This window comes from Ptychodera flava, chromosome 4 (genome assembly GCF_041260155.1).
Source record: "Ptychodera flava strain L36383 chromosome 4, AS_Pfla_20210202, whole genome shotgun sequence".
NCBI classification, from domain to species: Eukaryota; Metazoa; Hemichordata; class Enteropneusta; family Ptychoderidae; genus Ptychodera; species Ptychodera flava.
In genome coordinates this window covers 37,433,756-37,498,969 of record NC_091931.1, presented here as the reverse complement: position 1 = coordinate 37,498,969, position 65,214 = coordinate 37,433,756, and the positions used below count along the sequence as shown (strand labels likewise).

Below are 65,214 nucleotides of genomic sequence, written 5' to 3'. Positions count from 1 at the left end.
CCGATATTTTTCCGAGTTTCGATTCTCATGTGAAATTTGGAAACCTCTTTATATACAGCGTGTAATTCCAAGCCCCCGGGGGGGGGGGGGTCGGTAGAGCGCGTTATCCCAATGAAAGAAAAATGTGACGGCATGCCAAGGCAAGTGGTAATTGTACTTCGAAATCGTGCCTGTATTGCTGGGCTGATCCGTGATGACGTCAGAATCCATAATTAACACGCAAAAAATAAATGTTTGTGTCCGAATAATTTTAACGAAAATTTTCGAAAATTGCTCTCACGGAAATTGTGAAAATGGAACTTTAATATCACAATGTTCCAAATGAAACTATATAAAACCATACGGCAAAGGATACGAAAACCAGCCGCAGTATAAATAAAGACGAGTGCACAAAGCTAAATTTGACAAGAATATCTGTCGGCAGCGGCAACACATATTGCGCGCGCATCGCATTGTATTTTTTGAAATACCATTATCGTACCTCACTTACCTGTTATCAAGAAAACACATTATGTTTACATACCAAACCATGCAGCTTTAGCTGTAACTTATGATATATATTTCAGTGTTTTGTTCTATTCGTGTAATACAGTTTCTTGTTCTTCTCCAAGAATAATGGTCGAATTGTCTAGTGCTGTGTGCAACTTGTCGACACAGCCTGTATGTGCTTCATGTCCAATATATTATTGTTGACAACTGTGTCTTAAGCAAACTTGAATTAATTGGTCAACAATAGTACTGCGTTTTGTACACGACACAGTTTGTCTGCGAGGCTAAATCTGTATATATCAAAACCACAGTCCTCTGGACTGTGTCAAAACGCTGACTCGGAAGAGGACGATGAAAATATATGTTTCACAGATCGCATAATACTTTACACTATACTATTGATCAAGAACACTCATGGACTAGATTAATGAGAACCAACATTTATTGTGCTCAGCGCCAAAAGCCTACTGCGTTTTTTTCTTTTGGGAGGGGAGTGAAGTTTCTGTCTGTCCGTGTTTATCTCCATCTATTGTCTGCCACAGTCTATCTCTCTTGTCTGTCTATATCTGTCTGTCTGTCTGTCTGTCTGTCTTTTGCCTGTCTGTCAGTCTATGTCTCTCTGTTTAATTAAGTTTTACATGTGCACGCACATAGCACACTTTTCGTGCTTTATTTACCCAATGGCATGGAGAGAGTTTAGCATGTAACCAATAACATGTACTCTAAAGGAGTAAACGTGACATTGAATTTCAGGCTTCACACGAAAACGTTCTTAACCTTGACCTCATTTATTTCAATGAAGGCGCTGATGCTGTTTATCAATTGAAGTTGGATTTGTGAATTTAATTCTATTAATATTGAAAGAATATTCTCATTTACTGTATTCATCAGTCATGCGATGTTTTTTCTGTAAGGTTATTATAAACAATAAATGGATGTACACAACTTTCGTGTAGTTACCTTGCTATCATTAAGTCATAGCAGTGAATTTGCATTCAGATCTTAAAAGTGAATCGTCATGTCCTCCTGTATTCATTGCAGAGCAGTTGAATAGTATGTCAGCTTCCGCCAACACTCTGACATAAGCAAAAGAACCAATATGCAACCGCTGCATCAAAGTTTGAGTTCTTCCCAAACTCAATTTTTGTAATTTCTTCTCATCTTTAAAAACCTGGTTTCACGAGAATAGGCCTTACAAGTTGTACTTTGGGGTTTTCAGATCGCCAAACTTATTCGGCTATATTCTCAACTAACTTCACAGTAAAAGAAACTTTTCCAGTTTTCAGTATTAAAGGCGAACCTTTGCAACACGGATGTAATTTTCTTGCAACTTTGGTTTGCAGATTTACAAATTTTGAATAGCCTCCCCGATGATTCACTGGTTCGCTCCAGCGTCCATAGCGGATGCCACTCGAAGGGAGGGTAGTCGGAACTGCGTGCGTGCGACTTTCTTGTTATCTTGCAAGATAACTAGATGCATAAGGTCAACATGAGCTAAAACATTTAAAGCCGCACTTTTCAATCCCTGGTTCTCGCATTAGTGGAGTTCTCCTCCCAGTCAAACACATGGCCAGTGCGATGTTTGATTTCTATAACATTAATTACACAAACTGATTTCAATCTTTTGTCACCTTTTGCTAATCCTGCAAACAGAGCTTATATAATCGTTTGATTGACGGTCGGTTCAAATTGCCAACGGTCATTTATTCCCCAGCACCACACTCAAATTTCCTTAAAATATGTCTGCCAGTCACGTTAGAATTTGAATATAACCACTGATTTCGGTCGGCAGCAGCTTCGTGCTGGCCGCTGGCAATCTGTCAGCGTTTTTGCGGTCGGAAAAACTAAAAGTGGCATTTTCTGGAGCGTGTGCCCTCATGTTACCTGCTTGGTGTCCACTTACACAATGAATGCCGCCATAGGTTGGCCCCCTTTTAAAGGGAGGCTCTGCCTTTAAAGTCTACGATGTGCATAATGAAAAACGTGTTCTAACTTCCATCAGGGTACTGTGTTTACATGGCCGTATGGGTCCCATACGACCTTTGAGCGAGGTTCCGACGACTACCTCCCTCTAAATCGCCGTGTTATCCAAAACAAACAAACAAACATACACACGAAGAAACAAACAAATGTTCAGACTAAATGAATAATTACAAAGCAAAAAAGGAAATATAAAGACCGGTCTAGTTTGAAACGAATATCCAGTATAAGGTGGCGCAAAGTATCGATCCATCTGTTGGATCTATGAATTTCGCCTGACAAGCATAGGAAAAGAGTTCTCGAAGGTGGGAAGCAGGATGTAATTTGCGGCAGAGGAGAAGTGTGTAGAAATTATACATGTTTCGATTCTAACTGAGATTAAACGAGCGTTGTCGGGGAAGTAACTGCAGAGTACACACGGCCTGAACAGGAGAAAAAACTATTTACGATATTTGTGTAACTGCACGTGACAATTGTAAACATCACTGATGTAAGAGTGGCAAAAGCGAAGCTGGGGTTTTCATTTGATTGAAAGGTATAGATTGCGCATTGGGGACCATATATTCAGACTCTACGTTTTTGGTCTACCATTTGAGGAAGCTCACTTTAAAGCTAATGGAGTAAATCTAGTTTTCACCAGCTTAGAAGTTTTGTGAACATCGAAAATTTTAATTTTCTCCATAGAGCCAACACAGCCATTTCGGCCATTTTAAATTTCAAATGTCCGGAAATATTGGAAAATTTCTTACTCTAGTACCCGATTCTGCACATTGACCCCTGACCTTTATTCTTGGTTTCGAATGATGATGCTAAAAGGCAAAAGTCTGAGCAAAAGTTAAAGTCCTTCACAATTTCGAGGCGCGAACTATGGATGCCAGGGAGGAGGACTTCATGTAGAAGCCAGCACCTCTACAATCGTTATTCTTTCTAAAACATAACTTTTGAAATTTTACCAGAAATTTTATCTTAACCTGTTTTACTGCAATACATACAAATTAAATCCTGTTTAAAACACTTGGAAGTGAGCGAAGATCACCGGGAGATGGTGACAATGAAATCGAGTTCAATTACAGTTCCATTCTGCTTTCTCGGTGTTCTGATTTCGTCAGTTTGCATGTCGTAATTGATTTCTATCGAACAAGCATAATACTATAAGATCTGATTATACTTCACCCCAACGCCTTGGAGATATGTTTATAAGCCTCCAAGCATTATAAGCTACAATTATTTTGTTTTTATGTAACACAATGCATATCCTACGTCAACATGGCCCTTTCCGGAGACGGAATGAATCGCAATTTACCTGGCTAGTATTGATCGTGGAATTACTTTTAGCCCGCTTTTTGAACCGGTGGTTTTGAGTTAATAACTTAGTTTGAAGTTTATGTTGTAATATGACTTCAGCATAAGTTTATTCCACATCTGTACGCATATCTAGCCATTTTACAAATTTATATAGCGCCTAATCCGAAGTTGAACAATGCTCAGGGGCGCTTTGATTGATAATTAATATGCTCTCTGAAAGAAATGTGTGAGTCGGATGAACGCGATGAGTGGGGTAACTCACTACTGCGCAGACTAAAAGGTAATGCGTTCGCTCGATAGGAAAACCTGAACAGGGCTGCGTCTTTTGAAAGAGTTTACATTAGGAGAGGATTTTATGTCCAAGGGTAGAGAGTTCCAAAGGACAGGAGTTGCTGAGGAGAATGAGTTGCGACCGTAGGAAGTCAGATTCCATCTGGGTGTGACTTTTAAAGTGCACTGACTTTATGCATACCTAATGTGCATCATGCATACAATTGACATTTCCCATTGTAGCTTCCTGTCAATAGCAACAATAGCAAAACCCTCACCACCACACTGATCCAGTAAAAGATTGCGGTGAAAATTATAAAAGGACGATAGTATCATAGATAATTTCTATTAAAAAGAATCTTACTTTATTTTTGAATAACTGATACATACGATTAAAATACCAAAATCACGGCAAGATGATTTTTTTCTTCTAAAAAAGCTACATACAAACAAAAAAACATTAACTTGTAACTAATCTACATTTGGTATCATGAATGGAATCCAGTCACTGACTCCATGAACATACATGACTGGCGGTCACGAATCAAAGAAAACTGATAACATATATATATATTTCATAAATATAATATTTCATATAGTTCTTTGTAGCACCAGGAGAAAATATACGGAATTATTGCATTTGGCTACGTCTTTGGTCTGTTTTAGGCCAATTCATTTGAATACAGAAAAAAAATACATGCATAAAGGAAAATATTAGTAGATGTCAAAAATTATCTTAGTTTCCACAATAAACCCTGTTATTAAGTATTGTAAGATTTTTCCTAACAGTTAATACTCTTCACCATCTCAAGAATGAATGTGAAAATGTATGTAACTTACATTTCTAAATTAATGTGAAAAAGATCTGCCAAGAAAAGGAATTTTCTTGAGTTTGTGAACATTCTTGGCATTGTATACATTTCGGTTGACTTTACCAAAACACTAACAAAAATTGAGATGAGGTTGAGGCAAATCCCCTCCTATAAAAAGCTGAATGTAGAAGGATGGTAAATTTGAGTTGAATAATCTCTAGTATGAAAAATAGATTCATGAACAAAATATCAAAATAACAGTCAACAACAAGAATTGAAATCTACAACACTGCAAGCAAAGGAGACATCAGTGAGAGAATCAACATTCTCTGTACAGACAGTATGCGTGATTTTTTTACTTGAGTTGACAAATTGTATGTTTTTGACAAGACTGTAACAATCTGATTAAAAATAATCACATTTTCTGAAAAAAAAGGCTAAAATGAGTTCTTCTGTAGTTTGCAACAATTTAACAATGTGAACAACATTATTTTTTTTATATTAAGGCCAGAGAAAGTAAATTCTTGGTTTTGAGGCCACTCAAATCTCAAAGGTAGGCAGGTAAGTGTTTAAACAACACACAAAAAAATAATACAAAATCAATATGCCATTATTTGAAAGTTGTCTTGTACAAGTTAAAACCTGCTCATTCCCATGACTATATGCTTCTAAAGATTACAATTTTAATTCATCATATGGTCCAACGGTTGAAATATTACTGCTGTTGGATATTATTTTATTATGGCTGTGTTTTTTAATGGAAATTCCTACAAGTTTGTTGTTCTAAAAAAAACCCTGTAAACCTCTGTGCAGTTGGACGCAAGACAAAGAATTTATCACTCTGGCCTCATATCTGACATGAGAAATAAATAGGAAGATTCAAATTAAACACAAAAATACAACATGTACAAATTGTACATCACCTCTCACATCCCCTTATTTGCTCTGCATCTTCTTTTGCCTGCTGTACACTGATGTGCAGAGAATGTCTGGCCAGGCATTGCTTACAGGGCAAACTACACATCTGTGGGTTGCACTCAGCTGAATTATGGAGCGTGAGCACACAGGGTAAGAAATAGCTAATGCCAGTGAATCAATAAGGGGCTGCAAATTAGCCAAACAATGTATCATGCTTTCCTCAATGTGGACAATCCAATATCCATTCACAAAAAAAAATTCAAGACATTGATTTCATTTTCCAGAAAGAATTTCACACAAAAATGTAGTGGCAATTCCAGTAGGAGTTGATGTAGGAAGAGCAATTCCAGAGGGCGCCCTCTGGGGTCCTCCAAAACATACTGTATACAAATGCTCCTAGGTGGTACACCATCCATTGAAGCTATCTTGATTGTCTAATGTACTTAATCGAACAAAAAATCGAATTTTTTGGTGGAAAAATACAAGCACCAATCAGAAAACCTATGAAAGAATCAAGCAAGGCTTCCATTTCATCAAATATGCACCTCGGTATAACTTCATTCAAATACAAATCAGTTACTGCAGCTAAGATATACAGAAAAGCTCACTATTTTTCAATGGTTATTATGGTTAAAAAAAATGAAATTACATTTTCAATATAAAAGTAAAGCTTTCCAGATGAAATGTACTAAAAAGAGTTTCTGCTAAACCATACACAAATTCATCAACACTGAAATCTGACTCAGCTGACTTGTATGTTTCATGTTCAATGTTGGGAAAATTAATAAATTGATCCATATTTTAAAAAACAAACAATTTATGAGTGAATGAAAAAAAAACAAGGAATCCAGCAGTGTTGGTAATTCACATCAAAATGAAAGAGTGATGCACAAACTCCTACAGTATAATTAAATGAACAATAACAAAGCGAATCTCCTCACTTCTTACATAAGCAATTTTTATTATTTCTAAAAAATTAATTTTCTGTTGTATTTTTAATTTGTTTCTCAAGTTCCCTAATAGATTCCTGTCACCATGACAAAACATCATAATTAAGAGACAATATTAAATATCAAAGCAATAAGTAAAAAACAATTGCCACTTCACGTTTCACACTAAACGTAGAAATTTTCTGTTCTCATGGAGTGTTACCACATTGAATTTCATCTGTATCCATTTCATGTACAACTATTCATTGGTTGGGCAAACACTGTTATGGTATAACTGGTGCAATAATACAGATTTCATAATGATCTTTGCATTCAAAATATGATAAAATTCATGTAACTCTGATAAATAATTGTAGACTGAACAATTGTAGCAGAGCCTTTCTCTTGTACAGGAAACACATTGATAGCAACAACAAAAATCACTGCCGCAATGACATGGAGTAAAAAATGTGTCGAAATAAACATGATTTGTCATCCATTATATCTAGGCTTACACAAAGGAATTCACTCATGAATACATCTTCACAGATGGCATGTGACAGGTTGACAATCTTTCCCATTTTGTACCCATCTTCTGAAAACACTATGCAAACACACTTGTCTGTGATTCTTGAACTCTTTTCCTACACTCATCATTTTACCTCAAAAATTTTACTCATGGGTAGTAAGGCAGTAAGGTGAACCCTTCAGTCAAAAGGTAGCACAACATTATCACATAAAATAAGGTTCTGAAACAAGCAGGTTCTCCAAGAACAATTCAAGACATCCCCTGTCTCTGGTTCTTGCTGTTGGTCCAAAAAGAAGATATGCAAATACATTGATATTACTTTTGCCAGTGATTAGTGATCACACATCTATATAAATAACACGATCACAAGGAATGCTTTTCAGAAGAATAAGAATCCCAGGCTGTTTTTTTCCCAGACAAAGCAAAATAATATGATCACATGAAATTAGTGACAGAGTCTGCCATTCAGCACAAAAATTGTACATAAATGCTTGCAGCATATTCATAGGATTCCATGCAAACTGATTTCAAAATATAAAATTAGAATGCTGCAATGCTTGTGGGAACAATGATCACCAGTGTCTGTAATGACAGGATATCTTATATCAAGGCGGCTTTCAGAAAACATAAAGCATTTCACAACTTGAAACGTTCAGAAACTGAATCATAACTTTGAAAGACACATGAAACTTGCAATGCAACTAAAAAGATTCAAGTGCATAGGCATATAACATGTAACTTTGTCCGCATCAGCACTTATTCACAGAGAAGTTCCAGCTCTCAAAATGATATCAAGTTTACAAGAGATTCAAACAATCACTTCAGTTGCTGTAAAGAATTCCACACCTTAGCCCATAAACATCCTTTTTATCAGCTGCTTGAGATTATGATGCTAGGCGTGCTACCAAAAAATTCTAATTACATATCTTTGTGTTTTTCATAGTCTGATTTCACTTAATATTTGAAAATGAGAAAGTATTTCACTCTGATATTGACAGATAACTAGCAAGTCTATCTCAAGCTACTTGAATTTCTATTAATTAACAGTTAGAGTCAAGACAGTTACGTATTGCCAACCAATAGATATTGTAATCAGTCAAACAGGCCAACATATGAAGTTTTGTCCCTGTTCGAAAACCACTACAGATACTACAAAACATTTTGGTTGATTCAGACATTTCTAATGTCTTTTTTGTTGTGGAACTCAGAGAGATGCGCTTTGCTAGTATACAACAAAGACAAGCAATCACATTCACAAAATTCTCTGTGATAATGCCATAAAAAGCTGGTCAAAAATTGTAGTTCTGTGACCAAATGTACCATCTCCGACACAGCATCAGCTGCTTTGCTCCTGCTTGCAGAAATTTGGACAAATTTCAGGGTCTTTCTGCACCTGTGTTTATTGCTACAGTTTGAGGTTGGATTTCCCGATCCATTGCTTTTAATTTCAAATGTGATATTAATGGTATCTAAGTACCAATGTCACCATTGCTGTAAGAATGATTTCCAAAACTCTCGTTAAAAAATTTTGGGCGACAGCTATAAATATTAATGACGGGACACAATCATCATTAGGAATAGTCACAAGACATTTTTTTATTGCTGAAGCCTATTGGTTGTTCACCTTACAGTTTCTGACCTTTCATCTGACAGCAGAGAGAATTACTAGTATTCAAATTTGATTAACCCTTTCACCACCATGGTTTAACCCGTCTTCATTGTTATTAATTGTCTTTGTGGACTTGGTTAAAGTAAATTGGGGTGAACAGGTTAAACTGATGATAATGTTATTTGATGACTTAAAATCACAGATTCATCAAGTAAATTTTTTTTGACTAGTAGTTTGTAGAAATGATCTTGACTTATCCTCATATTATTAACCCTTTTCCTGTCAGACAGTAATAACTGTATCATTTCCCATCAGCCAAGTCAGTAAAAAGCAGTATTGAGCCAAAACATCATGTATTTTCACCCACTTGGCATGGTATGTTACAGCATCTTTTGTCCAAAAAAATCAACTTTACGGTATTATGTTTTCAACAGCCTTCAAATATACAGTATTATGTTGAAATACATCATATGGAATACGTTGTGTTTCATTAATTTTAACCATCCTGACCTGGTGGTGAAACATGGACTTGGCAGGAAAAGGGTTTAAAGTGACATTTCAAAAAGATTTACATTGTGTACCCATAGGATATTTCTCATGTCCAACAGCTTTGCATAAGAAATTGTTTCTAACTATAGCAATAGAAGGAGGCAAAACTTATGCCTTGGTCTTTGACATTCAAAAATTGTGAAAATCTGCAACCACTGAAAATCTGTCTCTGCATCAATATGGTTTATATTTAGTCAGTACTGTTGGTTGTTAACGATACAAAATTTTAGATCAGAAGGCACGAAGGATAATTTCTTTTGGCTCTTGAAATTTTAGATATTTAAGTATTACATGAATGTGCTCTTGGTTAGTGCAGTTGATGCCAAATTGAAGAATTTATTACGACAATGCTCCTGTATCTTGTATTGGGATATGACTATCAAATTGACTTGCCGTATTTTTCTGATTTTGAAAACCGTGTTAATTGACATAACACACTATACTACGTTTGAATGAGTTTGCGGTTTCAAAAAGTCCACTGCACTAGAATTTACAACTCATCTGTGACTTGTTGGATGTGATACAGTTGTATCATCGACAGTAGAAGCAAGCTGGTTGCATGTACTATAACTAACACAATAACAGTATAGGCAATGTACTGTCATTCAAATATTGTCAATTTATCATCACTGACTCATCTTCAACATGGACGTTGATTCAGTCAAAGATAAATAGAACTAACAAAATATGCTACAGTTCATGAAACATTAGCACAGTCAAGATAAACATGAACTTTGCAATTTTTCTTGACCCCCTCGTTCACAAAAGAATCTTTCAACACCCTGTATCGCAGCAAAAAAATATTGCCAGTGTCAAAGGTCAGATAATCACAGCCCTGACTAGGACAATTGAAAACTTTTTTTTGCTTGCAATCCTAAAATGCCCATTATTCTGAAATCATCATTGCAGTCAAGATATTTAGCATGAAATGAACACCATACTTATATGCAAACTTCCTTCACATACTGAAGTGGTATATTTTATGTATTCTTGTTATATTTTCAAGATTTTTCAATTAGCACAATACTACTATAAGAAATGTATCTAATTAAACTTGGTCAAAAGTCAAGAGATGAATTAAGTATTAATCAAATCATGGAAGCCCTGTTTTATAAGTATTATATGTAAATACTTTTTAAAGAATCAAAAGAATATTGGTGCACATCATGTTGAATAAATCAAACACTTTCTACCTTTGAGCTCAGTATACTGGTGACAATCGAATGGGAACACGATCACTGCCCTTTGGCCGATGGCTGGAAGGTTCAGGCATTTTTGGCACCACTAACAATTATTGGTCATTGCATATTTACAGTGGCACTAGCTATATTCCAAAACAACACTTTATCTTCCCTGACCCTGCATACCTTGGTCAAAACTCAAAGTTCAAAGGGAGGTGTTTCTTTTAAAGTGTGGAACCGACTATCACGACCCTATGATATCATTAGAACACTTCATAGATGTACATCTACACTGTATGTGTCACAAAGTCTTGATGACAATGTTGACAATGTTACTCAAATTTTCTTTTAAAATTTTAAATTGCTTTCGTCATAGAGTACTAGAATCCATATGAAACTTATAAAGACTTTAATGTTAAGGCACTTTTTTATCAACCATATCTGGTTGATAACTGTTCTTTTTTCAAGGTGTATGCTTCGCCCGTGTAGAAGACAAATATCAAGTGGGTTCAAAGGATTTTTTACCCTTCCAACACCAGAAATTAGCAAAATCTATTGTTTTCCATGAAAAGGTCTGACCATTCTGCCAGGAAGTGGGGGGTGGGGGGGGGGGGGGTGTTGAGGCTAGACAAAGTGAACATAAACATATACAGTGGTATCTCGATGAAACTTGTTCAAAACTGAATTCCTCCCTACTCAACAAAGTAATTTTTCAAATGCCCCAACTAAATGGCGACTTTTTGGAAACTGGTTCTTTTATAGTCCAAGTCTTCAATCCTTGGCTCTTGGATTAGTTCCTGCTGGCATAGACTATTTACAGATTATTAGTCCTTTGTTTTCCGTTGAAAGTTTCACCAATTCAGTCAATTTGCTTTAAGAGAAAGCTGATAAACGACCTAATCTTTAAATGAGAACTCTGCTGGTTTCTGTGCTCTGTTCATTCCTGACAAATTGGACACCTAAATTTCATATGAAAGATTGGCTGAGATCAAAAAGGAGCAACTGTATTTTCAAGTACACTCTGGTGTAGCAATGTTTCGGCCACTCAAATTGCACAATGGCAAATTTCTTGAAGTGTTTTGGGCTGATCAATATGAAAGACAAACAGGAAAAATTGGACTTGCCAATGAAAAACTGGTACTCTCTTACTTTTTGGATAAATCACACACCTAAACATCTACTTATTTATGCACTGCTGAATTCAAAGGACTAATACTAAACCTATTTGACTGTCCTAGGATCATAGATATGTGTGTTTGCCCGGATCGAGCACCACCACCGACTTGTTAAATCAATCTTCTGCATCATTTGTGGAATGATGCAGCATATATGTGAATCTTAAATCTTGCTGTCTGCTGTGAGTGAGTTTTCTAGAAAATATCTGTCTTACAAGGCGATCAAAACTATCACGAGTACGTTGTTCCATGATAAAACATGGAAATTACAAACAGAGACTCAGAATTGACAATTTAAGTTGATCTGAGAGTTGTGGAATCTGCCAAGGGCAGGACTCTTCAGTCTTCCCTGAAAACCTTGGAAATCATGTTTTTCCCTGAAAAAATACGGATTCTCCCCTCCACCCACAAGGCCAGTCAAATGAAAAAACAAAACACTAAAATTTGACATTAAGTAGAAATCAAATAAAATTGCAATCCTGAAAATATCTCTCTCAAGGAAGTGCAAATACTCACAACTTGTGAATATTGGGAAAATTACACCAAAGCATACTCTGGGCCTTTGACACTTGAACGTTCTTCTAGAAATACTCTGGATGATTTTTTTCTTCACTTGATTTTTCTGATCTTGTTTCTCTTCAAAGGAATGAACAGCAGTGGTAGGAACAATACGATGCCAAATATGACTTGGCCAATGAGAAAGGCAAGGAGTCGATCATATCCCCATGTGTTTGGCATTTGCTTCATTCCGTAGAGAAGCAAAAACCCCACTACGACAGCTATTGATGCGTACAGGTATCCTGTTGCTGCCTATGGATGAAACAACAATATCAACAAAAATGCTGATTAAGGTGGAATGCACCTCGGGGACAGATATTCGGACAATTCTTTTGTGATCTACCACTGGTGGGGGCTTATTTTAAAGCTCTTGGAGTAAGAAAAATTTTCAGTCTTAGTTTCGTGAAAATCAGGACTTTATTTTGCCCCATAGAGATAACACAGGGATGGCGGCCATTTTGAATTTCAAATATCGGAAAATATTGGGTAATTTGCACAGTGACTCTCGATATTTATTCTTGATTTTGAAAGAGGATAGTTGAGACTGTGCTTGAGAAAGTTTGATCAAAAGTTTTAGTCTTTCATTTTTGAGGCACGTACTACCTTAATTTGCATCATACAGGTAGCTTTTACAAATCTTCTAACAGAACAGTGTTATTCATTCTACGGAGTATTGACAATATCTAATTGTGCCTACCAGCTGAGGATCGAAGTGTAAATGTACTCTATTACTTTGTACCATAAAAGAAAAGCCAATGACAACAAATATTGCAATAACTTTTAAAATGATCTCATAGACTGCCTTATATGATAAACATAGGGCCAAAGTCCCTGAAGCTACTATAGACATGGATACAAAATTAAGTATTTCCTTACTGTATGAAATTATCTCACTAAGGTCATCCTACGGACAAGTAAACTAAATATTAAAGTTGTCTGACCAGCGGTTTTGAAAGAACAAGCAACTCAACAGTTGACAGAGCTCTGTTGAGTTATGTAGAGAATAACCTTTTGTGACACATGTATTGATGAAGAAGGTGGATATCTTTGATTAACATTGTGAATTCTGTTTAATAAGTTGAGACTGAACATACTCAGAGAAAGCACACTGAAGAGACAAAGGTTTGAAACTTAAGAAGTTCAAGGTCATCAAAAGCATTATAAGGAATCATGTTACACTTTCATTGCACTGTTTACACAGATTGCATAATTGCTATAAATAGCACATGAGGAATCTTTATACAGCCCAGCTTTACCATAAAAACCCTATCACTTTGACCACTCTTTTAATTGACCACTCTATTTTTTCCTCAAAAAGTTATTTTATTTTATCCTTACCAAGTCAACCATAAATGGAAATTAGAACTTTCTCTATCTCTATCTCTATCTCTATCTCTATTGACTATTTTGAGCAATTTCTTTTAGATAACATACAGGGCACAATAAATGACGGTTCAGAATATGTCAAAGTTGGGATTCAGGAAAGTTGCCTTTACATGTTTTAATCCTCCAAGATGGTAAGCATTTCACTATGAACTGTCAAAAAAAGTTGAACTTTCTGATAATTCTACACTAAAATTATTTTGGCTTTGATGATTTCCTAATTAATTCAATTATTTAAAATCATATTAATTATTTTTTTCTGGGTGAATTGATAGGGTTTATACAGTACAAGAATTACATACAATGTAAGTCAAATTTTGACCAAAAATGACAAAAAAATTCCTTAAAAATACAGATTTGCATATTTCATCACAATTTGAACAAGTCTAAGTTGGGTTACCCCTAGGGACCTGTATACCAAATAACAAAGCTGTCTGACCAGCGGTTATGAAGAAGAAGATTTTTTACCAAAAACACCTTTTTTGGCATTAATTTGCCTATTTTCAACAATATCAAAAAATTAAAAAAAATAGTTTCTCAAAATCATATTTTTCATCTACACAACAAATATCAAATCAGTAAGTACTGCGGTTCTCAAGATATTTGAGTGGACGGACGCCTCACAAACGGACATACATACATACATACATACATACATACATACATACATACAGACTGACGACGGACGCCGGACGGATACCCATCCCAATAGCTTCTATAGACTATAGTCTATAGTAGCTAACAAAACTGAAAGAGGCTTCGTGAAAATAATACCAATTAATTAAATTGATCCTTTGCAAAGGTTGGGGGACATAGTTGTGACAGTGAGTACTTGATTTAGGGAGTGGAGTGCAGCTGTCACGTGTAGAACTGCATTGGTCTTCCCATAGCCGTCTTTTTTTACGTTCATGGTCTACCCAGAGAAATCATAGTATATGTACATATAGAACTACGACCAAGGAACGCTATTCATATTTACCAGCAGAAGGTCCTTCCATTAACAGCCCCTCTACTGTCAATGGTCCTTCATAGTACCCCTGGAGATCAGCTGATCTGTCTTGGGCAATATTTTGGATTTTTCAGAAGATGGAAAATATTTGCATACCTATTAAAGAATATGTATTTCTCAGACTTCAAGCTCACAGGACAGTACATGTAAGCCTACTTGAGAAGCATGAATAGCTCTGTGAATCACATCATACCTGCTCATCTCACAGACTTCTCATCTTCCAAAACATACCTGTTTAATCATTGTCCATTTTCTCTGTTTGTTGATGGCTACGTCGGTCGGCCATATTGACATTGCATAGAAAAGTGGCGGGAGTACAAAAATAGCCATAACTAGCAGCGTGTAGAATACTTCGCAGTAAAAGAAGTCTGTCAGTGGATATTTCTTGCCAGCGCGCCATTCTTCTAGTGTGCCTGAAGTGTAAAAGGAAACAATGTAAACTAAACTCATACATGTACTTCGGCTTGTCACGTATGAATGGGACACAACAAGGGTACCTTTGGCAAAAATTTTACGATTCCCTGTGTGTCAACAGCCTGAGTGGAGTGATTTGCAATCTTTAAATAAATGTCATTTTTCACATTTTTTCCCCTAAAAAGCAGAAATTTAAAGTTTTGTTATATTTTTGTGTATCATAACATTTGCAGTTATATTTACTTCCCTAATCCATGAGGTTCTATGGTCACCATGGATTTTGTTCTTGTGTACAAAAGAGGGAAGTTGGAAAGTTTCCTTTTCAACAAGCTAAACATTCAAAACTTAATTTTTTGTTTTGCATATCATCTGCATGAATTTCAAAGAAAAAAAAACACCGCAGCTACTGAACTACAAAGTTACTCCTGAATTGAAGTAGTAAGTATGGTGAGAATAAAAATATCACTGGTTTTGTACACTCCGGTGGTGCATCTTTGTACGAACTTCAATGTACGAGCATAAGGTATGTTCTTTATTATTGCGGATAGATGATGAAAGAATGAATGGTAGGTAACCCTGGTAATGTGGTATAAATGTTGAATATGTCACTATGACAACTGCTGAAAGACAAATTCAAGTCTTTGTGAATTAAATCAATGCCATTCAACATGTTAATACACACAGACCTACAATCAACAGCTCAGTGATATCATGAAAATGATATTTGATATGATTGGAAGGGTTGAAGATGGATCCAAGTGTATTACTGATGGTGTGTTGACACATTATAACTTCACAACATTCATACAGAATGTTGTGTTTTGCTGAGCTTTACAGAAGAACAGCGTACAGTGTGTACAAGGGGCTGATATGCGGTTAGGTGGGCTCTCCATGTCTCACATGACTGACTGCTTTATGAGGACTGGGTTTACTGAACAGCTTCATGTGATCAATTCGGCAAATGTTGAAACAAGAAAGGCAAATTAATCAATCTGATTTTTTGGTAACAGCTTGAAAATTGGCATATATATACTATAAAAGTGAGTCCTGGCGACTGTAATGATTTAATTTTAGTGAATCATGCTGCAATTTTTTTGGTAAGCTGCACGGCTGATGAAGCAAAAGCAAAAGGAGTTATCACAGGATTTACTAGAGGTACAGACTGAAATTTACTCAAGAAACAAACATTATCCCTTCAATTAACCCATTTGAGTGCTCTGATAATTTTTCCCATCAAAACTTTAGAGCAACATTTTACCAATTTTTATGAATTTTTATGAATTTTTTTGATAATTTTGAACCAAATGGACTTAACATTTCATTGGCTGTAGTTTTTTTATCAAAATTTTGGCATAAATCTGAAAAAAGTTGACTAGGGTTTACTTTTTAAAGGCACAAAAATGGACTTTGGCACTCAAAGAGTTAATATCAAAACTTATCAGTGTTGCTGTACATCTTTCCCCATAACACTTTCCTGAAAGAGATGAAATGAGCAAACCATATAATTGAATAAAATGCAATCGTCTAATGAGTTATGTATATTGACAATCAACAGATGTGTACACCATTAACTCTAAAAAACTATGTAAACAAACTCAGCTAGTAAAGTACACACAAAGATAAATCATCAAGATAATTGAGTTATTATATTATTTGCAGACATGGCTGGAGTATGGCTATTCACATGTCCAAGTTTGTGCATGTGCATAAACTTGGATACTGCTATTAGAATGCAGACATATTTTCCAAAAAGGAAATCCAACTTTGTGGACCAATATTTCTTTTTCCATTTTAATGGAAGAACAATGACATCACTACGAACAGCCCTAATTTTAGCATAAGTGCTCAAACTTCTGGCATTTAATTATTTCTGTATAATCATGAAAAAAGTGCTTTTCTTCGAAGCTTTTCAGAATAGTTTCTACTTACAGCAGACATGAACTTAAGAAATTGAATATCTAGGAGTTAAACGTGTTTTATATTTCACTAGATCCATATTAAAATTAGTAGACAAACGTATTTGTCATGGAAACAATACATGAGAAAATATAAAATCATGACAGGGAGTTAACCTTTCAAACTCATGCAGGCACTTTGTCAAGAAATTCTGTTCACTTACTGTCCTTTTGGACTGTGACATAGTGCAATGTGTGCATCCTACAGTAGCTCTGCGTGGCAAGGCTGTGTGTGTTACCAACTGTGTGGTGTTAGGAGGCGTAGCCGGTAACACTGTCACAGCCCTGCCACGCAGAGCTGCGTTGTAAGATGCATCCACACATCTTTGACAATGATCGACAGATGCCTTTGCTGAGTCTGCTGTGAAATGTCAAAAACTTGTTCACCTAGGTGGACAGAAAGATGGCATTCATTTTTCTTTTGCTGATTCCTATTTTTCACGTCTATTCTATTTTAAATCATAGACCCTAAAGGGTCTGTAGGGTTCTATGTCTATTAAAATGAAAGTATTTTAATTCGGTGGGTGGAGAAACGGCGTATGTGGAAAACCGGAATTTCTTGGTGCCATGCGGCTGAATGACATCAATTCATTAGTGCATCGATTGATGAAGGTAACATAAGTGGACAAAGAGCATTATCTTACCGGCATAAAGGAATCGGTCATATCCCAGCGTAAGTATTGCAAACATACAAGTGTATGACATTGTCCATACTGCATGAGCAGTGGCTTCTTTCCCATTATGGACCAGCTTGCATACGAGTATAAAACCTAACACTCCCTGTGAAACATTTGTACAGGCAAAGAGACAGGGCCATATCGGATGGAGGCTGCGATCAAAGAAAAACATAGTTTCCCAGCCTGTGTAACCCCAAAGCAGATACACCCCCGACGGGGCAAATACCAGGCTGAGATAAAGTACACAGTATATGAAATATTTGTTGACAAGTGCCGAATGTTCTCGCTTTAGCGCTTCTGACGCACAAGCTGCAAAGCAGGCTCCCATGGCGAAAGACCAAAATATGTCGACCTCAATCATTGTCGTTGACACGTTCCCTTCTCCCAAGCTAGACAGTAGACACACTCAGGTCGTGGTGTTATTCCAAATGGAAGCAGCGTGACCCTGCTATTCCCAGACGAAACGCTACGCTGGCAACCGGAAGTCACTGGTTGCGGAAACGCACTGATTACAAAACTTTCTAAGTGTTGTTTACAAGAATAAAGGTTGCGGCTGGTGCAGAGAAACTAAAGAAAACTGTGTCGTAAGTTGTCAGACGACAAATAGTAAGCAACAAACGACTTATCAGGCAAGTTAATTTTCACCGGCTTTTTCCCTGATTTGACCTTTGACACATAAAACCGGAAGTTGAACAAGGAACACGGGAAATGTACAATGGCGGCAACTGTAAGTATGAACTTCTGTGTCTGTTATTGAGTATTCAACAAATACCTTAATCACTGCAACTTTTATGCAATATTTGGTTCGGATCGTTTGTCATCTACGTCTGTGATATTTTCAAAAGTTTACTTGGGGAAAAGTGTAGCTGCAGTTCCGTACCCCACAACTGTCCCGGGGCGATTTTGCGTGGTGTCGGGTGTTGTGGTTCGATACACGATGAAGGCCCCTAATATCCACAGTTACGTGTGTTTCGATACACAGCGACCGCCGTGGTACGCATAGAAAAAGGGGCTTGGCGGCATCTATGCATACCACGGCGGCCGCTGCAACACGCCACATGCTCATTCCCTGTCGCGATTCGCTAGAATACGTCACGTGACGAAAAAATAGATACGTATAGTCCCCATCGGATCGACAAAAGTGACGTCAGAGGGTTTTTTTTGAAAAGCTTTTTCCCAAGGGAAATAGTGCTTACCAAATTTGGAAAAGTGTCTGGTCCATAGTGTCGTCTGCAGCTTTGCAACAATGGCAGGTGACTGGAACGTGATGTGCGTCCGGTATTTTAGCCACTTTTTTCTGTCCACTGAAATGAGCTATCAATGATTTCCACCTTCTTCATCAACATGTGTTAAAAATAGTTATTCTCTACCTGAACACAGCATGCAGCAGAGCTATATCGGCCGTTAGGTCGCTTGTTACACCAGTGTGGCGCTGAGAGCAAGAGTGTGGTCTCGGTGTATAGACCCATGCGGCGCCGTAAACAAAGAAAAACATGAAAGTTATCATCTTCAATGACATGTTTCTTTTCAGGATTTTAAAAGCAAAGCTGACCAAGCTTGCCTAGCTGGGGAGGAGTTTCATAAACTCTACTATGAAACATTTGATAAGAGACGAAGTGTAAGTACATGAAGTGGTCTCACAGCAGTTTTCACTGTTCTGCAGATCAGGTAAACCTTGAAAAATCTAAATTTGCTTGCAGTATGATCTGGTCAGTTAGTTACAAACTTTCGCCAGCTATTCTACCATTAAAAATTGTCTTTTTGAAGAAGGGAGATATTTCTTCTGTGAAATAACTCCCCAGGCTTTCCACCAATCAATGAAAATTTGCTATCTGAAAACATTTTCACCATCATGGATTTGAGAATATGTTGGCTATGTGCGCCATGAATTCAGTGGTTGTAAAATCACCCAGTGTTAGCTAAAGTCTGCCTTGAAAGATTGTTTACACTCTGAATTTCACTAGTTACAGTTGAGGCCATTATTCTTCGGTGGGGCAAGTTGGTAATTACATACCAATTTAGCTAGGGATATACCAATATACCAAGTTGGTAATTACCTACCAATTTAGCTAGGGATATTGTAATATACCAAGTTGGTAATTACCTACCAATTTAGCTAGGGATATTGCAACATACCAAGTCGGTAATTACCTACCAATTTAGCTAGGGATATTGCAATATACCAAGGGAATTTCCTAAGCCAAACTCTGTTTTCCTATCTGGAGCAGCAAGATGAAATCTAAACAAACACAACGGGTAACAAATTTTACAGCCACCTATGGTGATCTGATACCGGGATGAACCATAATGTACTCCACTGTCCGCTTTATGTTTCAGTAATTTAGCTGGTCAGAAGGAACTTTGGTAGTGATTTTGTATGTGTGGCTCAGTTCATTGTGTAGTATGTTGAACACTTCTGATTGCTGGCTTTTTTTACAGTACAAGTATTGTAAAAGGTATTTTGTCAATATTTTACTGGCTGCTATCAAAGGTTTCTTCACGGTAGAGTTGATTTTTTAGATCCTCAGATTCAGATCCTCAGATTCAGATCCTCAGATCTCAGATTTCAGATCCTATAACTTCAGATGCAGATTCGAATTTACAAGCCTTTTACAATACCCGTATTAACAGTATGATTGCAATATTTAAAATAATAATTTGAATATGACATGTGCAAGGCAGTTATGAAAGCAAAAAAGTCTACATAAATGTTTTCGCTCAACAAGTTTCAACGAACACGGGTCTACAATTACAGATTAGCTAACTTGCTTCTTCTGACCCCTGAATTCTGATTTAGCTTGGGGTCACTGGCGTCCAACATGGATTAGTTATATTCCCTCGCCATCAATATTACGAACAATGGTAAAATACGGACTGTCGATAGCCAGCATTTACATGATCGTTGCGGTCTTGATCATTCGATCGTGGGTGTGTTTATCTCTATGAGGGAACGTTCACGTGATGACATAACAAGTGGAATTATTGCGCACCCTGTCTTCAACTGATGACATTCTGATTCTGAGATTGAAGTTATTAAGTTCAAGATTCAAGATAGAAATAAAATAATTTCTAAAGCCTTTTTAAATCTAAATTATATTTTATTTATCAGTATATTACCTCAAACTTTGAAAATTATGAAATTTTAATTCCGAATCTGCGTCTGAAGTTATAGGATCTCAGGTCTGAGATCTGAGGATCTGAATCTGAGGATCTGAGGATCTGAATCTGAGGATCTGAGGATCTGAAAAGTCAACTCTACCGTTTCTTCACCCACAAAAAATTAAGCAACTAGTTGTGCAGGTCATGTCAAACTTTTTGATTGTGGCCTTCCATGATGTTTTGGGCAATGGTACTGAGAATGAGATGGGCAATGACATGCTGAAGTGCCGTATGTGGTGCATTCATTCTCTGAGCGATATTTACCATAGTTTCAACTTCATGTAGCTTTGTACGATTATTTTCTTGTTAAAATATCAACAGATTTTGTCATCTTGTCTCGAAGTTGTTAAATTGAGCTTTCAAGACAGACTGTAAAGTTGACTTTTTATGAGTCGCTCAGTGCTTTTGAATTAGACTTCTGTGAACCACACAGTAAAGACCAGCTTTTGAAAGATCAATGTACATGGGGTAATCTCAAACTTTTGCACAAAAGACAAGGCAAGATATGATCTCTTAAGATCGTGTTTTATTCCTTGTAGTTTTCATTCCCCAATCCAGTTCCCTTTTATGGAACCTACATGAAAATGGTTCATCCCAGTTATCAGATCACCATTGCTGGCTGTAAAATCTCATTACCCACTGTGTTTGTTTAGCTCTCATCTAGCTGCTCCAGATAGGAAAACAGAGTTTGGCTTAGGAAGTTCCCTTGGTATATTGCAATATCCCTAACCGAATTGGTAGGTAATTACCAACTTGCCCCACCGAAGAATAATGGCCATAACTGTAAACGATTTGCCGTTTACCAGATTTCCATATGAACTACCTGTAAACATATATGCTTAACTTTCCCGTATATTAATAATAATTAAAATTCTCTCTTTCTTCTCTGAGAGTATCAGTATGTGTTATGTACCGGAAAGTGGTTGCATGTAACATCTAGAAAATTTTAAGCATGTGTTTACAGGTAGTTTGCATGGAAGTCAGGTAAACAGCAAATCATTGACAGTGAAATTCAGAGTGTAAATGTGTTTATGTTCTTAGATGCTCAATGGGTATTGTAACACTAAAGCAAGGCCTTGGGAGTTTTCCAACTACAAGTGTCACTATATTTTATGTTGACAGAGCATTCACCACTACCTTGGTCTTTTTCATATACCAGGGCTCGAAATTAGCGGTAGTCCCGCGTCCAAAGACTACCAACTTTTCCCTGGGGCTACCAAAATCCATGAAATGGTAGCCCACACGGACTACCAAAGACCCGGCCATAAAATTCAGTCAGTACTTGGCGTGTAATGTCCAATATCTGAACTGACGTACTTGAATGACAGGCACTGTAAGTGATATGGTCAATGAAAACGCATTTTCATTGCATTTTGATTATAATGTATCAATCATGGACAATATGCCTCCTCCCTACAGAAAGCCCATGGTCTATTTTAGCACTGCTGCAGTGTGTCTAGTCTCGATGTGCCGAGAAGGTCCTGGTCGTTCTCATGGCGACTCTCAAACATTTCATACAACTCTGTCTGAGAATGAAACAAATTGACAATAGATCACTAAACTTTTGAGTATAACTTTTGTCCATTAGGCCAAAAAAGATAGTTTCTGGTCACCGCGTGTGTCATTTCAGAACCTGCTCGTCATGGCACTCTTTTGGGATTACATACTAATCAGTACAGCTATCCTTGATATCCCTGTTTGCATGTCCAAAAATGCTAAACAGAAAATGGAAGTATTATGCAGCCAGTGGTAAAAGACAATAGCTGTTGTATCAATAGTGCCAAACCAGCAGTGTTAAGAAAAAAAGGAAAAAAAAGAAAACCGCATCGCCGCATCACTTTTGCTGAATGTCAAGGACCAGAAACATTGGGGGGGGGGGGGGGTCATACCTGCTTCCTTTTGGTACTAGGTGTGTAAGTATTCTAAGTATTCATATCAAATGACTAGAAAATTCACTTCATGGGCAGAATCTTGAAAAACTGCTTTTTCTTGTCTGGTTAATGAAAAATATCCCTGAACTGAAATATGCATGGGCTACCAGCCATTGTCACTGGGCTACCAACTTTAGAAAATGGTAGCCCAAGTGGACTACCAGGGGAAAAAGTTAATTTCGAGCCCTGTACTTGAATCATTATATTTTAGGATCCCCTCTGCTGCTATTCACAGTGAAGTAGGATGCATCATTTTAGCACAAATAATAAAAGCAAACAGTCAATGGTTACTGGTAAACAGTCTTGAAACTGTTACCCAACTTGGTAACAGTTTGGTTATAGGCAGTACCCCAGTCTATGGTTTGGTCAACTCTTTGAGAACCATGCATACACACTGTCACCGCTCTTTTCAGTGTATCATTACATTGGCCGTACTTAGTACTCAACATGACCCCTGCCACAGTTTGTATAATTTTGTCACTGAGGTATGAAAATAGCTTTGTTGTAATGATTTGATGTTATACTTGTGAAAATCAATATTTCAGAAGCTGTCGAAGCTCTACTTGGACACTGCATCTCTTGTGTGGAATGGTAATGCATGCAATGGTATCGCAGAGATTGCCAAGTTGTTTGAACAGCTTCCATCCAGTGACTTCAAAGTAGAAACCCTAGACTGTCAGCCCATAATAGGTAAACAAATGAAAAAATCCTATGAAATTTCCTGTAAACCCATGAAAAATCATTTTATAATCATGATGTTTGACTGATTATGATACACCGATTTGACTTTGTCTATTACCCATCAAAGTTTGTGGTTTTTATCTGCAAATCTGTACCAGTATTAAAATGATTGCAATACAAATAAAAAAGTTTTCCTTCTGTGAACTCAGTTTTGAGACCTGTGAATGCACTTTGGGACAGAATTCGAACTTGGATTTTCAGAGTAGTCTACTGCATGTGTGGGTTCACTTTGAAGCTCTCACAGTAAATAAGTTTTCACCATCTACCTGATGTGAAAATCAGAAAGTTTTCTTCTCTTCCCCCCCCCCCCCCCCCCCCCCACCGAGTTAACACAAGGATGAATTTTAAAAGTTGGTATATGTATGAAATTCTGCACAGTGACCCCTGATTTTTATCCTTGATTTTGAAAAGGAACGGTTTAATGCTTCCTTGTGGAAGGTTTGAGCAAATGTTTTAAGTCTTTCAGTTTCAAGTTGCATACTACCTTAATGACTTGCATGTTTCGTGCAGCTCGTCACAAAACTAAAAGCAGGAAGTGTCCTCACAAAACACAGGTGATTCATTTATGCGTTTATGAGCTACCAATGTTTGAAGTTTGTTGACTGTGGCTGTCCATGTCATAAATTCCAAGCATTGCTGTAAATCTTAATATGTAAGAGACAAAAACCATCAGTAAACTGTGCATCATCGTTTGTTTTTTTTTTACAGAGGAAGCAACGGGAAGCCATACGTCTATCCTGGTGAACATCAGTGGTAACGTAAAGTTTCAAGACAGCAAGGTGCACATCTTCCATCAGAATTTTATCCTGACGATCCAGGGAGATGTCTGGAAAATAGCTAGTGACTGCCTTCGATTTCAGGAGTAAGGAAGAAGCCGAAGGGATGCTTGCTGTAACTTTTAGTGTTATTTTCCGTATTTATGGTATCAAAAACGTATATGTTGTCTCCTTCCTATCCAGAAAGTATATCAGAATAGATCATGTACAAGATGCAATCTTATCTCGTTGATAAATAAATTATAGTCAGGATTAGAAGGAATTCAGTTGTCAGCAAGAATGCTTGAGTCAACAACGCACGCACACACACACACAGATTGTATTGATAAGATCATTACTTCTAGAACAAGAGACTGTTTTACAAACAGGGACAAAATTCTAGAAAATACGTGTGTGGAGGGACTGTGGTTAAAAGTTACAGCTGATGGAGCTTATACATGTCATGAATTATCTTTGCCATCGCGACGGGGCAAATTCCTTACAACCAAGGAGAGAGAAAAGCAATAATGTTAGATTATATGCACCATGCCGGGGCATTACAAGGGCTGAAACTGAAATTGGCATGACATATTATACCAGTTACACTTGAACATTTTGGTTGATGAAAACTTGCGGTCGTATCTTCGGTGGCTTAAGTGTATTTTGTCCAAGATGTGAATCATTTAAGTGTTTTGTTGGGCACTATATACATCTGAAGTTTAGGTAATATGTGGAATGGAAGGGAAGAATTTTGATGTAAGGGATGTGACACAAACATGCTTCTATGACTGGAGAACACTGGGTCCAAGCTCGGTTATGGTACGATTGAACTCTTTTCCAAAGGGCATTTTTATATGTCAATGAAGCACTCTCAAGCAAGCACTGATTATTGCTTTATTTATATACAATACTTAAAGATCAGGCAATCTTTGGAAAGGCAAAAAAGTCAAATTTTCAGATTTGCCGGTTTTACACTTATATTTGTCAATTACACTGCAAAAGTGTGCGATAAGTGACTGTAGAAATCAACGTATTGTGTCCATGGCCACCAGGAGTGATTCTAACATTTTTGTGTACGACCATTTCGTAGGCTCTTTAATACTTCTGCATATTGATGTAAAAAGTATTGCACACTCAACAATACATTACGAAATATCAAAGAAAGTGTTTCAAAACCAAAAGTTACCACATATGATGGCATTATGCTTAAGATTATGGTGGCAATTGTATGGATATTTTAAGTACTGTTATTTTTTTCATACAGAACTATTCATGTAAATAACTTTTTCATACAATGTCAAAATGTTTTTACAGTTGCTGTCAATGTACGTACTTTCAAAATAAGAGTAAACTTGATATTTGATATTCAAGAATTTTGTCTTTGAATGAGGTGTGCATAGGATTAACCATGTTGTGTTGTTCAGTTATAGCATACTGTTTAACAAGGTGGCCATATGTTGTTGTGCCTTATAAAACCATAGAAAAGTTCGTCTGAGTATGACACGTCAGAGGTTTTTTCATGAGCTCTCATACATTTGCCCTATGTACAGGCTAGCTAAGTTGCGACAATGTTCCTTTGACTGCGACCCCTCCACTCTTTTTGAAGTTTATGAAGCATTCACACTCATACCCACTATCACACAAAGCAATGAATACATTGCTTAACTGGGTGAAAGACAGCCTCACGGACAATTCCGTCCACCAGCAAAGCTGTCGGCCCAGGGTCGAATATTCTCAATCAGAAATGAACTCACTCACAATGTACAGTTCTCAGTCACCTTGCAGCCATCAAAGCCGCTCTGTAACATCAGATGATTTCAACAAACTTTACCAGGTCAATGGGAATATGCGCACAGCCTTTCAAAACTCATCTTCAAAAAACTCATGCATATAGAAGAATTCCATAAATGCAAAGGGATGTTTATTCAAAATTATTGAGTACAGACCATAGTACTACAACACCACAGTATCCATCTAACTGCACACGCGACAATAAAACCGCAGCGAAGTCTGCGCTCAGCAAATGAGGGCTTCTAGTATACACTGAAATTCGTACATTTAATCACAGTATGACTCTTCTAAAGTCATTAAAAATCACCAATATCATTATCTTCAACAATACCTTTTTTATGGTACAAGGGAACTTTGGGATACATTTCTCAGCATTTCATTAATTACCTGATGGATACTTTTTGTTGACCAGGTGACCCCTGACCCCATGGTGACCTATGATATTATTTGCCTTTACAAAGAGTGTAAATTTGGCGTCATCCTCATTCTCACCTTCAAGTGACCCTTGTAGCTGACCCTGAAAATGACACTACTTCGCATCAGCTTCAGCATCATCCAAAGAATGCCGATGTGACTTTGCCCAATGCGGGATAAATGACAAAATTCACCAAAAACTTTAAATTGCCACCATGCAATGGGATATGAAAGTGTTAAACATAAGAAACCATGTACAAGTACTTGAATAACTATTATGACCTGAATAGTTGACATAATTTGGATTTCAAGGAACAACAAACATGAAGCATTCAAATGTATGGCTAAGAATGTTGTGTTGTAACCACATTGTGGGAACACGGATATTTACATAAGAAGTTACTGAAAATTATAAAAGACAAAGGCCACGGTGTTTTAATTAATATTTAAAGTTCTATACAACTGAGAGTATATTTTTACACTCACTTATACACTTATCATTCCATTGGACACAGTCGGGCATTGTCGAAGTTGACACTGCAAGTGTCATACTCGGCATCATCTTCGCCTGAGGATGAGGATGACGCCAGCCTTACACTCGTGGTTTTACATGTGACTTGCCTTCAAAGACACTTCAAAGGTTGAATAATATCTGAGAGAATGGTGAAGAAACTGTTCCTACACTGACAAAACAATGACGCATCAAAGCACTTTCAAGTCACTTCTCGCTCTGCCAAGTCCATATTTATTGTATGCTGGATATATTAAACCTTGTTATTGCCAATAGTATGTATGTAGGCGGTGCAAGCATGTCATCACAGTTGAGATGTTCACTTTTTTATACATAGCAAAGTAAAAGAATAAGCTAGAACTTTCAGAAGGCCACCAGGCCCCTTTTAGGGTTTTCTGCATAGCCTACTTCTCCAGGGGAAAAAGTCTCTTTCTTTGTACTGCACAAGCAAAAAGCAATACATGTTGCGGTCTATGAATATGTTCAACATGATTCTACAGGTGAAATTTGCTGAAAGTCAATAATTATTTTTTTATAAACTGTCCCTCGAACAACATTTTAATCCTGGAAAATTCATCACAGGGAGGTTGGATGGGGGTAAGAATTGATTTTTTGTAGCTTTTTGCGTACAATATGCAAACTTTCCAGTGTTGAAAAATAGATCCTAATAATTATGACAGTAGCATGTCCCATGTAGTGTCTGAGACACATTTAGAACATCTGATTACATTGTACTTATTCATTATACATGACCAGGCCTATGACTGCAGATCAATTGACATGGCAGAAAAAAATTGAGATTATTGAAATTCGTTGCTCTGGAAATTTCATTTACAGAACAGAAACTGGATATATGTATCAGTAACATTGTGCAGTCTTTACAAAATAATTGACATGGACATGCACAAGCTCAATGGCAAATTCCATAAGTTCAAGATGATCCACAAACACTTTGAGTGACCAAAAAGAAATCTTTACAGATTAATATGACTGCAGGGTATTTTTAAGGAAAACCATACCAGCATAAAAGAATGTATACAATGCAAAAACATGCAAATCAGTGATAAATTATGCATTGCTTCCACGAATAGCATTATTATACTACATCTTCACAATTATCGGAGTGTAAGAATGAGTTTTCATTTCTGCAGCTTTCTACATGTTCAGCACTAGGGAGTGTTGCCCTGTTCACCCCTGGTTCCCTGTAAACAGGTCAGCAATCACCATTGATAACAATGGGTTTGGGCTAAACCATGGTGGTGAAAGGATTGAAAGAGCTGTCTTTAATTTTGCGCAAATAGTTATAAAAAAACAGACAAAACTGTATCTTTAATGAAGAGATATGGGGTGGCCTTTACAGATTAATTTTGGCCGTTCTGGCAGATGAATATTATTTACTTTGTGAAATTCTCTGTTCAGAAACTCTGTTGAGGTGATTATGAAGGCATCAAGTTGTCTATTTATCATACGTTTTCCATTCCATGCCATCCGGCGGTTTTACTTCCGTCTTCTTGTCGCCTATTTCTTTCCAGTTTGTGCTGAGGACAGTGCCACCTGACTCCACCTGTTTGGATATAGCAAAATCAAAGTTCATGTTTGGTTTAGATAATTCACAAAAGAGTTCATGCAACAGTTTAGGTACTGAAATACAATGCAATGTACTTGGTAGAAATTAATGGAGCAAAGCAGGTAGCATTGACTGGTTGACCGCTATGAACAAAAATAGTGACAACATCACTGTTCGCTCCCATATAGTTATCAAAACAAGTCAACAATTGTATGAAACATGGACATACATATACAGACAGACTGACATACACAGACTGGCACAGAGTGATGACATTGACCCCAAGTATGCCTTGGCCCATGGAGAGTGATAAAGATACCGGTATAACAAACAGCTGAATGTAATGATAAAATAGTTAAGTATAGGCCTATACAGGCACTGACAGTGAATATATTACAGCAATTTGATTAGTTTCTTTTCCTTTTCTACTTCTGTGATAATCTTTAAGACAATCAATCTGCAAGGCAGTATAAGTATTGACAAATATTACAAGCACACAGTAAACTGTTCTTGATTTTTCATTTACAATATTTGACATAGACTGAAATACATAACATGCAACCAATGTTTACACTTTGCCCATACACCAGATACATGGAGAAATTTCAACATACAATCATCAACTCAGAAACTCTACAGGGAAAAGTAAACATTGTTTTCTTCCAGCTGGTGCATCCACATCTGGAACAACTTACAAACTTAACCAATTACACAAGGATGATGACACAAGAGATAAAGTTAAACTGTGGTGAACTTGACTATTCCTTTCAAATCCTTACCTAACTTGACATCTTAAACTAAAATACACTGCATGGTTAATTGCGCACAAAAATACATCGGGGTGGACCATTTGATAAGGGGTGGTGTCTGGAAGAGCGATTAGGTACATTATCTTTTTTATCCGATCCATTGTACATTCTTTTTTCCCCACTCTCCCACCTTTTCTTTTTGTCAAACCTTCTCTGGCTGAATTTTTTATTGGCATTTGTTTGAAATTTTTTCAAAATCTGCAAGGATTTTTTTACCGCATTTCAACACCAAATACAGTTTACTATATCAAATGCTTACTAAATCACCACATTATATACTCTTAGTTCCAGTAGGTATAAAATTACCAAAAAAAATCTTAAAAATACAAAATGAAAGATATCCCAGCAAAACTGACAGTTTCGCAAAGTTGCCCCAAAAATTCAAAATTCCGGATTTCAACTTAATTTCAATTTATCTTATTAACAAAAACCCTAAGAACCGGTTTACTCTAAATATCAAAGCAATCAGACTGGTAAATTTTGAGAAACAATTTTTTGACCAAAAATGAGAAAAATTGCCCCCAAAATACAAAATTGCATATTTCATCCTCATTTTGAATATATCTAATTTTAACATAAACCCTAGGAACCTGTACACTAGATATCAAAGCTACCAGATCAGAAGTTTTAGGAGAAAAATTTTTTGACCAAAAAAGGCAAAAATTGCCCCCAAAATAAAAAATATTGCCAGTTTCATCATACCTTTAATACATTATATTGAGATTAATCTTAGATACCTGTATACCAAATATCAAAGCTATCAAATCAGTAGTTTTTGGATTAATTTTTTTTTTATCAAAAATTGGGAAAATTGCCCCAAAATTACAAATATGACAATATCAATACAATTTGTACAAGCATGACTGAGGTCATCCTGAGGAACATGTATATTAAGTTTCATAGCAATCAGACAAGCGATTTCAGAGAACAAGATTTTTTGACTAAAAATGGAAAAAATACCCTAAAAATACAAACATGCAAATTTCATCCCAATTTTTGCACACATAATTTAGAATACCTAAAGAAATCTGCATACCAATTTCAACCAAATCTGACCAATGCTTACTGAGTTTTAGCCATTTGCAGGATTTTTCCTGTTTTTCCCTCATTTGCATATTTTTGGCACTGACATGTTCATTTGAACAAATTCACATCTCCACCCTTAGGTGCACCTGTACACCAAATACTAAGACAGTAGGTGCTACGGTTTAGGAGTTTTTGATGTGGACGGACATACATACATACATACATACATACATATATACATACATACATACAGACGACATTTTTCCACCTTATACGAATACCTCCCATTTGCATATATACATATGCATATATATGGGAGCTAAAAAATGTAAAGGACACTGGGCTCCAATTTGATTAGAATCAGCATAGCACACTGGAACATCATTGTACAAGCAGCTTCCGCTGCCCACGATAGTTACACACAAACACTCCATAATTTAATCAAACATGAAGAAAGTCATCCCAAGGTGTTAAAGTTTAGAAGATAAAGATGCTGCTTTCACCACAGTGTTTAATAGCCAACAAAGAAACTGCACTTGTTATGGATGTGCATACCTGGGTAAAGGAAAACAAATGGTCATAGAATATAGTAATTTAAAATGAAAAAGCTAAGAGCAGGAGCTAGGTGTGTGTAAACAGACATGAGAGTTTGGTGATACTCACAAAAGACTTATTCATGGCCCTCTTCACCTCATCCGTCCCATCTGCATAGATTTGCTGAAACAGCTGGTTCAGTGCAGCATCACCTTCCTGTTTGGAATCTTTTTCTTCTTCATCCACATCTCGGGCAAGTTTGTCCCAGTCTTTAGAATGTTGACTGGAAGACGGATACTTGTGGACTTCATCCGGCTTGGATGCTGTAACGGAAGATTTTATTCACACTTTTGAATACACAGTCAGCAAGGGTTGTTCACCGTGTGTGCTACACATGCATAAATACAGCCATCGGATATTTGTTAAACACTGATTTTTTTCACGGGCATTTTGTCTCTGTTGGAGTGTACACAGCTTGAACTTGAATCACTTTGTATATGTTTTGTAAAAAATCTGTACATATCTGGTAGCCTGACTTGACAGGAGGGTGAGTCCCTACTGGCTTGTGGTTAGGCTGGGTGAAAATGGTTTAGTGCTCAAGCAAAATCAAGAACAGTGGTCTTTCTACACAAGTAATGCATGATAAAATATGCCAGGGAATTTGGCAATATGAACAGCTTTATGGCAGGAAAGGTCTGGGCAACTTCCTTTTTTGTTGAAGAATCAACATTTTCACGCCTCATCTCGCCTTGAAAAGCTCTAATTTTGCCACAGAGATGTGTACACAAAAGAATTAGCAGTTGTCTTGGATGATTAAGCGGCTATCCATACTTCTTTCAGTAAATGTGTAAGTACCTTTACATGGACAACTTACGGCACATTACCTGAGCTCTTTGCTGCCGCCTTGGGTAGGTCATCTGTGCCCTCCAACAACGACCACCTGATGCCTTCAACTTTCTTAAGTTTCAACTCAATCTGATAATGAGTGATGAGTAGCAAGAAAGGATAGACTCACATCAATGAAATCAAATGCAGGGAAGCGTGTATATGATGCAGGGTGTGCACGTGTATTTGTCTACAGCCTAACCTCCATTTCTACAATCTACTTCACCAAGAGTTACAGATAACTAGGGTTGAATACCCATATGGAGGCTATGACATTTGTACCAAAGTCATATTCGATGATGCAAATAGGAATTTGAATGAAAAATGTCAATTTCCAAGTCCATTTCAATCTACTGTTTGAAAGTGCTGGCTATAATGATCACAAAGACGTCTTGTTTATATTTTAATATGAAAACTGCATGAACATGTCATGGCGCAGTGACTGATGGGTAATTTTGCTGATGGCTCTCACTCCCATCTGTTTACACTTACAAATGCACTTTTACCTTGAGCACTTACAATTTAGTGACATGGTTGACCCTTTGAGTGCTGCAATTTTTCCATCAAAATTTTAGTGCTACAGTTTAGCAAATTTTACGAATTTTTCAGTGACTGTTTGATATTTATTAGATTACTACTGTTATGACAACTTGGATCAAATGAGCATCTTTTTCATTGGCTACAGTTTTTGATCAAACTTTTGGGATTAATCTGTAAAAGTATCCCCTAAATGAAAACATAGGGCCAAAGTCCCTGAAACTACTATAGACATGGTACAAAATTAAGTATTTCCTGACTGTATGAAATTATCTCACTAAGGTCATCCTAGGGACCTGTAAACCAAATATTAAAGCTGTCTGACCAGCGGTTTTGAAAAAACAAGCGACTCAACAGTTGACAGAGCTCTGCTGTGTTATGTAGAAAATAACCTTTTGTGACACATGTATTGATGAGGAAGGTGGATATCTTTGATAGCTCATTTCAGGATGGCCTGACCAAAAATAGAAAAAAAATTCCGTAAAAATACAGATTTGCATATTTCATCACAATTTTAACAAATCTAAGTCGGGTTATCCCTAGGGACCTGTATACCAAATAACAAAGCTGTCTGACCAGTGGTTATGAAGAAGATTTTTTACCAAAACCACCTTTTTTGGTGCTAATTTGCATATTTTCAACAATATCAAAAATTAATAAAAACAGTTTCTCAAAATCATATATTTTATCCACACAACAAATATCAAATCAGTAAGTACTGCAGTTCTCAAGATATTTGAGTGGACGGACGCCTCACAAATGGACATACATACATACATACATACATACATACATACACTCTACATACATACTGACAGTGCACGCCGGACAGATACCCATCCCAATAGCTTCTTATAGACTATATTAGTCTATAGTAGCTAATAAACGAGAGTTAATTACATTCTAATTAAAGTAAACAAGACTTGCTTAAATCAAGATTTTTGTCATAAAAAACAGCATATCTGTCAGGTTATAAAGACTCTTAAGTTGGTTATCTTTTTATCAGTATTTTCATCCTATTAACCAAGCACATTTTAACTTTCAAATTAACATTGTAAGTAAGTTCTGTTGAATAAGTTGAGACTGTACGTACTCAGAGAAAGCACACTGAAGAGACAAAAGTTTGAAACTTAAGAAGTTCAAGGTCATCAGAAGCATCATGTAACACTTTCCTTGCACTGTTTACACAGATTGCATAATTGCTATAAATAGCACATGAGGAGTCTTACAGCCCAGCTTTACCATAAAAACCCTATCACTTTGACCACTCTTTTAATTGACCACTCTATTTTTTTCCCCCAAAAAGTAATTTTATTTTATCCTTACCAAGTCAACCATAAATGGAAATTAGAACTTTCTCTTTTTCTATTTATTTGACCACCCTATCATGACAAACTATTATGAGCAATTTCTTTTAGATAACATACAGGGCACAATAGATGACGGTTTAGAATATGTCAAAGTTGGGATTCAGGAAAGTTGCCTTTACATGTTTTAATCCTCCAAGATGGTAAGCATTTCACTATGAACTGTCAAAAAAGTTGAATTTTCTGATAATTCTACACTAAAATTAGCTTGGCTTTGATGATTTCCTAATTAATTCAATTATTTAAAATCATATTAATTATTTTTTTCTGAGTGAATTGATAGGGTTTATACAGTACAAGAATTACACACAATGTAAGTCAAGTTTTGATCAAAAGTGACAAAAAAAGTCCTTAAAAATACAGATTTGCATATTTCATCACAATTTGAACAAATCTAAGTTTGGTGGTCCCTAGGGACCTGTATACCAAATAACAAAGCTGTCTGCCCAGCGGTTATGGAGAAGAAGATTTTTTACAAAAAACGCCTTTTTTGGCATTAATTTGCCTATTTTCAACAATATCAAAAAATTAAAAAAAACAGTTTCTCAAAATCATATTTTTCATCTACACAACAAATATCAAATCAGTAAGTACTGTGGTTCTCAAAATATTTGAGTGGACGGACGCCTCACAAACAGACATACATACATACATACATACATACATACATACATACAGACTGACGCCGGACGCCGAACGGATACCCATCCCAATAGCTTCTATAGACTATAGTCTATAGTAGCTAAAAATAATTGTCTGGATCTGAAACAAACTGTCTTGGGTTATATTTTATGAAAGCAACAAATACTGACCTTTGCACTCAAAGGGTTAGTACTTTGAAAGTGCAATGGGCATGCACTCTGCGTGATCAAAAAGACAGTGAACCCAATATGAACTACTCACCTTTGACCCGAGTACTTTTGTAACTGACTTGTCTGGTACAATGCTGTGAGCAAGATCCAACTCCAAGTTGTAATCACTGTCGCTAGGTAGCTTCACTGTCACACTAACCTAAATGTGTAAAGTGTAGAAATGTATTTCCCAATCAAGCAAGACCTTACAAAATAATCTGGAAACAATCTCAGCTGTGTAAGATTCATGAAAATGAACAGATGATATGAACAGATATACAGATGAGGGTATTCAATGGTACTCTGTAACAATTTGCAGGTGATGAGATTTCTACTTGAGGGGTCTCGAATTATTCCGTTTAAGTAGCCACACAACCAGACAGTTCCTGCATATTCATGAACAAACTGGCCATAGGACTGTTACATATCTCAAACACTGAGCATCTCTGATTTTGCATATTTCACATAGATGCTGTGATTTCATGCATGAGAAAAAATTCTTATGAACACTTTAAATGTTCTTGTATGAAGGGTGAACTAAATCATTTCAATAACACATCAAGACACACGAAAGGAGACAGAAAGTAGGATGAACCATATCCCATAACTGTAACAATGAAATTAACCCTCAAAACACATCCACAGCCTTGAAGATCCACTCTGAGAAACTACATCCCACTGTTAGAAGGGATGACAATGTAAACTAGTAGAACAACGTTCTAATGACGTAATGTACATACTGACAATGACCAAGGTGATGATCAGCTCTTGATAAAACCTGTCAACGTAACAAAAAACATTTCTTCAACTGTCATACTTACAGTTTTGTCTGTGAAGTCCACCTGCACCTGGTCACTCTTGGCATTTTTGATCATAATCGTGACCACAACATGTGTTTCCGTTTGATACCAGTCATGCCTAAAATATACAATGACCGCATTTCACAACAATAAATTTTTTGTAACAGGGTATTCAGTATTACAAAATTTGTTGCTTCATCTTAACCGTAAATCCCTAATTATGCCAAGTTGGTAGAAAACAGCATTGATTTTCAGGGTGCCCAGAAAAAGCTGACATGTCCAAATATCTATTCCTGAGGCACACTCTACGCTAAACAGTTTCTCTTACACATCTCCTAGATATAGAGCTCTGTTTGGTTGATACCAATGATGTCTACCCACCTTATTTTCTGAAATGGAGCAGACGGGGGTTGGGCTTGTGCTATTGTTTCACTCGCTTTTGCAGCGGTTGACGTTGAAGGTTCTGTGCTATCAGGGGCTGCCGCTGATTCTGTTGCTGTTGTTTTGACTTCTCCGCTACTGCTGGCTACTCCAACAACAGGCTGTGTAACAAATTATAATAAGAGATACATGGCATGCAATTCTAGAGTAGAAAAATAAAACTAACCAAAAATGGAGCGTGCTACCTTTTAGACCCCTCCATCCCTGGCATAAACTTGAATAATCTCTTGGCAAAATATTCTGCAATGCAATCATGGTGCTATAAAAACAAAACTTTTGATGGTAATGCACACTTTTAGTACTCCAGATGAAGTTTCTATTGCAGGAATTAAGTGTCTTACCTCTCCTGTCGTCTGTGAACTAGATTCTTCCATTTGTTCCACTGAAAATGTAACAATGAAAAGGTCACAAGAGGAGCAACATTCTTTTCTAGTGAGCGCAACTACTGGATGATGGCACAAGTTGCTGCTGGTGTGCAGGCAGTTTCTTCACAGAAGTGTACCTGCCAAATAAGTGTTCTCAGCACTGACTGCCATCATCAGGGCTTGTTGATGTAATCAATAAAGAATGCTTTATCATCTACACCAATTGTCCGCATAATTGTAGCGGCATCATAGCTGAATAAAACTGCGGACTGAGAAAATGGCACCTTCTCATTTTGTATTATCTCTTTGAGTGCTTTAATTTTTCCAGCCAAATTTTTTGTGCAACATTTTACCAAATTTATGAAATTTTGTGTAATTTTTTGATAATTTTTGACCAAATGGATATCACATTTCATTGGCTACGGCTTTTGATCAAAATTTTGGCAAAAATTTCAAAAAAAAACAAAACTGACCTGGGTATGTTTTTTAAAGGTGAAAAAAGGACTGTGTGCTAAAAGTGTTTGATTTTGCTTCTGTTAGGACTTCACAACATTTAGTCACTGAGCCCTGACCATGGACTGAAAAATACTGGCCAAATATTTTTTTGGACAACAAAACACTGATACTAGGTCTATCTATTTGGTTATTTTTAGAATCAGCAGCAAAACATGTTAGTGAGTAGGTCTCAGCTGCATTCATAATTTCAAAACTTTGAAAACTTTACAGGTCTGAGAAAGATGTCAAATATCACTTACAATCTAACTCAGCTTCACATTTTCTGATCCAGGTCTTAAATGATGATTCACTGGAGTCTAGTTGTTGGCCCTCAACAAACGCTGTCTTTGCGTCTTGAAACTTCTCTAAATGAAACAGTGCAATCCTGAAATGCACACGAACAAAGTTAATCAAGAATACCACAGATTAGCACAGGTATACAGTAAGTTGGATCTTGGTTAAAAGGAGACTGCAAATTGAATTAAACATATCTGTGGGTAAGCAGTTCAAAAGCACATGAAGAAAACTTTATGTATGCAAGTTTTATATTAACTTTAAAATCAAAAGGTGACTGCCTGCATATTGGATTTGGGTCTTTAGAATACATTTTTAGTTTCTTCACTATATCTGAGTTGAATGTGATCCTTTTTGTATCAAATGATTGGTATTCGCAAATGTTGGAACAAGCAAATTATTCCATCTTCCTACTGAAAGGTTCTATCTGGAGTTGTAGCAAATCACACGTATCTTACCCTTTCCTCAAGAAACACTTTGAATTCTTTGGATCAAGTTCTACTGCTTTTTCTGTATCTGTGACAGCATCTATCAAAAAAAAAGAAAAAGTGAGAAAAAAAAAAAGAATCTAATGTCAACTTTCAAGCCAAAATGTGAAAATCTGGCTTGCTGAATGTGCAAGATTTGTATCTCATTGGGTCATTGTACACAAGCAGTCTACAGAACGTCAGTAAATCTGGCAGATTTGATGAGACTGATGAACTGGGATGGAGATCAGAACTTGGATTAAAACATTGATCAGCTGTAATCCTTTCAGCTGCTACTTCAAACAGTGGTTTTCCTATTTGCAAATGTATAAACATACAGCTGAGGTAGTGTCACTGCAGTAAGATTTGAAATTCCACACTATCATTAACAAAATATGGTAGTTTCTGAATGGTTTATGCCAGGCCCTACTGTCCCGGGTTGGTTTTGACAGGTAAAGAAAGTCTGTATCATCCCAATGTTAAGTGCTTGTCATCCCCATAACCCTGCCTCTCTTGGTGAAAATTATATTGTTCCTATGTTTGTGACACACGTAGGTTGTGGGCCATGGGTAATCCATACCATTACAGTATGAACATCAAGCAATGAACAAGTAATATTTACCATCTTTCACATGAAACATATATGATATGACTCAAAACCTTGAGACTGCTATGTAACTGATAAGTAATGAGATCAAAGGAAGCCAAAGACCCTGATGTGGCTGGAGTAGTGGACTAAAAATCAGAGGATGGTGAGTTCAAGACTCTAGCATAGTGTTGTACTCTTAACCCTTTGAGTGCTGTAATTTTTTTCCCACTAAATTTAAGTGCAACATTTTACCAATTTTTATGAATTTTTCTGTAATTTTTTGGGTTAAGAAAGGGTTAAGAAAGGGACTTTTACTCCCCATTGGTCAGTTGGATGCTGGTTGGCGGTTACCTCACCTGGGTTCCTACTGCCACTCGTAAATGGCGTAAGTTGAGAAAATGCTGTGGCCTTTACCCTGTTATTACAGCAAAGATACTTACTTGTATATTCTTCTAGTTTGATGTACGTCTGTGCTCTTTTTAAGAAATACTCTGTTTTCTCAGCGTCTTGTTCGATAGCTTGTGAGTACAGCTGTAATGAAGCAGAGTCATTGATACATTCCAGACATGCCCATGGTTTTTATTTCGAAATAAACAGGACCCAGTGTGTTCTACAGACTCAGTATGCCCAAGAGATCATTTGATGGTGGTATAAATCAACGCATGTGCACAAACGCGTATGGAAATGCATGTATTTCTGCACAATTTAGTGCATCTGGTTTTGTTAGTACCACGGTCCATTCACATTTTGGATTTAACCTAAATATTGAAATAATTTGACTATTTAGGTAGTTTTATGAAAATGCAAAAGTCGTACAGGAGCATATGTCTTCCAGACTTAGCAAAAAGAATCAGTGAACAATAACCAACACAAAACAAACACTGTTACAACAAGTTAAATTTTTTTTTTGCATAATTTGTCTTATAAGTAACATGCAAACTACACATTACATTGCTGTTTTCTTGCTATTGCTTACATGACAACACAGCAACATAGCTTCTACCCAATCTTGAAGAGTTGCCTTGAGCAAAAGAATGGCTTAACTTTATAATAATCAAGAATTTCTGAACCAACTTTTAGATATTTATACCTTTATGGCTTCTCCATAATTTTCATCGACAAACGCTTCATTTGCTTTGCTGAAAAAAGTTAGAAAAATACAATGATAACGTGAGTTTGTTGAAATTTTCTCGGCTTGTGTTGCATTTGGCAGAGTCAAGTTTCCAGTCTGGATAGGGGCTTACCTAAGACTGATGTACAGAGAACACCACATTAACCCGTCAAGCCATTTAGCAAAATGCTTAGTGAGACAGGGAGTCATTTGGCCAGATAACAAACAAATTGGCGATCAACTTCACTGGTTGGGTACAGCAATTGCAAACTCTAAAATCAGCGGGTAATCTCAATCAGTGTCAATTGTGAATTATTCTTCATTCGATTCAGTTTATTTTCTAAGATACACCATGAGAGAAATGGTTTGTACCACTGTGCGATGTTTACGCAGCCTGTAGTATCAGTATCAATTTTATGGCCAGAGTTGGGCTTCCTGCTGACTTTTGTATTACAATCCCTGTACCAGACCACTGAAGTTGACTGCCAATTTACTTGTTATCTGGCCAAATGACTCTCTGTTTTACAAGGCATTTTGCTAAATGGCTTGACGGGTTAATGTGGCGTTCTCTGTAAGACTGGTTTCTTCTTTAACAAACAAATTAAAAACTGAAAGATTACTTTTACTGTTAACAAATGCCTTGCTTTTAGAGTTGTTGCTTCAGTGACACAAAAATTGATCCAAGCAGTGACCACATATTGGCATAATCTTTAGATGTCATTGTAAAATTGACCTCAATGTCCAGTGGCCAAATTTGACCCAAATACAGGGACTAATGCAAGTATTGATGTGGTAACACTGAAGTAATACTGAGACAAAATATATTCCATGTGCTTATGGATTTCTATTCATTTATAACTCCATTCGACACTGCTGCTTGAAATACGGACAAAGTTTGCTACTGTTATAGTGCTTGACTGTTATTGTACCTTGCAATCACCTACTTAAGATGTATTTTTGTCACTCTTACATGCGCAATTTCCAAAAGCATAATCTGCAGATGCAGACAAATATAGTGAAACTTGTCTACACCAAACCCTGTCTAAACTGGAAACCTGTCTACACTGAACCCGTTTCCCAGTCCTATTCCAATAATAGAACTCTATGTGAAAAGGACCTCTATAAACCAAACAGCTCTCTAAACCGAACAATTTTCTCAGCCCCTGAATGGTTCAATTCCGACAGGTTATACTGTATTTATTTGTGCATATTTATGAGAGAACAATAAAGTCATTTGTGAACAGCCAAATTTCAATGTTGATCCTGAAGGACAATACCATTGCTGGTACATATCAACACACGTCTTAAAATTCAGAGAATTATACCTTTGCATACCGACAAAAGTCACATATTTTCACCATGATCAGCTTTATTCAGGTAACTATCATAAAAGCATATCATGAGCATGACTTATCAGGTGTGGCTCTGAATTTTCTAGCCTATGGATATTCCCCCAAAATTATTTTAGTACACTAGAGTATGCTGACTGTGTGCTGTCAATAAAGATATCACAATGCATCTACTAGTATATTGCTTGTTCAAAAACCAAACAGGTTTCTTTCAACATTACATCATACATACTAGCACCCAAGCTGGCTAGTAGAAGTGTTATACACGATACATATTTAGTACCAATGGCTGTAGACCCTTGTCTCTGCTACTACTTCCATACTTGTACATACTACAACAGTGCTCTTGCAAAACAATTGTTCACGTACAGGAGGATATGCAAGTAGCTGGCTATCAAATTTTGCTACAGCCGTTTAAGGGTCAACTTACATATACAATGTGGAAGTTTCAAAGCATTGGGACAAGCATTTTCAGAGATTTTTTGACCAAAAACAGGAAAAATTCCCCCCAAAACTACAAAATGAAAATTTCACCAAAATTTAAATAAATCTAACTGAGGACAACCCTAGGATCATGCATACAATGTTTCAAAGCAATGGGACAAGTACTTTCAGAGAAGATGACGTTTTTACCAAAAATAGGAAAAATTCCCCCAAAAATATTACTAGAAAAATTTCACAACTATTTGAACAATCTAACTAAAGTAACCATAAAGAAACTGCATACCAAGTTTCAACCAAATCTGGCCTATGGTTACAGAGTTTTGGCAATTTGCTGGATTTCCTTTTCATCTTATTTGCGTATTTTTGACACTGACATGTTCATTTGAACAAATTAACATCTCCACCCCAGGGTGAACCTGTACAGCGAATACTTAGATGGTAGGTGCTGTGGTTTTAGAGATTTGGATGTGGACGGACATACATCCGCACATGCTAAGTTACATACATACATACATACGTACACGTGTACAGACTTACTATTTAGCTACAAAACTGTAGCATTACAGTGAAGCAGTCAGTGAGTTTGGGATTTTGCGACCTCGCTCACCAGCAGAGCTACAGTGCCGAAGGCCCTGTAGCGTTCAAAACAAGTGCGCCGCACATGGCATGGCATTTTGATGTGAAACCCCACATATTTACTGCATTTGGTCATACCGGTGCATCACTACTGAACACTACACATTATACTACACTAACCTTGTCGTTTATGGGGTTTGGTATTCGTTCAAGCACGTCAAATCCCTCAACTGAACTGAACTGAACTGAACTGAACTGAACGTCAATCGCATTCCATAAACATTGCACACGTTTCTGGGAAGTTGGTAATGGCGGCTCCCAGAAATGTTTTGGAACGCGATCGACATGTTTGAACAAATACCAAACCCCATAAAGGACAAGGTTAGTGTAGTACAGTGTTTAATCTTCAGTAGTGATAAATAGGTATGACCAAATGCAGTAAATATGCAGGATTTCACATCAAAATGCCGCGCCATATGCGGCACGCTTATTTTGAACGCTACAGGACCTTCGACATTGTAGCTGTACTGGTAGGGGAGGTCGTGAAAACCAAAGCTCTCCGACTGCCTCACCATAGAGCTACAATTTTGCAGCTTTACTAAGTATATATACCAATGTGAGCTAAAAAAATGTGTGCGTGCATCACAGGCAACCGACTCAATGCAAACGATGCCGTCACTGATGCAAGCCGTAATAACTTATATCAGTGACGGTTTCGCTTGCTGCGGATCCGTAGCCCTGCCACTCCTTGGGGGAGTGGGGCCCCCAATCCCCCATACAAACAGTCAGGGAGTGGCAGCGCTACGGATACGCAGCAACGGTTTCGCCATAGACGCATGGTTTCGCTTGCATATAGTGCATGCTCGCTTGTACTCGCTAGTAGAAGTATCGGTTCTGACGTAGGTACGATCTAAAACCTAGAAAACAGTGATAATTATTGCAACGATTCGGTTGGTGCGATTGTTGACGCAGGTAGAAAGTTGCGCACGCTTTCATTTCTGCTCAGTGTCCCAACAGCGATACGTTTGTACGCAAACTTTCTAGAAGCTTATTTACCTGAACAACTCCGCCATCTTGAATGTTTAAGGATCATGGGACATTTCGTTTGATCAAATTGGTTATCGATTGAAATAGTTAAATTGTTAAACGATCATACATTACGATAACTTTAATTTATTTATTTTTGCTTAAGATATTAATACCAAATAAATGTCAGTTCACAATAACTAAAAAGTGCGCGGATGACCCTTGACCTCAAGAACGCCGGTATCGTAGTCTGTGGATACGATCATTTGCTAGCCCTGCATCCGCCTGTTTATCTTACGTAACACATTGTCCTAGTACGACAAGCAGTTCACCCCCTCCACAGGTAAGTAGCGTGTCTAAAATCACCGCAGCTGCTTCAGGGTGGGTTTGAAATGAAATTGTAATGTAAACTTATATGGCTAGCATGATATGAAGAAGACCAAATCTGAATTTTGCTTTCGTCACGCGTCACGATGTTCGATAGCGATGGCTTCCCGATCGAGTTCCACTTCCTCTCTCTGAATATGGAGGTAGAAGTGAGTGCTGTCGTTTCTACCTCCATGGTCTGAAGTACATAGAAATATGTACAAGAAAGACTAATGTACGGACACAGCAGTTATCATTCAAAACCATACAGCTTTGGTAAGACAGTCGGTTGAACTACTGTCCGTGGTTGAATAGTACTGGATATCATGTGCCGATGAATTGTATCGCAGAGGGACTTTGATTAACATACTGTGATTGTACACTTGCTTGGTAATATGCGGTGTGCACACGTTTTTTACACAGAGAGGAACACGTGTTCTCATCGCCTGGGTATATTTGGTCGGCTTTCCTAAGGTTTGGGTTCCACTACACTCTCAAACTGAACAGCTGAAGTGAAACTGAAAGTGCTTTGCCTTGAGAAAATGTGTTGACCATGAGCGCTTTGCTCAGGGAAGCATCCATTTTGGAATTGATATACAGTCAATCCTAACTAGACCAATAGTGAAAATCTGTATCCAGTACCATTTTTGCGTAACTTTTTCAAATTTATCACTAACTTTCCTTGTAAACTCGAAAACAACTTATACATTTGTACAAACTCATATGATGAGGGTCAACATACATGTAGGACAAATGCCTTTTTCTGTACTTTTATAACAGAGAATTGTCTCAACAACTTCAAATTTCTTCAGTATTAGAAAAACAGCAACATTCATCAGGTCAATCATGCAGGCTGTATTCTTTCAGTGAAAGTGTGAGTCAAATCAAAGCTTTAGGTTTGAAGATAACTTGAGACTCGGGAATTAACATAGTATACATTGTCAATGTCGTGAATCATATGAATGACAGTGTTTTCTTCAGGTCTCTTTCACAAGGGGGAATGTCCCCTCTGCTTAACATTGTAATTTGAGTTTGGGAGGGGGATTTGGCTCTTATTGAGGACCATAATAAATTATGCAAATATAAGTAAATGCAAATAAAGATTTTTGAAGGTACATGTATTAGCAAATTCAGGTTTTATGCCATTTGACCTGAGTCTGGACCCTAGAGAAACCTGAGGGGTTTTTGAAGTGTTTCAATAGACCCTGTGTGAATAAAATATTATGTGACAGCCCCCCCCCCACCCCTCATTATCAACAATGCCAGTGTTTACACAAAGATAAAAGGTGATATATGTTACATGTATTTGCATTTCGCTGCCCAATGAAAACTTTCCAGCTTACTCTTTATTTGAAGGTTAATGGGACAAACAAATACCGCCACAAGAATGGCAAGCAACGCACTTCTTGCTCAGTGTAGAGAGTCTTTGAATGGTTTCCCTCCTTTGCTGACCAGGAATGTACGAAGAGTCAAACACATAGGTAACCCATCGGCAAGTGTGGCTAAAGGACCAAATATACGAGTTTTACAATGGAATGTGCTGGCTGACGGTAAGTGAAGGGTAAGATATGTTCTGTACACCACAACTGGGATCTTTCTTTCACACACAAAGTACTGTGTCATTTCCTTTCAGCGCTGATTTGGATCAAATGTCGTGATCGGATGTTTAGCATGTAACAATACCCTTGATGTACAAGAAAGCTAGTGAAGCTTCAGCAGTATGCTTGTTTTACCGTATTGCTTTCCGAAAAGATTTAGCTAAAGTCTTTAACCCTTTTCCCTGCCAGACAGTATCACTTCCCCATCAGCCAAGCCAGTAAAAAGCAGTATTGAGCCAAAATATGACAAATTTTCACCAACTTGGCTTGGTCTGTTATAGCATCTTTAGTCTATAAAAATCAAGTTTACAGTATTTATGTTTTCAATGGCCATTAAATGTTCAATATTATGTTAAAATACACCATATGGGATATGTTGTATTTCAGTAATTTTTACCATCTTGACCTGATGGTGAAATATGAACTTCACAGGAAAAGGGTTAAAGATTCAGCTAGAGATATGGCTTATAGGCATAGTTCAGGAGTCAGATTGTCTTGCCAGGTAATTTACTTACTAGATACAATTTCAATGGAAAACAAAAGGCTATGACACCTTCATAATCCTCTTACAGTTTAGAACAAACTCGGTCCCTGGGTAAAGATTTCGCTAAAGTCTATTAAAATTTAGCTAAAGTGTTTAGGTCTAAAACATTTTAACTACCGGTAATGTCTGAAAAAAAATGTAATGCCAAACTTTGCAAACACTGCATTATTATTTCAATGTTTGTTTTGTAACATGATGATAAGTTATACAGTGGCAAAATCTGTTCCGATAATGGTTATCGATTGCATCGATAATGTATTGGAGTTAAGTGTAATAATGCCCTTTTAACTAGCATCATTTTTTAGCAAATTCAGTTAAGTTTGTCTTTCCCCATATTTACCATGCTCGGGATATGTTTTCAGGCAGACTCTAGCCATCATGTTTGAGTTTGTAGGTCAAGTATTGTACAGCTGTGGTGATGGAGCAGGCTGCGTTGCCAGCTTTGAAAAAAAAGGAAGTATACATGGTCATGGTCTCCTTCAAACTGAACATGTCAGGGTATACAAAACAATAGCATAAGGTTTTTAAATTACAGTATGTCACATATCACACAGCAACTCATAAACCAATGTTAAAGGGCACTAATTTATATGGTAGGCGCTAATAAAACTTATATGTAAACGCTGAAAATAGATTTCTTTTTCTACAGTACATTAACAAATAATAGATCTATGACACTTTATTGATGGCTATTTGGAATGCATACCCTGGTGCGGTCAAAGCATACACCTGTCCTAAATGGCATGACATGAGCAGTTTCCAAAAAAAAAATATCTCAGCCAAACTAAAGATATAATGCAGCAAATAGACCCTTCTTGCTCTTTCAATTAGAAGTTGACAGTGTTATGAACCCCCTGTTTGTGAAACGAAACCTTTGAACTGCACAGCTTAGGGATGACCTTTGTTATCAGACTTGTCAGAAAGCCAATTGTGCGGTTTGTGCCTGAAAACCACAACTAGCAACACCATGCATCCTGCAGCAATATCATGCACCCATCAGTCTTAAACTCCCATTGTTCAAGGTGTGAATTACCTAATTGCAAGAACAAAGCATGATGTGGCGTCTCTTGGAATATGTCATCCCTTTGTCTCAGCATCGAGAAGTGAACAAATCACTGTACTTGATAAATTGTTCATTCTATAGTTTTAAAAATGTGATGAAGTGATCTTTAATGTGCCAAGACAAAAATGTCAACTTTGAAACAGAGAGAAACCTGTGAACACTCATTTCCTGTTTGATTTCACATCCTTTGTTTGGTGATTACAATGCAGCAATTTTATCACCTCTTTTACTTGTTTAATACATACATGGAGCTAGAAACTGAATTATACATAAAGGTGAATTATACACAAAACTATAAAAAATTGAAGTTTGAAGTCTGTTGAAGGTTACATGGCCTCCATTTTTGAGATATTTATACCAACAGCATGGAAAACCTAAAAATGTAAAAAAGGAGTGAAAATGACATGAAAATAAGATGCACAACATCAACTAAGAACTTTCCCTATAAAAGCCAGATTATCGTAAATCTATGCAAATGTAAAAAGGCCACACTTCTGATCAGACATGCTGCGTTTGGTCCCAGAATCCCATAGTTTCACCATGTTTCAGGCGTTCATTGTCATTGAATCTTTCATGTGACGTCTGTGAATATATAGCGGATAAACTTGAGTCAAAAATAAACTGAAAAAATGTTTCGTTTTTTGTCGGAGAATCCATATGTTTCAAAATGTGTTCCCTGTACGACCATTTGACCCCTCTTTGCATATGTCACAAAAATGCCCATTATGATTATTCAAATTTATCATTCAGTCAAAGCGATGCTGTGAGAATTCAAAAACTTCCACCCAGTGTATGCAAATGGCTGCATCATCAGTAATCCCCCTATTGTGCTCCCACTGTCCTGTAACTTCCCGTTTAATCGTTGTGAGTTTAGGGACTGTGATTACCCATATCAAACTCTGTCACAAAGAAACCAGTGGCATTTCCAGACTGGTGATGGAGGGATTGTGCATGAATGTATCTCAGACTTTTGAGAAATGCACATTTAAAAAACAATAAAATCTTAATTTGGCGAAGGGTGGGTGCAGGGGTGCTGAATACTTCGTCCATCCATTAATGTGACACTTGGGTAACACAAACTGATCGACTGTTTTATTTGTCAACAGCACTTTGTCAAAACAAAGACAACTTCATCAAAGCACATCCAGATGGTCTGCTTTGGGAAAACCGGAAGTCCCGCTCCTTGGAAGAAATTCTGACCTATGACCCTGACATCATATGTCTGGAGGAAGTGGACCATTACCATGACTTTTACAATCCCATGTTGCAAAGCGTCGGGTACCAGGGTATATTCAAACCTAAGCCAGACTCCCCCTGTGTTTATTGTGTCGATCACAATGGACCTGATGGTTGTGCTCTGTTTTACAAATCGGACAAGTTTGATGTCGTTGACGGTATCACCCCGAACCTGAAAGTGACCATGCCCGGAGAGGGAAGCTGGACGACGAATCAAGTCGCAATCATTTACACATTGCAAGGGAAACCACCAAGCTTCAAGGGTGAGCAGTTCATTGTCGGTGTGACCCACCTCAAGGCCAAGAAAGGGTGGGATGATCTAAGACACGTGCAGGGTTTGAAGATTTTGGAGCATCTTCAAGAGCAAGCTAAGAACAAAGCCGTCATCTTCTGTGGTGATTTTAATGCGGAGACATCTGAAAAGGTGTATGGTGCGTTCAAGGAAAGTGACCTTGGACTTGATAGTGCGTACAAACTATTGAGTGAAGATGGTTCCGAGGAGCCTCCGTACACAACATGGAAAATCCGTCCCAGTGGTGAAATGAAGCACACTATAGATTACATGTGGTATTCAAAAGAGAAACTGAACGTACACGCTGTTCTGGAATTACCCACAGAAAGTCAGCTTGGCGATGGGAGAGCGCCCTCATTGGTGACTGCCTCCGACCACTTCTCCATGGTGTGTGATTTTAAATTTAAACCAGATTACTCTGGAGATGCAGCCTTCAGCTCGCTGTGATGTGATCTGCTCTTGGTGCAGTTTTTAATCATAGTATTTCTGTATCCATGCATTTATTCCTGTATTTACCATTGTATGATTCTCAACAGACCAAAAATGGATCCCAGAATTCCGGAGTCACATGGTTAGGTTTCAGTAACACGAAGAATTACTGAGAGTTTTGATGTATTGATGATAAATATTATATCATTGTATTTTACCTCATTGAACAACGTTGTTGTTATTATTGCTCTTTCATCAGGGAGATTAAGTCTGTTTCCAATATGTAAGAAGTGGAAGAAAAGATTATCACCTGTTCTAGACTTTTAATTTTCAGATATCATGTTTTAATTCGTTGATGCGGAATGGAAATACCCTTAGTTGTGGGTAGACAGCTGAAGTGTAGTATTTTGTAACTGGAAAAAAATACAATCGCAGACACAAGTTTTGGAATAATTTTTTTTTTTTTTAAAACTACGTACATGTTACACCTTTTTCACCTCTTAAATCAGGCAAGTCTCCAACAGATAGATAATCAGTCCTGTTATATTACACCAACGCCTGAAGCTTTCATCATGGCGCTGGGCGGACTGTCGTACACTAAATGCACTTGTTTGTTGTTGCAGTGATCTGTCCTCACAAATGCACTCACTCACTCATGCCTTGGATTGTTTTGGAACATTTTTACATTGATTTTTGCAGCTTTCAAATATTTTGTCTGCTTGATATATGAACGAAATTTTGGATAAACAAAAAGGTTTTTTTTCGTCACATTGCACATCGACTGGGTACTTTGCAATTGTAGCACACATTTAAATATCGTGCTAGACCATAATTAGTATTTCCAACTGTGCAGAACAGTCTCAGTTGAAACTCGGCATGGAGCATTTTATGTGGGATTTATACAGCAGTCATTGTAAACCCCTGTCTTTCCCACCCCAGGCTCATGTAGGGGAAATTGAAATCAGTCTTGTGAAATTTACCAAACTGCTCCCCTCTCCCCCTGGGACAAGACAATCAAGAAAATCCCTATGTTGGGACACCAGTTAGATTTTCCAACACCACGGCCCTATCCCTTTACCTGGCAGACAGTATCACTTTCCCTTCTACCAAGTCAGTAAAAACCGGTATTGAACCAAAACTACATGTATTTTCACTCACTTGGCTTGGCATGTTATAGCAGCTTTAGTCTGTAAAATTCATGTTTGCAGTACCTCTGTCTCCAGGGATCTTCAAATCTTTAAGTCTGTTAAAATGCACCATATGGGACATGTTTTGCTTCACTAGTTTTAACCAACTTGACCTTATGGTGACAAATGAACTTGGCAGGAAAAGAGATATCCACAGCCACCAAGGGTCTGTGAGACAGACAAGGGACTCTAAATGGAGTAATTGCCTTTCCCATAGGGCACAGTTTTATGGCAAACCCAGTTTATTCCCCCACATTTTTCCGATATTGCACGGGGTGACCCCTCCCCATTTAGGATTTCATCGACAGGTGCATTGTCTTCATTGAGATTCGAATTTTTTCATTTCATTTACCTTTGTTCTTTTTTGAGGCTGTCTTTCCCAACTTTAATGTAGTATGCAAAGTACAGAGGCGCCAAAAGAACATGGAGAGCAGAAATTTCATGCAAAGATCCTTTTCATCATCATCTATTGTAAATGACTTGATCATCACAACACACAGTGTATCAGACTTTAACTTATTACAGCTATTCTGGGCATTTGGTTAAGTTTTATTGCTGTTTTTGTTTTTCGGATATTTTAAACTATCATTAAATCTTCTATCTGTGACTGCCATTGTGAAACTTTTGCACAAAAACTCATGACCAGCGACCTTTTTTTAAGAAGTAAGATTTACAATGTAACCTTTGACTTTTTGATTCTTGAAGTTTTTCTTAAAGGGAGGTGGTCGTTGGAACTGCGTTCAAAGGTCAATAGGGAGCCCTACAACAAACGTAAAGGCTGCATCCAAGCTACATTGGTGATTTACGAACGTAAAAACTTTTTGGCGTAATGTACATTGTAAAATTTAAAAGGAAAGTTATGGGACCATGGGCACACAAAAGGGGGATTACTGATGACGCAGCCATTTGGATACTCTGGCCGGGAGTTTTTGAATTCTCATAGCATTGATTTAACCATATGATAAATTTGAATAATCATAATGGGCACTTTCGTAACATATGCAAAGAGAGGTCAAATGGTTGTACTGGGAACACAGTTTGAAACATGCCTTCTCTGACAAAAAACGGAATGTTTTTTTTCAGTTTATTTTTTACTCAAGTTTAGTCGCTATATATTCACAGACATCATATGCAAAATTCAATGACAACGAACGCCAGAAACATTACAAAATTATGGGATTCCGGGACCAAACACGGCACATCCGATCAGTAGCATGGCTTTTACACATTTGCATAGATTTCTGATAATCTGGCTGTTATAGGGGAAGTTCCTGTAAAATATTGCAGCTGTATTGACATGATGCATCTATAAATAGTGAACAAAGTACATTGTTTGTAAACAAGCAAGTTGCACATGTGCAGTTCCGACGAACGCTTCCCTTTAAAATGGACATTGAAAGTGCAAAACATTACAAAAGAAAATTTTGAAGTATATGTAGCAGCTGTTGTGATTGAAGATGTGGGTCTGTGATTTCACATGTTTTGATAAAATGGTTTCTTTTTTGTGTAAGAAAATAATCCCTCCTTGAATGTCTCTTGTCCACAGTACCAGAACAGTTTTAGCAGCTGGATGAGTTTTCTTATTCAGGTGAAAGACACGCACAACAGTTTGCAAGGTTAGGCAATAGCTGATAAGATTTGAACTGTTCATTAAATTGATTCAAACACAAAGATTTGCCTGTCAATTTTTTGAAAAAATATTTTTGCCCCTGAATGTATGTCATTTAAGTTTTGTTAAGAGGCCAATTTGATTGATTTTGAGGCAAGAATCATCAGTGTGGATGCAGAATATTTTGTGTAACCTAATCGAAATAATGAACGTAAAATCCATAATCGCAATCCATTTATGTAGTATACACCTCAAAATTGAAAGACTTGGACATTTGCTCACACTTTCCTCAACAAAACTTTAAATCACTCCCAAGAATAAAAGTCAGGGGTCACTCGAAAAATTTGGCACTGGAGAAACAAACTACCCACTATTTACCAACACTTGAAATTCAAAATTGCTGTCAACCCTGTATCAAAGTTCTCTAAAAATCAAAGTTCGATTTTCACTGAAATATAACGATGAAAACTTAATTTACTCCATGAGTTTAAAAGTGAGCCTCCAAAAGTGGTAGACCAAAACAGTGTTGTTAACAGTTTAAAGCGTCCGGAATCTGACCCCACGGCGCATTTTACCTTAAGGGTTTGCTGGTGAATAGAAGCTACAGTACAAGCAAGGGTAACTGGTTCAATCCATTATGCTCTGGCAAGCCAGACAGGCCTATGGACTTGACACTTTGTATTGTACATCAGTGTTGTTTTTAGTAGCCACGTCTGCAATCTGCTCACAGTTTCTTCCCATTACAGTGGCAATGTAAAGACGGATGAAAACACGTCAAAACTCAGTAAGGCCGCGTTCAAAAAAAGTGGTGAGGGGTGGGGGGGGGCTGGAGGAATTCAGGGGGGGATTCGAAAATTTTTGGGGTAGTCGAGGGGGGGGACTTGAAAGTTTTGCTCTGCCTATAGGGGGGGGGACCTGAAAATATTTTGACTCCCAACATTTTGATGTCGTCCAATGGTTCTAATGTTAGTAATAATTAAACAAAATCTAGAACCGTTTTGTCATATTTTATGTCTTTAATCTCGAAAAAGTCTAAAAATGTATGAATGCCATTAAATTTTTGCAGAACAAGTTGGCCTTGTAATGGGGCAGGAGCTACAACTGTTGATAATTTTTCAATATTTCTATGCAATGTATCAAACACAGTTTCTTGGTGTCTCTCTACAGCAATAGCATGCTGCTGAAAAACACAATATTCAGTTTGTCAACAAAGCCCGTTTGCCTAAATATTGGTGATAATTGAATGATCCAAATGCACGGTACACGTAGGCTGTGTTGGCAAGCTGAATACTGGATAGCTCAACATTCTGTAGGGAGAAGAACAAGAACACAATTGTATAAACTGAACAAAAATATTGTCAAAATAAAAAGTTAATACAACTACTGCCCTGCTACTACATACTGGCAGTGACAGTGATACATGTAGCTCTGACTCTGATGTAGTTTAAGAAGAGTTTCGGTCATAGGACACTCAATTGACAGTGAAACATACATCTACTTGTACACAAGATCCATCCAGAGAGCAATACATAGAAGACTAGGGGACTAACAGTTACCATGGATTTTTGAATTCTGGCATATGAGAACAATCAAATATTAGAGAAAAAAGATGGGGTCACCATACTTGATCTTATACAAATGTACGATGAAAAGTCAGTTTTTCTAAAATCACTTAAAATCAATATATAAAACCATTCATTTCAAGTTCATGCAGTGAATGAAATTTTCACATCTCATTGTACCAATAACACAAAAGTAAAACTTTGAACAGTAAAGACTCTAATATAAATGGAAAAATGTGTGACTAAATGGAATCTTTTATTTTTTATCAAATTTGCCATTATTACACCCAAAATTTCTGAGATAAAAACATTAATTTCATGGAATATTTTAACCTTCCAGTATTGCCAATTTTGTAAAACATTTTATAAGTGGCATCTAAGTTGTAGATGTCTTGTACTTTTGAAAAAAAATTTTCGGTAGGTCACTGTGCTCATTTTTTTACAATTTGGTTAAACGTAGCTAGAAATACATAATTTTCATACTCTCTCATGATTGTCATTTTGTGTGCTTTTCAGCTGGTGCCATTGAACTGGCCAGAGTTGGATAAACTCAAGTCGGCTTAGACTGAGAAATCCAAAAAGTTCACTGATGCATTTAAAAATGAATCAATTTAAGAACTTGCCCTAGGTATATGGCTCTACAACCTGCTGATAAGAGGTAGTGTTGAACATCTGCGTGCAGAACGACACATTATGTGTTTTTTTTTACTCTGCGTGCATTCCTAATAAATTTGCGGCTATATGGTAATTTGGGGGGGGGGGGACTTGACAATTTTTGAGGGTATTGAGGGGGGGGACTTGAAAATTTTTTGAGGGTATTGAGGGGGGGGGATCTGAAAATTATAGGTATTAGGGGATCAAAAAATAGATTTCAATCGCGATTCCTCCAGGCCCCCCCCCCCCCCTCACCATTTTTTTTGAACGCGGCCTAAGGTGTTCAGTAGACTGAAAGATCCGTCGCTCGAGGACGCCCTCTACGCTCCCCTGAGCGCCTTCGAGCTACATTCGGTCAAGTGTTCAGCCAATTCTTAGTGTTCAATCTGTGTCTGTGGTTAAAACTAATGATGATGATGGTATTTGTGACGCTTCTGGGCAGCAGTTAGTAAAGTCATTTTTGTGTCAGTTACTCAAAGAATCTTTGTCAAAACGTAGAGGGTACAGCGGTTAACTTGTGTCATCTTGCCGAGTTTTCAAGTTGTTAAACGTAGTCTGTGAATATGTAGTGTTCCATATTGTTATTTGCAGTTGAATTTATTTGTCAACTTTAGCTCTGCATGCTAGGGAGGATAAAGATTTTCGAAAAAGGATAAAAAGATATTTTAATGAACGATAATAATTCAAAAGTTACAACTATTGCCCACGGAGACGCCAAAGTTGAATTACTTAGAACTTTCTTATACATGCAAAAGTTGAGGGCGCTGTTTATTGTCCAGTTTTCCATGCTCCATGTGCAAACTTGAATTCACTCCTCAGAGAGACTCTAGTAGGAAACACTAGTATCACAAATCAAATAAACACCGACAATATTCCTTTTACTGCCGTCTATCAATAGTAGATGATTTCTTTTTTTCGTTTTATTGCCGTGTGACCCTATCTATAGCAGATGTTTTTTTGGTAACACTACCAATCGGTATCCAGTATACTAAGCTTACCACGCAAGTATTATAAAAAGAAACGCACGGGCCAGGAGCAATGCCCAATACTGTCTGTGGTCGGCCTGCTGCCGAATGTACACTGTCATGACCATGTCGCTCACGCATGAAACACCCAACATATAATTCTACTGATATAAAGTGATGTATTTTATGATATTGTAAACACTTGAAAGACTAAGATTTTTTCGCGTGATCTGTTCATCCTCGGAGTCTTCTTCAAAAGCTGTGTATTCGCAACATTCACACTTTGCACCATTTTAAGTCCCTTCATAGTCACAACCCGATGATCCTTCTTAAATTTTCATTACAGTTTGTCAGTGCTGTATTGTACTGTACTGACTGTACTGTACTGTACTCAACTGCACTGCACTGTACTGCACTGTACTGTACTGCACTGTACTGACTGTACTGTACTGTACTGTACTGTACTGTGCTGTACTGACTGTACTGTACTGCACTGCACTGCACTGTACTGTACTGTACTGTACTGCACTATACTGTACTGTACTGTACTATACTGAACTGTACTGTACTGTATTGTACTGTACTGTACTGTACTGTATTGTTCTATACTGTACTGAACTGTACTGTACTGTACTGTACTGTACTGTACTGTACTGTACTGTACTGTATTGTACTATACTGTACTCAACTGCACGGCACTGTACTGCACTGTACTGTACTGTACTGTACTGTACTGTACTGTACTGTACTGTACTGAACTGTACTGTACTCAACTGTACTGTACTGTACTGTACTGTACTGTACTGTACTGTACTGTACTGTACTCAACTGCACGGCACTGTACTGCACTGTACTGTACTGTACTGTACTGTATTTTACTATACTGTACTCAACTGCACGGCACTGTACTGCACTGTACTGTACTGTACTGTACTGTACTCAACTGCACTGTACTGAACTGTACTGTGCTGTACTGTACTGTACTGTACTGTACTGTACTGTACTGTACTGTACTGTACTGTACTGGCTACAACGTTTATTTGCCGATACTACATCACCCCTAATGAAATTTTGTAAGCAAAGAAACAATAATCTATTGGTTGACGCGCGGCGGGTAGCCACCCAACCTTTTTTTGTATCTTATACCAGGTGAAAGAGAAGAGGACAATATTTTATTTCTGAAATATGGCGTAGCTTTTAAGCAAAGGGCCGCCAATGTTTTGAAATATTTGAAAAAAAAATCGTCTCGTGTTGTTTTCCGACCGATATGGTGACATACATATGAGCAATTGTCTTGTGTGGTGAATTTCGCATGTGAGTTTTTATATTGTTTGTCAGTTAAGTTCAAAGACGCCGCAACTGAAGTCACCAAAACAAATAATGACAACTCCCAACCCGGCAAGCACAACTACGGGTATGCATGTACTTTATACGAAACGGTGTGTCCTTGACCAGTTTATGGTAGTTTCTCGGAACGAGACAATCCTTTAAGGCACATGGAGCTGACCTACTCGAGAAATCGCCAATAATTAGTTAGACATGGCCATCTCACACTGTATAATGAGTCAGAAATGCCAGTTTATCGTGAGCGGTTTCAAAAGTCTTCAGAATCGAGATCTTCCTCCGGAGGGTAATTCTGTGCTGTATTTTGAAATATTTGAAAAAATTCGTCTCGTATTGTTTTCCGACCGATAGGATGACATATATATGAGCAATTGTCTTGTGTGGTGAATTTCGCATGTGAGTTTTTATATCGTTTGTCAATTAAGTTTAAAAGACGCCGCAACTGAAGTCACCAAAACAAATAATGACAACTTCCAACCCGGCAAGCACAACTGCGGTAGTTATCCATGTACTCATACGAAACAGTGTGTCCTTGACCAGTTTTTGGTAGTTTCTAGGAACGAGACAATCCTTAAAGGCACATGTAGCTTACCTACTTGAGAAATCGCCAATAATTAGTTAGACATGGCCATCACACACGATATTATGAGTCAGAAATGCCAGTTTATCGTGAGCGGTTTCAAAAGTCTTCAGAATTGAGATCTTCCTCCGGAGGGTAATTCTGTGCTGGTTTTTCGCGAATCCATCACAATCGTTCTATCCTTAGTCAGAAACCAATTTATTGTGAATGGTATTAAAAGGCTCCTTTTAAGCCGACTCGACACCCTTGAGACCACGCCTTTCTCCGGAGGGCTGTGCTAAACTTTTGTTTCACATCTCTGCTTTATCCGACTTGAAAAAAACAGTTTCGCGAATGGTTTTCTTTCACCGCTGTTTCTGACGATGAGGCAGATCTGCTATGCCCATCTCTGCGAACGTGTTCAAATACAATATCAGGCAGTTATAGCTAGGTATTGTAGTGCCTTACAGTGGGCGGCACGCACAATTCAGCGATAAAGTTTTTTTCTACCAGTGTACCTATGAAGGACACGACAACAGGAATGTCGATCGCATAATTAGTTTCATCAACTTAATACGGGTTGTGTGTTTGAGTGGTGTTCTCACGTGAAGGATGAGTGTTAGTGCCCTGTGTCAAGGATATGAGAGTGTCTCTTCCATATACATTCTCCACACTGCCTAAATCAAACCATCAAAACACAAACTTTAACTTGGTGCAGCAAGACGTGCTCACTATTTTTGTAACACCTATAGCTGCAGTACAGTAGCTCGAGGTTTTGCCTGGGTATTTGGGTTGCGTCGAACCCAAATACCCAGGCAAAACCTCGAGCTATTGTACTGCAGCTACACCTACAGTTGCTTGGACTAAAAGTAACTTGATTCTTTTGCGCCGTGTAAGAATTTTGTTGTCAGTTCTCTTTCCGATAGTGTTATTTGTTTTATAGGAGAACGTTTACGACTTGAATATGATGTGAACGTACATCTATTTATTTTCGATCTTAAAGAGGTTGAGGAAAAAATGAGAAGTTTGACCGTTACAATCTAAAGAGACGCTGATCTTCAAGCTGCTTAACAGATAAGTGATTCGTAAATTGACTGATAAATAGTTTTACCCAAGGCAAGCCAGCGTGTAGTTTGGCTACGAGACACAGGAGCTCGCGAAGAGCGAAACATACATCGCCTTCCTGTCCTCAGACTCCCCTCCGCGCTTCACCTATCCACTCCACACCTTCTCCGGTCTCGCAAATGGCAGTAGATAGACCGCGAGATGCATCTCCTGTTCGAACCACCTTTAACATTCTGGTTGGTGACTTTCGGCATGATGAATTCGTCCCCAGACGTTGAATAGATATCATTGTAAGATATCCTGATAATGGTGGTTTGATTTCGATATTTTCATCAGATATGGCGTAAGGGCAGACATACTCACATGAGCTCCAACTTCTAGAAAATTGACAGTCACAGAGAGATTACCCACCAGCTCAGCGACTTAATGGATTTTATCTTTCCATACATTACAGTGTATAGCCTGGACCCCATTCTCCGCTTGGACGAAGGCCGAAAGCGGATGGGGTCCAGGCTAAACAGTGTATATGTATGTAATTTTCTCTGCCGGTAACCAGTAAATTGAGGTTACTGCATGGATAATAACGGTACATACATTCAGTTTCCTTTTTTGGCAGAGCTCATCACGGTATCAAAATAAGGAAAACGTATGGTTCCGATGACATGCTTACCCCCAAAAAGACAGCAAGTTTCTATATATTGAATAATTTAGTAATCTCTTATATATATATATATATATATATATATATATATATATATATATATATATATATATATATATATATATATATATATATAGATAGATAGATAGATAGATAGATAGATAGATAGATAGATAGATAGATAGATAGATAGATAGATAGATAGATAGATAGATATAGATATAAGAGATTACTAAATTATATATATATAAGAGATTACTAAATTATATATATATATATATATATAATATATATATATATATATATATATATATATATATATATTATAAATAGAAGTCTGACAGGCTGATCCGTGCAGCAAAACGTGCTCACTATTTTTCTAACACCTAAAATCAGAATGTCAAGCTAACGCAACGTTGATGCAAAGGCTCTCTTGGTTTCAAAAATAAATGTTCTCAATTACACAGCTGTTAGCATGGCCACTCAGGCTCTCTGGGTTCTCCAGGGTAAGTGAGAAGTATCAAGAAGCATAGGCTGCATGCACAATGGTTACATTGTGAAATCCGGCTATTAGGCATGCTATTTTCCAAATCACCGCATTTACTGTAATGGGTGTACAGTAATATTGTACTTAAGGCTGCATTCACAAATACTATAGGGGGTGGTGGCAAAAATTCAGGGGGGATTTGAAAATTCTGTGGGTAGTAGAGGAGAGACTTTAAAGTTTTGCTCTGCGTATAAAGGGATCTGAAAATTATTTAGTTCCCTATCATTTTTGAGATTTTCAGATTCTTTACTTAGGTAGGTAATTCAATACCTACTGGCAGTGTCAGAATCACTGCATACGGGCAGTGATAATGATAGAGATAGCTCTGACTCTGATGTAGTTGAAGAAGAATTTGGGTCATTTGACGCTCATGACAGTGAAGCATACTTGTACACACGACCAGGCCAGAGAGCAAATCATAAAAAGCAGGAGACTTGACAGTTATCATAAACAATGGCCCAAAAGGGACAATACGTGTATCAATGTTCACAAAATAGTATTGATTTCGGTACACAAAAAGAGTGCATCTCCTTCAATGTAATGGTATAGTTTACTTCTATTCCTAAATGGCTACCTGTATTTGTCATTTTACAATGAATACATTGTCCATAGAGTGCAACAAAGATGTGAATGATTAGTAGGTAGGTTAAACTTGCTATTTTTTTCAACATAATATCGTATATCAACATCATTTTTTCTGTAGTTATTTTTTTAATCACGTTGAGATGCTTTAAACTTATTCACACTGCCATGTATTACTTTTCGATGTATATGACAATATACGTGTGTAGAACATACCGAGTAGATTGTGTTGATAGGCTGAATACTGAATATTTCAACATGATAAGATATAAAACAATAGATTGGCGTTGATACAAACGCAAAAAACTAAAAAATTCATTGTTTATAATATTGTTTGCTTGAGGACATACAATCAGAAAAATTGTAACTATCAAGATGTTATACTTTTGAATTAGGGATTTTTTTGAAAAGAATAATCAAAAATTAAAGAAAACAGATGAGGTCACCATGTTTGATTTTCTGTACACGTACGATAAAGTCACTGTTTTTTTGCAAAAATCACTTAAAATCAATAGATAAAACCATTCTTTTCAAGTTCATGCACTGAATAAAATATTCAAATTGTCATCGTACAATGATACAAAATTAAAAGTTTGAACAGTAAAGATTCTGATTTAAATTTAAAAAAATTGAATAAATGGAAGTTTTTATTTTTTACTAAATTTGCCATTATTACACCCAAAAAATTTAAGAGACTAAAATTTTTTCATGAAATATTTCAACCTTCTCGAATTGCTTTTTAATTTCTTTTGTGGGTTACCGTACTAAGTATTTCACTAGTTGGCAAAGTGTAGCCAGGAATTCACAATATGTATACTCTCTCATGATCGTCAGTATGGGTGCTCTTCGGCGGGTTCCATCGACCCGGCCAGATTATGATTAACTCGGGTTGACGTATACTGACAAATCCCAAAAGTCTACTGATGCATTTAAAAATGAATCAATTTAAGGACTTGCCTTAGGAATATGGCGGCTCTACAGATTGCTGACATTTCTATAACCACTACAGAATATTACTTTGTGCACCGAAAAGAGGTAGTGTCGAACATCTGCGGGTAGAACTGCGCAATACTTGTTTATTTTTCTGAGCGATGTAATCCCTAAAAAACATTCGACCATGTGATAGTTCTTTGGGGGCGGGGGACTTGAAAAGTTTTGATTACATAGATGGGGGATTTTAGATTTTTTAGGGTATTGAGGGCGATCTGAAAAAAATCTATAAGAGTTCAGTCGCGATTCTTCCAGACCCCCCCCCCCCCATTATTTGTGAATGCAGCCTAAACGATCTTCAGGCGGAAGACGATGAAACGAACACAGGCTGTAGTAATGTTATTGAATCTATGTCTCTCACAGAAGAAGCTTGAAGGTTAAATATAATAGTCGCACTGATCGCATAGGAAATCACAGGCCAGCTGAAAAGGTCGCATTAAGTGCCATTAAGATGGAAACTATGGCATGAGAAGTATCCTGGCACATGAATTTCAAAGACTCGATTGCTTGAGTTTTCACAGCCGAACCCTAAATCTACCACCCCAAAAGGAAAGAAAACGCTTATTCCATCGATCGAAATTCCCTTTCGACGATCTATTTTGTCCGTGCTATATTTCGGTCGGATCAAAGTCGACAGGCTTTTCCGAAGAATTCGATACAACTTAGGGTATGGCTCATGAAACAGCCGAATCCACCCCTTCCCCTGTTCAAAATTAATTCTCAAAGGTTTCTTTTAATGCCGGCCATCAACTGTGAAATGACTTTTTCTCAGTGCATCAATGTTATTCAACTGACAGCCTCAGAAATAAATTTTCAGAAGTTCCTAATGTTAAGGAGTTCAAAGAGATAGTTTTGCATACAAAACTACTGAATTGTAATTGTATGTTGTCTTACTTACGGAAAAGTAAACCTCTTTTGAGCTCTGTCATTAAAATACGTCTTTGCTTTCAATCAACGATAAATATTAAGTATTCTGTTAAGATCTATTTATAGTCAGTAGATGCATTAAAATGATAACCTTATAGCCTGGTAAGATGCTTATCTTCCCCAGGGCCCTCAATTGAACATACATACATACATGTACTGACAATCCAAGGTAGAACAATACAAAGCAATGCGTGCAATACAATGCAAACAAAAAAGGCGGAATGAACTAGCGTACAAAAGACAAATGAACGCACACACTGAACGACAAAATCTTTTAGTCAAGAAAACTAAAAATTAAACCGTGTACATGTAAATCACTCCCAATAAGCTTTAAGGTAGTATGCGCCTCGAAAGTGAAAGACTTAAACTTTTGCTCAAACTTTCCTCAAGGAATATTTCAATCATTCTCTTTCAAAATCAAGAATAAAAATAGGGGGTCACCGTGCAAACTTTGGTACTAGAGAAACAAATTACTCAAGATTTACCGATATTAGAAATTCAAAATGGCCGCCATCCCTGTGTTAACTCTATGTAGAAAAATAAAAATTTTCGAATTTCGAAAAACTAAGCCGGTGAAAAGTTTTCTTTCACAAAGAGCTTTAAAATGAACCCCCATATATTTTATATCAGAAGAGAATTGTAAAAGTTTGAGAGCCCGAATGTCTGTCCCCGAGGTGCGTTCTACCTTAAGGTAAAAAGTTTTAAAAGTACTCAATGGGTTACTAGATCTTGAATGAACACAATTCCACTGTTTCACACTATTTACAGTACATATCGTACTCTGCAAATCCTTATTTGTCACAGGAACCACTGGCAATTTTTGCACCTTAGAGTTTGTAACTCTTCCATAATCAATCTCGGTGAAAAGATTTTTCACATATTGTTGCGCGAGATTATTTAAACATTTAATAACCATACAAATATTCTAATGAAATATGCTATCTGACAATGGAATTACATACATTCTTGTAAGTAAATCCTCAGTTGAAATCTTATACTTTGCATCACACATAACTTACATGGCATGAGTTTGAATTATGTACAACCTTTTCATAAACGGTGAAACCATGATGCTGTCCATAAGTGAAGACAGTAATTGAAATGTGGTAAAATATAGCTACTATAACGAGTTTTTTGTCTTCTAGTTAATAAATGTCTTATTCTCTCGAGGAAAGCAATGTTACGATTGACTTTATTAAAAATCTTGTAGCAATGCTGTTTCCATGTCAGATTATCATCGCCAGAATGCCAAGTTCAGAGTCTAAAGTTTGTTTATTAAAATATCTACGTTTTTGTTGTGTTGTTACTACCTTTTTTGTCTTGTAACAATAAATGGCCATTCTATTATTCTTACATCAATTGTGAACATTATCTAAGTCAGAGTTCAGGGTCGTCTCGATTTCGGGTCGTCTCGATGTATGTATGTATGTATGTATGTATGTATGTATGTATGTATGTATGTATGTATGTATGTATGTATGTATGTATGTATGTATGTATGTATGTATGTATGTATGTATGTATGTATGTATGTATGTATGTATGTATGTATGTATGTATGTATGTATGTATGTATGTATGTATGTATGTATGTATGCATGCATGCATGCATGCATGCATGCATGCATGCATGCATGTATGTATGTATGTATGTATGTATGTATGTATGTATGTCTGTCTGCAGTGTGTGTGTATGAGTCTCTGTGTGTCTCTATGTAAGTACCTATACGAACGCCTTTGCATTTTTACTTATTGGCACACAGATAGTTTCGCGCCGGTCGAACCTTACTCACCTCAAATCTATTCCAATTCTTTTTTCTCCGACATATGCACCCAATTAATCAATATATGACTAAATATGATTGTATCAACATTTATATTCCAGGTTGATTGTTACACATTGGCGTAATACTTCAGCTTGTTTTATGTAATTGATCATTCACAGCGGAATAAACTTGTTCCCAAACTCCTCTCTAGGAAACTTTGAACCATATGGTGGGGCGAAAGAGTCATCGTGCAAATTTTGAAAACATATCACCGAGAATTAACCCGATAGTTGAAATTCTTAATGGCCGCTTTTCTTGTGTTAACTCTATAGGGAGAATGGAATTCACTATTTTCACGAAAACAAGATAGTGAAAACTGCATTTACTTCAAAATAACTCCACACGAGTAGCGGACTTAGAAAAGTATTATACAAATTTGAACGTCCGAAAAAAAATGTCTCTAAGGTGCTTTCTATCTCGAGTTATCTGCGACTTCTGTTCAACTTTGCCGATTCAGCATTACGATTATATATAGATTTACGCCTTGTCTGAAAGCCCTCTGCTCCCGTCTGAATATACAATATATCAATAGTTTTGGATTTTGAAGCACCCTTCAAGCTCATGATGGACAAAGCACGATGTCAATTCATTGTGACCATGCACTGAGTTCATAATCCCGGCAATAAATCCAGATTTATGCGGAGTATATGCCGTTCAGTTCTCCAGTATATGCGTTAAGCAATGCGTAAAGCTCCTGCGCCATGCCATTCACAGTACACAATACGCTTATCAGGCTTATCGATAATTTTTTCACGAATTTCCACCGTCCATCAGTAGGCTGTTACTATTCTTTTCCTGGCTTGTTTTCCGTGAATAAAAATACTATCTTACGTGCACCGCATGCCCATCTTCCATCTTCCTTGAAGAAAAGTTTAGATTATTGTGATGGCATCTTTCGTTGAGACATCACTGAGTATAGAAGCGAAGCGATCTTTAGTCGTTTGGGGGCACGAGGAAATCTACATGGCAAGTCGTCGTAGATGGCAATTTTTAAGGGTACGGTATGATTACGCGAATGAATTTGTGACTGGTTAAAATTGCACATCAACAAATTATTATTGAAATAAACATTCTGCAGACACTCAGGGCAAAGTGAATGCGAACACTGCAAAGTTGTTAACTTGCAAAGTTCAAAGATGAAAATTCCTAGAATGAGTTGAACCGAGCGTAATCGAGAAGACCGGCCAGGATTAGAGATATCGTGGTTTCCCCAACTACCCTAATCTGAATTTTTGAGGCCCTCGAGCTATTTTTATCTCATTTTCTACGGAGGGAAGGAAGTAAATGCGTCCCTATGGTGTGCAGCAGATTTGTTTTGAGAGAGCAGAAACACACACGAATATATATGACTTCAAGTGAATATGCAGTTGTTAGGCTGATAGGTAATATGGTGTGTATAGAGATTTGCATTTTACCTAAGATAAAGATCAGACCGTTTATGTACAGTTTTACATACCTGATACAATATTGAGATATGAATATGGAAACTTAGAAAGAATAGTGTCTCTTCTTTCTATCAATCTCTTTCCACACTCACTCACGGCAAATTTAACACGTATGGGTAAGCAGAAACTCCAAGGAATAAGTAGCTGAGAGGAGTTCAATGTATGAAAGCATACTCATGTCTCTTGGTTCTACTTATTTTTACCATCACCCAATGTTGAAGAGAATTCCCAAAGTGACTTGTTATCGATATTCTTGAAGGCTTTTTTCGTCAAAATTCTTTGTGATGAAGACACCTATTGCGGGCATGATCCACTTCCGATATCGTCAAACCCGTAAAGGATGTATGTTTCGTAAGTTTCGACGACCATACATGTAAAATGGTAACGAAAGGTTGCTTTTGAATCTGAAAATCGCGCTTTCCTAGCCCGTAGGTGTAAATGACAGACTTGTGATATTCTCTCTCTCTCTCTCTCTCTCTCTCTCTCTCTCTCTCTCTCTCTCTCTCTCTCTCTCTCTCTCTCTCTCTCTCTCTCTCTCTCTCTCTCTCTCTCTCTCTCTCTGTGTACACACATTTAAAATACAATTGATTTGAGAGTATTGTGTATGAAATGTTAAATGTTTTCAAAAGTAGTGAACATGCATTCCGGGCAAGATTTTTCTTCTTGAAATGTGCAGATTCTCTTGCTCTATATGCGTTATCTGTCAAAGAACACAAAGTTTTGCAATCTTTGGTTTGAAACCCGATGTTAATAGCCTATCGAATCGTCATGCCCTCGTTGCCTTATGAAAGTAATGTTAATTGCACTTTGGTAGCTCTGACCGACAGCAGCATTACTTGAAAATGAGACAGTCGATTTAAATGTCTTCATTGTAAAAGTTTTGTTTTCATATTTAAATTTTGTGGGCTTGAAGAAGACCCTAACTTTTCCTGAAAAGACCGAGGGGCAATTTGTGATCCGTTCCTGGCGTGGCTGAAGAAGGCAAGACAGGCTGGATAAAACACGGTCCTTTGTGGAGGGTTGAAATGAGGATAGAAAAAGACAAACAAACGGTGACGAACGGGGTACGGACAATCAGCAAAACAAGTTCACGAACGTGTCAGTAAGCATCATGTTTTCAAATTTGTCAAACTGTTGAGCACGTTTCAGATAGTAACTTAATGCTCTTACTCATTTGGGACTAAAC

General features: G+C 37.3%; 4 protein-coding genes across 5 annotated transcripts; 2 read left to right on the top strand and 2 right to left on the bottom strand.

The window, feature by feature from the left end:
• Positions 1 to 12,176: 12,176 nt before the first annotated feature.
• LOC139131661 (uncharacterized) lies at positions 12,177 to 18,252 on the bottom strand. Its single transcript, XM_070697816.1, has 3 exons — positions 17,710 to 18,252; positions 14,928 to 15,109; positions 12,177 to 12,556 (listed from the first exon to the last, which is right to left on the bottom strand). The coding sequence occupies exons 1-3, from the start codon at positions 18,101 to 18,103 to the stop codon at positions 12,356 to 12,358; spliced, it is 777 nt and encodes a 258-aa protein (XP_070553917.1). The 5' UTR covers positions 18,104 to 18,252; the 3' UTR covers positions 12,177 to 12,355.
• Positions 18,253 to 18,331: 79 nt separating this feature from the next.
• On the top strand, positions 18,332 to 25,697 carry LOC139131662 (NTF2-related export protein 2-like). 2 transcript variants are annotated; one of them, XM_070697817.1, is made up of 4 exons: positions 18,332 to 18,469; positions 19,274 to 19,360; positions 23,378 to 23,522; positions 24,282 to 25,697. In XM_070697817.1, exons 1-4 carry the CDS (start codon positions 18,458 to 18,460, stop codon positions 24,437 to 24,439), a joined length of 402 nt encoding a protein of 133 aa, XP_070553918.1. In that variant the 5' UTR covers positions 18,332 to 18,457; the 3' UTR covers positions 24,440 to 25,697. The 2 variants fall into 2 exon arrangements, with proteins under 2 accessions (XP_070553918.1, XP_070553919.1); XM_070697818.1 differs by having other exon boundaries at positions 18,441 to 18,469; positions 19,274 to 19,410; positions 24,282 to 25,696.
• Positions 25,698 to 26,227: 530 nt separating this feature from the next.
• On the bottom strand, positions 26,228 to 42,644 carry LOC139131659 (protein SGT1 homolog). Its single transcript, XM_070697814.1, has 12 exons — positions 42,608 to 42,644; positions 39,162 to 39,210; positions 38,512 to 38,602; positions 37,474 to 37,543; positions 36,982 to 37,106; positions 36,203 to 36,243; positions 35,802 to 35,962; positions 35,442 to 35,538; positions 34,673 to 34,780; positions 31,865 to 31,955; positions 31,110 to 31,303; positions 26,228 to 28,608 (listed from the first exon to the last, which is right to left on the bottom strand). The coding sequence occupies exons 1-12, from the start codon at positions 42,622 to 42,624 to the stop codon at positions 28,501 to 28,503; spliced, it is 1,152 nt and encodes a 383-aa protein (XP_070553915.1). The 5' UTR covers positions 42,625 to 42,644; the 3' UTR covers positions 26,228 to 28,500.
• A 136-nt stretch (positions 42,645 to 42,780) lies between these two features.
• On the top strand, positions 42,781 to 50,963 carry LOC139131660 (nocturnin-like). Its single transcript, XM_070697815.1, has 3 exons — positions 42,781 to 42,920; positions 44,300 to 44,493; positions 47,255 to 50,963. Exons 2-3 carry the CDS (start codon positions 44,304 to 44,306, stop codon positions 48,121 to 48,123), a joined length of 1,059 nt encoding a protein of 352 aa, XP_070553916.1. The 5' UTR covers positions 42,781 to 42,920; positions 44,300 to 44,303; the 3' UTR covers positions 48,124 to 50,963.
• Positions 50,964 to 65,214: the final 14,251 nt, after the last annotated feature.

What these genes read in the sequence shown, in the direction of transcription:
- LOC139131661 (XM_070697816.1), bottom strand. Translation starts at nt 18,103, where the DNA reads ATGATTGAGGTCGACATATTTTGGTCTTTCGCCATGGGAGCCTGCTTT. An exon ending in TGACCGATTCCTTTATGCCG is followed by an intron (nt 15,110 to 17,709) that starts GTAAGATAATGC and finishes TTTACACTTCAG; the next exon opens with GCACACTAGAAGAATGGCGC. An exon ending in AATGGACAATGATTAAACAG is followed by an intron (nt 12,557 to 14,927) that starts GTATGTTTTGGA and finishes TTTCATCCATAG; the next exon opens with GCAGCAACAGGATACCTGTA.
- LOC139131660 (XM_070697815.1), top strand. Translation starts at nt 44,304, where the DNA reads ATGGGACAAACAAATACCGCCACAAGAATGGCAAGCAACGCACTTCTT. An exon ending in ATGGAATGTGCTGGCTGACG is followed by an intron (nt 44,494 to 47,254) that starts GTAAGTGAAGGG and finishes ATTTGTCAACAG; the next exon opens with CACTTTGTCAAAACAAAGAC.
- LOC139131662 (XM_070697817.1), top strand. An exon ending in CATTTGATAAGAGACGAAGT is followed by an intron (nt 19,361 to 23,377) that starts GTAAGTACATGA and finishes TCAATATTTCAG; the next exon opens with AAGCTGTCGAAGCTCTACTT. An exon ending in AGACTGTCAGCCCATAATAG is followed by an intron (nt 23,523 to 24,281) that starts GTAAACAAATGA and finishes TTTTTTTTACAG; the next exon opens with AGGAAGCAACGGGAAGCCAT.
- LOC139131659 (XM_070697814.1), bottom strand. An exon ending in ATTATGGAGAAGCCATAAAG is followed by an intron (nt 38,603 to 39,161) that starts GTATAAATATCT and finishes GCTTCATTACAG; the next exon opens with CTGTACTCACAAGCTATCGA. An exon ending in AAGTGTTTCTTGAGGAAAGG is followed by an intron (nt 37,107 to 37,473) that starts GTAAGATACGTG and finishes TGTGCATTTCAG; the next exon opens with GATTGCACTGTTTCATTTAG.